This window comes from Adiantum capillus-veneris, chromosome 27 (genome assembly GCF_014529385.1).
Source record: "Adiantum capillus-veneris isolate H3 chromosome 27, ASM1452938v2, whole genome shotgun sequence".
NCBI classification, from domain to species: Eukaryota; Viridiplantae; Streptophyta; class Polypodiopsida; order Polypodiales; family Pteridaceae; genus Adiantum; species Adiantum capillus-veneris.
The window spans coordinates 106,805,646-106,877,734 of NC_140957.1; positions in this window are offsets into that span (position 1 = coordinate 106,805,646).

Genomic DNA, 72,089 nt, shown 5'->3' on the forward strand with positions numbered 1-72,089 from the left:
GAGCCACATAACTTACATGAGAGCTTTCAAGCACATAACTTGTAAAAGGGGGATGTTAACTATTTACATACTTACTTGTTCACAATGCTTGGGTAGTACGAAAGTCTCTCTTAGGTCAGTCCATTTCTTAGTAGAATCCACCTCAAGAAAACCAGACTCTCCTCTACGCACAGTAGCGTTGCGACCCTCCATGCTTATCTTGAACCATTGCACGTCTAACAAGTCGACAAAAAATCCTCTGTAATCGATCCTCAAAATCTCTTGCAGCGTGCCGAAGTAAGTGAGTTCCGCCACCACAGGATCTGCATCAGAGAAACATCGTCGACTAGACTGTTCAAATTTTGCCATGATTCCACAATCTTGAGTAAAACGCTTTTTGTCGATTCGTTCCACCCTAAAATGTCGACCTTTACACCATGCTGCTGTGTATGAATTATACTAAAACGAACAAAGATTATGAGTGGCCGTTCAAACGTTTATAAATAAAGTCACTTGCTAGTCGTACATTGCAAACTTACCTTGGTCGCGCAACCCCGAGAGTACTACCACTCTTCCTCAGTCACTTCGTCACCGCATTGTTGTGCGCTTTTCAATTGGTTGTGCAACCATCTTAAGCTCACGAAGGTTGGTAGGCTCTCCAGAACCATCGAATAGTGCATCGGTGGTCGTCTTCCCCTTCTCCACTCGATTCGTGCCCTTTGTCGCTCTTGGTTTGCATCCTCATATTGTGAAATCCACTTTTGCATCACTGGATTGTGAAGCATGCAAAACCGGTTGATTTTAGTCTCTAGATCTTCCGTCATCTTCTTCTCAACACCGAGATTGCACATGACAATCCCAGATATGCACTCATTATCTATGGTTCGCCATAGCATGTCCCGGGATTTATCAAATCCGTCTAGCCACTCTCCAATGTACACTAGGGACTCTGATACCAACCAACCTTCTGCCATGCTACCCTCCGGACGTGCCTTTTGACGCACATATCCCTTAAGCGTTTTCATGAAACGTTCTAAGAAGAACATCCATCTGGAATGAACTGTGCCAGCTATTTCCACCTCATCAACTATGTGAACGAGAAGATGCACCTGAATGGTTAGCATAGTAGTAGGAAAATGTTTCTCAAACATGCACACAAGCTCCGCAGCATTTAGTTTGGCGAATGGTATGGAGTCTACGTTGATCTCCTTTTGTGAGATCCATTGCACCAGCTTTGCAAGTTTGTAGATTGTGTTACGGATGTCGAGAGACAAACATCCCTCAATGGCAACCGGTAAAATAAACTGTAAAGTATGTGCAGCAATGATATTAAAGTCCACATTTTATGCAATGATATTAAAGTCCACTATGAACGTACCTGACACATTTTATGCCAATCGTGTGACTTCAAACCGGTAAGATTTCCTTCTTTAGTAAAACACGTTCGGAGCGAGAGCATTACGCCAGTGGGGGTCCGCAAAGATCGAATGGTCTCTTTTACTTTGCGTTCTTGGGCTCCTGTGAAAATCCATGGTGCTTTAGGGAGTTTTATCGATCCATCAGACGCTGTTTGCGGCCAATATTGCTCCATACGATCCACATTTCTAAGGTCAACTCTAGCTCCCAAAGTATCTTTCTTGCCGGTCAGATGGTCCCATAGTAGATTACCCACATTCTTGAATATGTGCATTGGATCGAGCATGTGATTGATCATGAGTCGGGGCCAGTATGGTAACTCGTACCATAGAGATAGTCTCTTCATCCCTGGAGGCAATCCATCATCGCACATCTCCTTCTGCTCTAACCATGCTTGTGCAGACATCCTTGGTGGCTCTCTTCCCAAAAAGCCGTCGCGTAACACATGATTCTCTGGAAGATACGCTTGATGACCTTCGTAGATTTGCTTCTTCAGTGAGGACGCCCTACGTGCATTCAGTCTAGGTCCACATGTGACACATGCTCTGTATCCGCTTGTTTGAAGCCCTACATGTATACACATGATAATAGATCAACTATGGGAAAAAACAAGATTTACAGTGTCTGAGTGAGGAGTGTCAATAGATCACCTGAGCATTCTGTTAGCCCGGGATAGTCATGCATGGTCCACATTAGAATGCCTCTGATCAAAGCATTCCGTCGTCCTGTGTGTCGGCTCATATCCACCACCTCTATGCCAATCCACAATTGTTGTAGCTCTTCCAATAGTGGATGAAGATACACATCCATATTCCCCACTTTATATCTCCCTGGCACAATCAAGCTTAGCCATAGGTGCCCCTTCTTCGTAGTCAACCACGGGGGAATGTTGTAGTTGACAATGACAACGGGCCATACACTGTAAGATGTTGATCTTTGACCAAATGGATTTACGCCATCCATAGCTAGGCCTAAGCGCAAATTTCGAGCTTCCCTGGCAAAATCCGACCATGTTCCATCTATATGTTTCCAGGCTGCGCAATCTGCAGGAACTCGTAGCACACCATCCGAAGATTTATTCTCCTTATGCCATGATGCTAGGGCTGCCATGGACTTACATTCGAAGAAATGCTTGATGCGAGGAAGCAGAGGAAAATGTCGCAAAACCTTTTGTGGAATTTTTGTCCCGTGGAGATCTACTCGATATCTTTCGGAATCACATTTCGGACACTTCTCCATGTCTATGTATTCCTCTCTGAAAAGAATGCAGTCATTAGGACAAGCGTGGATAGAATTGTAATCCATCCCCAAGTTTCGCAAAATCTTTCTTGCTTCATCTCGGGAATCTGGCATCACATTGTCAGCTGGTAGTATGTGCTCTTTAAGCAATCTACACAACATAAAAATACGATACAGTCGTGTAAAAATCTATCAGATCATTATACATTTAGAGTTTTATTAAAGTAAACTAATTGTAATAGATCACCTGAAAAGCGTTGTGACGCTAGTGTCACTCCATCCAAACTTTGCCTGCATATTGAGAAGAACCAGGAGTGCTTTCAATCTAGACATACGTGCTCCATTATACAATGGCGTATCGGCTTCACTTTTCATATCATCATAGATAAGCCTTTCTGAATCCATGATCGTCTCGATCATTTCATCAATCTCGGGCTCAAACATTGCCTCGTTGGGAATGTACTCTGCATGATCATCCCCCGAGCTGTCAGAGGCTACATCTTGTGGCCTCACATATGCTGCTTGACCAAAGCGCCTGCGAACACGTCTATTGGGTTGCAAGATTGCTGCTTGTTGGCCAGCGTCAGAGTCCGACGAGTTATAATTGGCAACAACTCGATCTATAATAGATGGATCGAACTCGCCAAATTCGTGAACGTGCTGCAAAGAAACACGTCTTGTCCGTCGCACAGCATGCTTGCATTGATTACAAGGACATAAGACCCTCGTTGAGATATATGTGTTTCGGTTGGATGGTCCCACATCCTCGTCACTACTCATAATGAGGATAAAAATCTTATAACCTGGACAACAAATTTAATATTCTATTGGCATTCTTTGTCTTCTCTCTCTCTCTCTCTCTCTCTCTCTCTCTCTCTCTCTCTCTCTCTCTCTCTCTCTTTACCTCACATTCTCTAGTCATGTCCAATCCCCGCACACCTCGGTCTAGAGGTGCACGGAGATCAGAACCACCGGGTTATAATATCGTCTTTATTGGTCAATACCTATATTTGTGGGTACAAGAAATCTACAGACCCACGTCTACATGATACTTCATGTAGTGGACAAAACCCCTTTGCCTCTTCTCTAGCTGTAGCACTTCACAGCATCTTAACATCTTTTCACAGTAGATCTTTTCACTGTTCGTCTAACTCTAAACCCTAAACCGTAAGTAATTCTTGCGTGGACTAGATCTAACGTAAATAAGCGTAAATCTAAATAAACGTAAATCTAACTAAAAATATACCTAAATCTAATTTAACGTAAGTCTATATCTAACCTAATCTTTAACGTCTTTTGGGATAGTTTCCTACGACGTTAAAACTCTCTTCTTCTTGTGTGTGTGTATGTGTGTGTGCGGGTAAACCTAAATAAACCTAAGTCTAATCTAATATAACATAAATCTAAATCTAACGTAAATTATGTTATATTAGAAACAAAGAACTAAACTAACAGGGATTATAAGAACCTTAAAACTGATTTAACACATAATTTTTCACATAACTCGGCAAGAGTTGGCATTCTCATCACTAAAGATGTGAGAGTTAACTTTCGGCGGTGACGCTGCCTCCATCCACATTTGACGACAGCAATTGGCCCTTTAGACCGTTCTTGCTCTTGTTACTAACTTTGAAGTTGCTGTTGAATGACTAGAGGTTGTCTAGATGGTCATTGTGTCGGGGGTGTAGTGACTCTTGCCGACCTCAAGATCCACCTTCTTCCCTATCTTCTGAAGACATTTCACCAGTACTTTTGGATCGACAGAGCCCACCATGAGTGAAGGCAGCAATACCGTATATTCCATTGAGGGCTTTCTTCACCCGCTTCATGCAGGCATCGCAGTCTATGGAGACCTAAATCTAATCTAATATAACGTAAATCTAAATCTAGCGTAAATAAACGTAAATCTAATTAAAAATAAACCTAAATCTAATCTAATTTAACTTAAATAAACCTAAATCTACATCTAACCTAATCTTTAACGTCTTTTAGGATAGTCTCCTACGACGTTATAACTCTCTTCTTCTTGTGTGTGGATGTGTGTGCCAATAAAAAGAGATAAATGGTATAACCTTTCTATCACCCATGCTAAGTATGATAGATTGATTATGCCATTTCCGTCTTGAATAATAGGTCTTGAGTTCAACTCCTCGTCGGCTAGATCTTTAGGTCTTTTAATTTGAATTAGTTTCCTACGACGTTAAATTAGTTTCTCTCTCTTTCTCTCTCAATGTGTGTGCGTTTTTTTGGATCATATGCATGTTTTCTCTCTCTTTTTCTCTCTCAATGTGTGCGTTTTTTGTTTATGCATGTTCTCTCTCTCTTTTCCTCTCTCAATGCGTGCGTTTTTTGTTTATGCATGTTCTCTCTCTCTTTTCCTCTCTCAATGTGTGTGTGCATTCTTTGTTTATGTATGTGTGTGTGCGCGTTTTTGTTTATGTTTGTACTCTCTCTCTCTCTCTCTCTCTCTCTCTCTCTCAAAAACACTATGTGTGTGTGTGTGTGTATGTGTGTGTGAGAGAGAGAGAGAGAGGGAGAGAGAAAGAGGGGAAGGGAACATGAGAATGAGGAGAGGGAAGGAGCTTACCAGGCTCTCCTTCCTCTCCTCGTGTGTGTGTGTGTGTGTGTGTGGAGAAGAAAAATAGAGAGAGAGAGAGAGAGAGAGAGGGAGAGCGTTACCTGCTCCTTGCTTGAGGGCGCCGAAAAACTCAGATCTAAGATCTGAGTTTTTGGGCGCGCTCTGTTATTTTTTTAGCCCAGCCGGCGTCGCTATGAGCGTCGCAAATTTACAAAGAAATTTGTGACGCTCATAGCGACGCCGGGAAATTTTTTTTTGAGCGTCGCTGTGTGAGCGTCGCTAATATGAATAGCCTCTTGTAGTGAATCGGAATCTAATCAAGGAACTTTTATGTTGAACAACTTTTGTGGTAGTAATTAGGACACACAAGGAAGTGTGAGTGTGGGGGTGGAAAGTGGGGGCTTGGCTCAGGTTGCCAATGCCTATGAGAAGGGTGGTCCTGATTGGTCGGGAACTCTCTGTCCCCATAATGTTTAAATCGATACTAGTAATACTCATTTCCCCTAGAGCGGCAAAGTCTCAAGTGTACGTGGCTCTGAAACATGGGAAAAAAGGCACTCGAGATTTCTCTCCTATTGGAATGTGGGTCTTAGGATTGCTAGATAGGATAAGTACGCTTCCCCTGCGAGGTGGAAGTAGATCTCTTTGCTAGTAGGCTCGAACACGACTCACTTTGTGATGAGACATCATCCGCTAGTTGAACCCTGAACCACTTTGTTTGCTTCCGCTATAGATCTAGTGGCCACGAGGTTCACCATCAGATCCGCCGTCTTGATATGGCGGGGTGGGGACCTCACACCTGGTATCAGAGCCTAGGTTAGGCTAAGAAATAAAGTCGTATTGTTTGAATATTTAAAGGAACTAGTAGTATGTAGGTAGCTGATCCGAATTCCGCTTGTCTGGCGATTCCAAGATATGGTGGAAACAACATTGCAAGGACTTTGATATTAAGGGATCTTCCCAATCCTGAGAAGAAATCAAAGCTGCAATAATGGGACGTTATTTACCACCTGCCTATAAAACCTTGAGGATGAATGAATTCTTTTCGCTCCGGTAGTTGACTTCATCTGTCGAAGAGTATTATGATAAAGTTTGTCACTCTTCGGAGATATGCTTCTAAGGTGACCTTGGAACAACCGGTAGCGAGGTTCTACCAAGGACTAATCGACCCTTTGAATACTCGGTTGGAAGCTCTCAGACCGACAACACTATAGGATGCCTTGTTGAGGGTCAAACCTCTAGCTCTTGAAGTACAAGAGGTTAATCAGAACAAGAGGAATCATTGGGCAAAGAGGGAAAGGACAACTGCTTGGAATGTCAGAGCAGCCAATCAAGCATATGACCAGCATCCTATTTTGGCTACCACCACAACCATGGAGTTCCCAGATGTTCGATGCTATGGTTACGGCGAGTTTGGACATTACAGATCCAAGTGCCCCAGGAACACTCAGGAAACCAATGCTAATGCCATACCCTTGAATGCCCATGGGCGTGGCCGAGCTAATGGAAGAGGAGCATGAGGAAGGATGATCAGAGGGCGAGGGCGTGGAGCTACCGCCAGAGTGAATGCCATAGTGGTACAGCCAACTGTGGGTGATGAAGCAGTGGAGAGAGAAACCCTGCATGCTGCAATTGACAACCCCAATGGTTGCGAGCAATACACAGTCATTCATACGCCAGGATCTCTCAGAGGTGAACAAGTTAACTTCCTTATAGATTGTGGTAGTACTCTTTCATTTCTTTCACCTAGATGCATGAGGAAGCTTAAGCTAGATAAGTATCCAACAAGCAAGCTAGGTGTAGAGTTAGCAAACGGCAAGGAAGTAGTATCTTAACATTCTGCAGGAAAAATCGACTTTGATTTAGGGGGACACCCAACTTCTGCCCAATTTTGAACTCTACCCTTAGGATTCTTTGATGGGATACTAGGGATGGACTTGCTAAAGAAAAATAGGGCCCATATTCATTGTGCACAGGGGAACTTTACCTTTACAGATAACTTGGGTAATGAAGCCTTAATCCAGGGGGAAAATGGGAGACCTAGGGCTACTCTAGTTAAGGCCAGCAGGCTCTTTAAGGGACTGAGAAAGGGGCAGCAAATTTATGTAAAACTCAACAAGGTGGACCAATCAAATACCTCACTTCGACCAAACTAGTTGAGGGAGTATGATGATGTATTCCCTGAAGACCTTATGAATCTTCCGTCCCATAGAGAGGTAATGACGGGAGCAAAGCGAACCCCAAACCCCCGACGGCCTCTAAAACACCGGGGACCGAATGGAGCGCCTGGAGCCTGTCATAGTAAAGCAAACAGGGGGCACCACCTAGCTTCAGCGGCTAGGACGCAAACAACACACCACCATAACAAAGCTTTCATCCAAGATATATGGATGCTTGGGAGTAATGATGAAGAGGAAAGGGAATGAGATCAAGTGAGAGAGAGAGAGACAGAGAGAGAGAGTGAGGGAGGGGGTATAGTGGCTTAGTACTTAGGCACCACAAAAGGATGGCGAATCCGCACACCCTTCACACATACACAAGCTCACTCCACACACAAGACTAGGTGGCAATTCCGCACACCTCACATGGGCAAAACATTGCAAGAAAACATACTCACAAAACCTCAAGCTTTATTTAGAGAATAAGGCGATGAAATGGGGAGCATAGGGTAGGGGAATGAGAAGGGAGAGCGTGGTAGAGCACATGGCGGATAGGTGGGAGTTGATGGCGAAGACTCGCATGAGGGTTATGGCCATCATCCTTCATTTAGTTTCCCTTCATCTTCCATAGCCCAAGGGTGTAGAGGTCATGCTCAAGACAAGCATGGTGATTGCGGTGATGGTGATGGTGTGTGTGTGTGCACTAGGCACACACAGTGCATAGTGTGTTCTTTCGTGATGTTGTGTGTGTATTTAGTGTGATGGTGACCCCTCTTTATATAGGGGAGGAGGAATTCTAGAATTTAGAAATGAAGAAATCATTATCTACATAGGCCACGTGACTGTGGGCCCCACTTGTCTGGCTGTGTGTATATGTGCCAGAGCAGCAGTCTCATGAGAGAGAGACTAAGAGAGAGAAATGGGTTGATGAGAAAAGGTGAGAGGTGACATGGAGAATAAAGTAATTACAAGAGGGGAGAGAGGGGAGTGTGTTCAGAGGTGAATCTGTGTGCAGATGTGTGTGAACACAAGAAAAATCAGGTAACCACCCAGTGGGGATGGGTCTATGGGCACCTTTTTCAGTGAAACTGAGTGTGTGTGAGTGTGGGGGAGGTTATTTAGCTACAAGACAAGAGACATGGCGCCCTTTAGAGAGAGAGGGGGGTATTTGGGTCATGGGATATGATAGGAGAGAGAAAGAGGGGGTGGGGTATACTATTTTGGAAGATAGGGTAAGTTGCATGTGAGTTAGGGTGCATTATTGGTGAGAGGTGGGGTAGCTTGAGGGGAGAGAGAAAGGAGAAAGGACAAGGGTAAGAGAGAGGGGGTTGACCTTTTGAGTGGAGGAGAGGAAAAGGGACACCCGGCAGGGCAACAGTTAAGAAAAAGGAGGCAATGTGGGGATGGGCTACCCCGCAGGCATGAGGTGGCTTATTTTACCTTTCTTATATATTTACATAATCATACTTTATTTTTTTCTTACTTTTTCCAATGTCTTTTATCACTCCCTCCCTAAGAGGGGTTTTCATAGGGTGGGGACGAGAGAAGGGGGGTATGGGAGCTTGGCTTGTGAAAAGCCCCCATCATTAGCCCTCCCCTTTTGGCTAGAGGCATTCATGTCTCTAGCTCATCTGTTTCATCATTATCGTCGGAGGTGGCGGCTGATGGTGTGTCCTCATCTGGAATGTCAATTGGTGGAGCCTGGTCAAATCGAAGAAAATAAGGTTTAAGTCGCCAACCATTTACCCTGGTTTTATGAAGTTTTCCATCAGCCTCCATAAGCTGGCAGCTTCCATTGGCATACTTTTTCCTGACGATGAGAGGACCTTCCCATCGGAGTAGGAGTTTCTTATCCTTGCGCATGTCGAAGTGATTGTCATAGCGGAGCACCAACATTCCTTTCTTCAATTCTTTTTTCCGGAGATACTCGGTAAAGCTAAGCCGTCTATGCTCTGCTTGTGCTGCATAATAATTTATTGCTTCTTCTCTGTCCAGCTGCAGTCTTTCCAAGTTGATGATGGGATCTCTCAAATGCATGTTGGGCTGTTGAAGCTGGCTTGCCATTACTCTGAGACTTTGTAGTTGCACTTCAATGGGCAAGATTGCTTCCTTACCAAATACTAGATGATACGGTGTGAATCCCAAGGATGTACGAAATGAAGTTCTGTAGGCCCATAAAGCTGGTAGTAGATACTTATCCCAGTCTCCAGGATGATTGTTTACCTGCTTGGTAATAATTTTAGAAACCATTCTATTTACCTTTTCAACTAGGCCATTACATTGAGGGTAATATGGTGAAGAGTGCCACCTTGTAATGCCCAGTTTCTGCATTAATTCTCCTACCAAGTCTGCTCTGAAACTTGGCCCTCTATCAGAGATGATCTATAAAGGTGTGCCAAACGTACAGCATATGTGCTCGTAGATAAATTTAGCTACCTCTACCGCTGTGATTCTAGTGGTGGCTGTAGCCTGTGCCCATCTAGTCATGTAGTCGATCCCCATGATAATGTAGAATTTTCCTGAGTTGGCCCTAGGTAATGGCCCAATGTCATCGATACCCCATTTTTCAAATGGGCCATATGAGAGAATAGGTGTTTGTGGTTCAGGCATAAGTAACCTAGTGCCGGCCTTTTACACAACTTACACGTTTTGCACCAATGGTGTACATCACGGTTGAGGCTAGGCCATATGAAGCTTGCCTGCAAGATTTTCCTACTTGTTATGTCTAGGGCAATGTGACCACCATAAACCACGTCGTGACAACTAGCGATTACTCCTGTGATTTCTTGAGAGAGAGGGACCTTCCTGAGTATTTGGTCCTTACCCTTACAGTACAAACCGTCATTGATGAGTCGATACCTTGTGGCCTTCCGCGTCAACCATTGCTTCTGTCCCTTTGTTAAATTTGATGGGCATTCTCCTGTTTCCAAAAAATGCATGATGTCAGGCAAGGCATCACTTCCTTGAAATAGAGGGAGCTTTAGCTTTACTGCTCCAACCACCACTTCCTGTAGTCTTTCACTTGCTAGGGCATCTGCTTCTTGGTTTTGAGCCCTTGGGATATGGTGTATTTTAACTTCTTCAAACTTACCCAACAAGGTTTCTACACCACTTAAGTGAGTCCTTAAACTAGGATTCTTGCATGGCCATGCTCCATTTACTTGCCTTACCAGAAGTAGAGCATCCCCAAATATATTAAGGCGTTGTACACCTTGCGAGACACACCATTGTAGACCCTTGGTTAGTGCTGCATACTCAGCTTCATTGTTAGAATGTGAATCTAACAATTGGCCCAACGAAAATACCTTTGTACCTTTGTCATCAAAGACCACTATGCCTGCAACTGCTTTGTCGGACGCTCGCTTGTAGGCTCCATCAAAGTAGAGAGAGTATGCTCCTTCTACCATCGGTGGTACTGGAGGTAATCGGACTTCTCCTTCCTTAGATTGTTTCTCCTTCCCTTCAAAGACTTGGTAGGTCACGAGTCCCCCCAAACTTGCCCTTGTCGTGCTTTCTACCTGTACCGTGTAGTCAAACTCTTGCAGACAAACTAGCCATTTAGTAATTCTAGCAGACACATCCATGTGTTGTACAACATGGGGAAATATTTCATCCGTGGTTAGAATCACAAATTGCTTAGGCAGAAAATATGACCTAAACTTTGTAGTTGAAAATCTAAGAGCTAGGACTGAGTGTTCCACATGGGTGAAGCCTTTCTCTTCTACTATCATCATTCGACTAGAGAAGTAGATTGGCCTCATGAAAGATGTCGCCGTATCCTTTTGGAGTAGCACAGCCCCCAATGAGTCATCACAAACACTTGAGGTGACATAGAATTTTTCATCCCACTTAGGTGGTGAGATAGTTGGCAGAGTGGCTAAGACCTCCTTTACCTTGTTGTAGTGATGTTCGCTTTCCTCGTCCCAGGTGAAAGTTGATCTTTGAGTGAGTTGTTGCAGTGGTAGAACAGGTTGTGATAGTAGATGTATGAATCTACTTAAGTACCTCACCTTCTGTAGAAAAGAGACCAGTTGACGTGCAGTCGTTGGTGAAGGTAGGGCTATGAGTGCGGACACCTTACTTGGGTCGGCGTTGATACCTCTTGCTGAAATTTCATGGCCTAGTAGAATGACTTTACTCTCCCCAATGTGACATTTATCCACATTTTATTGCCCACCTAGGCTCTGCAACCTGGCCAAACCTTCAGTTACCTTTTCTAAATGTGAAATACGGGAGCTATATATACAAAAATCATCAATGAACACTCTTATGGATGTTCCAAAGAACGGTTGAAAAACATATGTGACATATCTTTGGAATGTGGCAGGCGCATTTGTGAGACCAAATGGCATAACCCTGTATGAAAAACAACCCCTGACGTGATAAAAGTGGTTTTTAGATGATCTTCCAAGGCTATGCGTATTTGAAAGTAACCTGAATAACCATCACAGATGGTATAGCATTCAAAACCCGCTACTTCATTCAGAATTTCATCCAAGAAAGGGAGAGGAAAATGGTCTCTCTTTGTAGCTGCATTTAGTGGTTTGTAGTCAACACAGATCCTCCACTTACCATTCGTTTTAGGCGTCACCACTACGGGTGACACCCATTCTGAGTTTTCTACAGGAATGATGAATCCCGCCTCCAGCAGTTTCCTTACCTCGAGGAAGAGTGCCTTTTCTTGTATGACCCCCAGTCGTCGTAGCTTTTGCACAACTGGTTTTACCCCTTCCTTCAGCTTAATATGATGTTCCACCACTGTAATGCCTGTGATTCTTTCATAGTTGTCAATGAACAGGTTAGGAAATCCCATCAACATTTGCAAAAAACTATCTTTCTCCTCAAGTGTTAATTTCGTAGACAACATACCCTTCAACCTACTTCCTCCTAGGCCAGGTGATTTGCTCTTCTCTTCATTGGGTTGCCCTTTTGGTGATGGATCACCATTTGTGCTTACCCTTTGTGGATCCTTCATAATGATACCCATCACATCAATGGAACTGTCACTTTCGTCGGTGGATGTGGTCTCCTCCTCAGAACTGGAGGATTTGCTAGTGGTTTCATCTGCCGATGTTTCCAGATTCATTTGCTTCTGCTTGCCAATCCTCATGTCGTAGTAGATTGTCTCCCCTTTCTTACCGGTCATGCGGAGAAGGCCAGTACCCCAGTCCTGTTTTTCCTTCATCGCCATCAACCATGGCCTTCCCAAAATTAAAGGATAGCCCTCCCCCTTAGTAGGCATTACAAAAACATCTACCTCTACCTCAGTGTTGAAAGCTTTGATTTTCACCGCACTTACCACACCCACACACTTTACTTTTGCGTTGTTTTACATCTTTTCCTTGCATGGAGAAGGCCTGTCAACCTCGAGCCCTAATCGAAGCATCATAGCTGTAAGGTCTCTGACCCCAACCAAAAAGAGCACCCTTGTACCATGAAACGATCGTAATGGAAAAAAGTTACTATTTTTAGCAGTTTTTCGAATTCTGTCAGTGCCATGATGTTTAAAATGTCATAAATCTTCGAAATGTGAATGAAAATAATTTTTGTGAAAATTTTCCAAATATAGTAAGTTTTTGGTCACCCGACCCGTCTAGTTTTGACCGTCTCGAAAATCTGCACCCGTACCCCGAATTGGAAAAAAATGCATTTTCGAACCCCGAGGGCTGCTAAATATGGGAGGTACTCGGGCCAGTACACCTTATTTAGAGCTTCGTATGGCAATTTACGGCATCAAAATCCGATTCGTATGACCTGTTTTAGCCTAGAACCAAATTTCCTAAAAATTGTCCGGGGAGGTACAGGGAGCCCGGGACTGTGTGGGAACAGGTCCCAGCCCACTCCAGACCTTCTTTAGCAGCTAGGGGGCGCCCTCTTGCTTTGTGGGAGTCTTGGGAAAGCTGCCAAGCCTGGAACTCAGTCTCAGAACCAGTTAACCAAGCCAACCTGACACTTGGTGGGCAGAGAACTGGACTTGCTATGCTTAACTGGAGAAGCTCCCAGATGCATTTAGCAACCCAGATCAATTTTCAGCCTGTAGGAGCCTATTTAATGACCTGCACACATAGACACACACACACACACACACACAGTGCATACACACACACCCACATACATTGGGGAGGTGCTGCCGAATCACACACCTATTGAAGAAGAAGCTAGGAGGGAGGTGCTGCCGAATTTTCATCTCAAGAGGCTCGATTAGATCAGAAAATCAAGAAGATTACCAGCTCTTAATTACGGTAACAACAGTTTAATTAATGCCATCTGTGAATCTTTTTCTCTACCATCTAAATCCCTTGTCTATTATGCTTATTCCTAGTCAAAAATCCCTATGACTACTCTCTAAATTCTCCTTATTCGTACTCTATTATGTAATCATCATTCCATAGCTGAATTATCAGCCATTCTTCACTCTCGATTAATGTTTAGAGCATAATTATCAGAATCTTCTCTCTCTAGATAGCATAGTAGTTAATCGGTAAGCTAGTATTTGTGCAGATTGAAGAGAATCACTATTGTAATCACTCATTAACATTGTAGCCTAATTGAATTCATTTCTCTTATGCATTAAGACGTAATTAAGGAGAAATTAATCCGTCAATAAGTCTCTAAGAATTGGTTTTTCCCCACACATATGCATAGGGTAAATCTGCATCATCTAATTGCTAGGAAACAGTTTAATCAGACTTAATCCAATTCTCTGGTAATTCCAATAGTGAAATCCTAATTATTCTTGATCATGTAAGCCAAATAATTATCTTAGAGCCGGTTCCCATAGGATTATGTGCCATCCTTAATGATTGCTTTATGAAAGAAATCTCGACTCTCATATAGGAGGGATTAATTGATGTCACTAATCTACCCATTGGACTGTTATGATGCTTGTGAACCTTAGCTCTTTCTCCAAGCTAATCATTTAAAGTAGTGAGAAATGGCCTCGATTAAGAGAGCTCTCTTCGGTGGAGCCCACGACCGCGAGGTGGGAACAAGCAATGTCAACGGAAAAGGAAAGGCTCCCATGGACGAGCAAATACCGGCCATCTCACGGGCTATTGACGAAGAAATGGAAGAGGTAGGTCCCAATTTCTATTCAAGTTGTTTAATTAACATTGCATAGGATTAGTTAGGAATGAACATATCCCCAAACATGTTGGAGAAATCCGACAGAACCTCGTCATTGGAAGCATAGTACATTTAAGTATAAAGTAGGAAAGAAATGATTGATGGGTATGCTGTTTGCAAGAGGAAAGAATTTTTCCTAGGGAAAATTTAGCTCGGCATGTTCATTCTATTTCCAATGTTGAATTAGTCATGAACCCCCTCCTGATCACAGGGGCAGAGTTTCCGGGTAAGGGCTCTTGAATCCACGACTGTTGGTTAAGCGGTGGATACCCACGACTGCTGGTTAAGCGGTGGGAACCCACGTCTGCTAGTTAAGCGGTGGATACCCACGACTGCTTTCTATGCGGTGGACATACCTAGTTGTATGGGCAGCTAGGTGACAACGGGAGGAGTGAACTCTCGCTGGAGGGGGGATGTTGTACCTCCAGAACATTGGAACTTTTATGAATAAGTTTGAGTAGAATTTTTACTAGAATTCTGTCTTGGTGTTGTTTGCAATACTGGTTGAAGGGCTGTTTTAACGAACCATGTGATTCGGAATTAAACAAGGGATATCTATGTTGAACAACTTTGTGGTAGTAATTAGGTCACACGAGGAAGTGTGAGTGTGGGGGTGGAAAGTGGGGGCTTGGCTCAGTTTGCCAATGCCTACGAGATGGGTGGTCCCGATTGGTTGGGAACTCTCTGTCCCATTGTGCTTACTTCGATATTAGTAATACTCATTGCCCCTAGAGCGGTGAAATCTTGATTTTACGTGCCTCTGAAACATGGAGAAAAAGGCACTCGGGGTTTCTCTCCTCTTGGAAGGTGGGTCTTAGGATCGCTAGATAGTTAAGTACGCTTCCCCTGCGAGGTGGAGCTAGATCTCGTTGCTAGTAGGCTCGAACTCCACTCACTTTGTGATGAGAGATCGTCCGCTAGTTGAACCCTGAACCATTTTGTTTGCTTCCGCTATAGATCTAGTGGCCACCAGGTTTACCATCTGATCCGTTGTTTGATATGACGGGGTGGGGACCTCACACCTGGTATCAGAGCTATAGGTTTACGAACTGGAAAATGATGTTGTTTGAAATTTTAAAAACTAAGGGATTTTAGGATAGCTCGTACTCAAAGCTTGAGCATGATGTTTCCCAAAATAATGACATTGGATTTGTCTAGTTGATTGTCTCCTGAGTGATGTTAAAGAGTTTTACTCGTTGAGCTTGTCGGGATTCAGTGGGTTCCACATGATGTTTTTTTTGAGAAGTCGTTGGTGCGACTAGTGCTGCGGGCAGGTAGCCTGTTGATGCACATAAAGTTATAAGTATGGATCAAAGCTCTCGAGTAAACTTTTTACCATTATTTATCGGACAATTTTGGATGTATTCAATGGAATTTAAATGGTGGAATGGTTAAAATCCTTTGTGCTAGATGTAAAGATTAAGTAGGTTGGTTAAGCCCAAAAGTTAAATTTCTTCTTGAGTATGGAAAAGCTTAGGCTCATTTGAGAAGAGTGCTATAGTAATGAGTTTTATACCATTGGATAGGCACCGCCTGCTGCTCTCTACTCGGCAGCGCAAGAGAAGAAGCTCCTCCTTAAACAAGCTCAGCCTCCAACCTTTAAAGGCGAAGGGGCAAATGTGGAAAGAGATGCAGAAGTATGGATGGAGGCTATGGATGACTATTTCGAAGCTGCGAGAACTCAACCCGAGAACCAAACCATGCTTGCAATGTTCCGCTTGTCTAGTGATGCCAAGATCTGGTGGAAACAACATTGCAGGGACTTGGATATCAAGGGATCTTCCCAGTCATGGGAAGACATCAAGGCTGCTGTGATGGAGTGTTACTTACCACCTGCGTATAAAACCTTGAAGATGAACGAGTTCTTTTCCCTTCAGCAGCTGACTTCATCTGTCGAAGAATATTATTCAAAGTTTGTCACTCTTCGGAGATATGCTCCTAAGCTGACATTGGAACAACAGGTAGCACGGCTCTACCAAGGACTCATCGACCCCCTGAACAACCGACTAGAAGCTCTCAGGCCAGTAACTTTGCAAGATGCCTTGCTAAGGGCCAAACCGTTAGCTAAAGAGATTTAGAGGACTACCCAAGATAGTGAATACTATTTGTCAAAGAGGGCCAGGACAGACAACTAGAGTAACAGACCAATCAACCCTGCATACAACCATCGTCCGGTAGTAGCTACCACGACAGCTACCGAGTTTCCCAATATAAGATGCTTTGAGTGCCAGGAGTATGGACATTACAAAAGTTGATGTCCAAAAAGGATTTCCCAAACATCCGGTGCTAATAATGTATCTCTGAACGCCAACGGGTGATGTCAACCAAACGGAAGAGGAGGCCGAGGAAGAGGAAACATAGGACAAGGAAGTAGAGCTTTCGCTAATGCCGCAGTGAGACAACCAACTGTGGGTGATGAAGCTGATGAGAGAGAAGCAATGTATGATGCAACTGCTAATCCTAGTGAGCAATAAATCAAGCACCAGAATCTCATCAAAGTTCAGCAGAATAAGACGCATAAAGCTAAAGACTACTCTATTATCAAAGGATATCTTTACTTTAGACAAAGGATATATGTACCTAAGTAGTTAGCATAGAGTTTATCTAGATGTATTCTTGAGATGAGGACATTTCAAATTTTTCACGTTAGGGAGGTTGTAAGGTCTCTGACCCCAACCAAAAAGAGCACCCTTGTACCATGAAATGATCGTAATGGAAAAAAGTTACTATTTTTAGCAGTTTTCCGAATTCTGTCAGTGCCATGATGTTTAAAATGTCATAAATCTTCGAAATGTGAATTAAAATAATTTTTGTGAAAATTTTCCAAATATAGTAAGTTTTTGGTCACCCGACCCGTCTAGTTTTGACCGTCTCGAAAATCTGCACCCGTACCTCGAATTTGAAAAAAATGCATTTTCGGACCCCGGGGGCTGCTAAATATGGCAGGTACTCGGGACAGTACGCCTTATTTAGAGCTTCGTATGGCAATTTACGGCATCAAAATCCGATTCGTATGACCTGTTTTAGCCTAGAACCAAATTTCCTAAAAATTGTCCGAGGAGGTACCGGGAGCCCGGGACTGTGTGGGAACAGGTCCCAGCCCACTCCAGACCTGCTTTAGCAGCTAGGGGGCGCCCTCTTGCTTTGTGGTAGTCTTGGGAAAGCTGCCAAGCCTGCAACTCCCATCATTAGCCCTCCCCTTTTGGCTAGAGGCATTCATGTCTCTAGCTCATCTGTTTGATCATTATCGTCGGAGGTGGCGGCTGATGGTGTGTCCTCATTTGGAATGTCAATTGGTGGAGCCTGGTCAAACCGAAGAAAATAAGGTTTAAGTCGCTAGCCATTTACCCTGGTTTTATGAAGTTTTCCATCAGCCTCCATAAGTTGGTAGCTTCCATTGGCATACTTTTTCCTGATGATGAAAGGGCCTTCCCATCGGAGCAGGAGTTTCTTATCCTTGCGCGTGTCGAAGCGATTGTCGAAGCGGAGCACCAACATTCCTTTCTTCAATTATTTTTTCCGGAGATGCTCGTTAAAGCTAAGCCGTCTATGCTCTGCTTGTGCTGCATAATAATTTATTGCTTCTTCTCTGTCCAGCTGCAGTCTTTCCAAGTTGATGATGTGATCTCTCAAATGCATGTTGGGTTGTTGAAGTTGGCTTCCCATTACTCTGAGACTTTGTAGTTGCACTTCAATGGGCAAGATTGCTTCCTTACCAAATACTAGATGATACGGTGTGAATCCCAAGGATGTACGAAATGAAGTTCTGTAGGCCCATAAAGCTGGTAGTAGATACTTATCCCAGTCTCCAGGATGATTGTTTACCTGCTTGGTAATAATTTTAGAAACCATTCTATTTACCTTTTCAACTAGGCCATTACATTGAGGGTAATATGGTGAAGAGTGCCTCCTTGTAATGCCTAGTTTCTGCATTAATTCTCCTACCAAGTCTGCTTTGAAACATGGCCCTCTATCAGAGATGATCTATAAAGGTGTGCCAAACGTACAGCATATGTGCTCGTAGATAAATTTAGCTACCTCTACCGCTGTGATTCTAGTGGTGGATGTAGCTTCTGCCCATCTAGTCATGTAGCTGACCCGCATGATAATCTAGAATTTTCCTGAGTTGGCCCTAGGTAATGGCCCAATGGCATCGATACCCCATTTTTCAAATGGGCCATATGAGAGAATAGGTGTCTGTGGTTCAGGCATAAGTGACCTAGTGCCAGCCTTTTGACACCACTTACATGTTTTGCACGAGTGGTGTACATCACGGTTCAGGTTAGGCCATATGAAGCCTGCCTTCCAGATTTTCCTACTTGTTATGTCTAGGGAAAACTGACCACCACAAGCCCCATCGTGACAACTAGCAATTACTCCCGTGATTTCCTGAGAGAGAGGGACTTGTGGCCTTCCGCGTCAGCCATTGCTTCTGTCCCTTTGTTAAATCTGATGGGCATTCCCCTGTTTCCAAAAGATGCATGATGTTAGGCAAGGCATCACTTCCTTGAAATAGAGGGAGCTTTAGTTTTATTGCTCCAACCACCACTTCCTGTAGTCTTTCACTTGCTAGGGCATCTGCTTCTTGGTTTTGAGCCCTTGGGATATGGTGTATTTGAACTTCTTCAAACTTACCCAACAAGGTTTTTACACCACTTAAGTGAGTCCTTAAAGTAGGATTCTTGCATGTCCATGCTCCATTTACTTGCCTTACCAGAAGTAGAGCATCCCCAAATACATTAAGGCGTTGTACACCTTGTGAGATGCACCATTGTAGACCCTTGGTTAGTGCTGCATACTCAGCTTCATTGTTAGAATGTGAATCTAACAATTGGCCCAACGAAAATACCTTTGTACCTTTGTCATCAAAGACCACTATGCCTGCAGCTGCTTTGTCGGACGCTCGCTTGTAGGCTCCATCAAAGTAGAGAGAGTATGCTCCTTCTACCATCGGTGGTACAGGAGGTAATCGGACTTCTCCTTCCTTAGATTTCTTCTCCTTCCTTTCAAAGACTTGGTAGGTCATGAGTCCCCCCAAACTTTCCCTTGTCGTGCTTTCTACCTGTACCGTGTAGTCAAACTCTTGCAGACGAACTAGCCATTTAGTAATTCTAGCAGACACATCCATGTGTTGTACAACATAGGGAAATATTTCATCCGTGGTTAGAATCACAAATTGCTTAGGCAGCAAATATGACCTAAACTTTGTAGTTGCAAATCTAAGAGCTAGGACTAAGTGTTCCACATGGGTGAAACCTTTCTCTCCTATTGTCATCATTCGACTAGAGAAGTAGATTGGCCTCATGAAAGATGTCGTCGTATCCTTTTGGAGTAGCACAGCCCTCAATGAGTCATCACCAACACTTGAGGTGACATAGAATTTTTCATCCCACATAGGTGGTGAGATAGTTGGCAGAGTGGCTAAGACCTCCTTTACCTTGTTGTAGTGATGTTCACTTTCCTCATCCCAAGTGAAAGTTGATCTTTGAGTGAGTTTTTGCAGTGGTAGAACAAGTTGTGATAGTAGATGTATGAATCTACTTAAGTACCTCACCTTCTGTAGAAAAGAGACCAGTTGACATGCGGTCGTTGGTGAAGGTAGGGCTATGAGTGTGGACACCTTACTTGGGTCGGCGTTGATACCTTTTGCTGAAAGTTCATGTCCTAGTAGAATGATTTTACTCTCCCCAATGTGGCATTTATCCACATTTAATTGCCCACCTAGGCTCTGCAACCTGGCCAAACCTTCAGTTACCTTTTCTAAATGTGAAATACGGGAGCTATATATACAAAAATCATCAATGAACACTCTTATGGATGTTCCAAAGAACGGTTGAAAAACATATGTGACATATCTTTGGAATGTGGCAGGTGCATTTGTGAGACAAAATGGCATAACCCTGTATGCAAAACAACCCCATAGCTTGATAAAAGTGGTTTTTAACTGATCTTCCAAGGCTATGCGTATTTGAAAGTATCCAGAATAACCATCACAGACGGTATAGCATTCAAAACTCGCTACTTCATTCAGAATTTCATCCAAGAAAAGGAGAGGAAAGTGGTCTCTCTTTGTAGATGCATTTAGTCGTTTGTAGTCAACACAGACCCTCCACTTACCATTCTTTTTAGGAGTCACCACTACGGGTGACACCCATTATGAGTTTTCTACAGTATAGATGAATCCCGCCTCCAGCAGTTTCCTTACCTCGGCCAAGAGTACCTTTTCTTCTATGACCCCCAGTCGTCGTAGCTTTTGCACAACTGGTTTTACCCCTTCCTTCAGCTTAATATGATGTTCCACCATTGTAATGCCTGTGATTCTTTCATAGTTGTCAATGAACAGGTTAGGAAATCCCATCAACATTTGCAAAAAACTATCTTTCTCCTCAAGTGTTAATTCCGTAGACAACATACCCTTCAACCTACTTCCTCCTAGGCCAGGTGATTTGCTCTCCTCTTCATTGGGTTGCCCTTTTGGTGATGGATCACCAGTTGTGCTTACCCTTTGTGGATCCTTCATAATGATACCCATCACATCAATGGAACTGTCACTTTCGTCGGTGGATGTGGTCTCCTCCTCAGAACTGGAAGATTCGCTAGTGGTTTCATATGCCGATGTTTCCAGATTCATTTGCTTCTGCTTGCCAATCCTCATGTCGTAGTAGATTGTCTCCCCTTTCTTACCGGTCATGCGTAGAAGGCCAGTATCCCAATCGTGTTTTGCCTTCATGGCCATCAACCATGGCCTTCCCAAAATTAGTGGATAGCCCTCCCCCTTAATAGGCATTACAAAAACATCTACCTCTACCTCAGTGTTGAAAGCTTTGATTTTCATGGCACTTGCCACACCCACACACTTTACTTTTGCGTTGTTTGCCATCTTTGCCTTGCATGGAGAAGGCCTGTCAACCTCGAGCCCTAATCGAAGCATCATAGCTTCGCTCATTACACAGATTTGTGCACCTCCATCAATGTAGGTGTTTCCAACCCTCTTTCCTTTTATGTTTACGTCGACAATTGGAAGGATGTCATCCATGTTGCATCCCAAAATTGCTACGGCTATCTTTGTTTTGGAGCGTCTTGTACTTACCATTTTAGACCATTGTCGCCTTACTTTAGGTACAAGATGTAGCAGCTGTGGCCATGTAATCTTCGGTCCTTGCTCTGCCACATCCAATGTTAGATCATAGGGCTTTGAACTTTCCCCTAGCTAGAAGTCGGTGATGCCCAATTTCCGTCGTGGCCTGGATGGCCTCTTGCTAGTTTCTCCTCTCATGCTTCTCTCATCATCTGATTGTGTAGCCTTCTCCTTCCTAGCTCTTTTTACTGTCATGGCCTCAAGTGGTTCTAAAAAGGTTACCGTCTCCTTACCCTTGTCCCTCTCCTTTGCTCTCGGTGGATCCACTACTACGACTTTTCCTTTCTCTTCTAGCCTTATGATGTTTACAGGGCGATCAGGTGGTGGGGCTGGTGGAAGAGGTGGGATGGATGCTTGTAGTGGTGTCTGGGGTGGACGTAGAATTTGTGTTGGTGGGGGTGGTGCTCGGGGTGGGGGTGTTCTTTCTCTAGGGGGTGACAATTGGTTCCTCATACCTCCTCTATTATAGTTTTGTCGTGGTTTGGGACAGTAGTACATACCGTGACCGTCTTCTCCGCAGTTGCAGCAATGATACTCCATGTTTTGTCGTCGTGCTCTTCCAGGGTCTTGATCTCTTTCTTGACTCCTCCCTTGTTGTATTAAGTGGACGGACAAATTCTGCAGTTGGTCAGTAATATGGGCCAACATATCTTGTTGGTCATCTCTTACCCCAAGAGCCGGTGGTGGTGGTGGAATGGTGGTTGTCGTAGTTGATGGTCGACGCGATGTTCCTGATTCTCTTGACTCGGTTTCTTTGGCTTTCATTCGTAGCTTCTTGTCTTTAAGGCGAGCAATCTCAACGGCTAACTCGTACATAGCCGGGAATCTACCTTTCACCTTCTCCTTGAGAAGTGGCCATAAGCCATGCGTGAACCGATCTTTTTTTAGGAAATCGGGTGCAGCTTCCCCCCTAGCCAATGACTCAACCCACCGTTCCCACAAATCCACAAATTTGGACTCATAGGTGTTATATTCTAAAAGACCCTCCTGCTTCAAGTCTCTCAACTTGTCCCACAACTTTTCTGAAGTGGTACCTCCCCCAAAGCGCCTCTTAAAAGCGGTTTTTAAGGGTTCCCAGTCATCCTTGGTTACTTGTGGAAGTGCATTGTACCATGATCTAGCTTCTAGATTCATGAGATGCTTAAAGATTCTAACCAGGGATTCATCCGAATCTTTGTTTCTCACTACACATGCTACTTCAAAGTCATCTAGGAAGTCTGTTACCAAATCCTCCCCCTTCTTTCCTTTAAATGTTGGAAATGCTACACTTGCCATGATTACTGAGAGAGAGCTAGAAAGACACACTGCTTAACTTTCAAAAGTTTTTTTTCTTCTTTACAAGGAGGCGTGTTTACCCTCTTATACTAGGACATAGATTAAAACTTCAAACGGTACATTGCCTTGTACCAAAGGTAAGACAAATGGTTGATCTGATGCCAGAACCTCCAAAAACGGCTCCCCACCCGGCATGGTGTCAATGACGTGCTGGTAGTGAGCCTTCAAATCCAGTATTACCTTGATTGAGCGTACACGTGTTGGTATGTGTGATCTGTCTTGAGGTAGGTTGTACTGATTCATGTGAAGCTTAGAGGTGCTTAGTCACTCTCCAAGCTTGTGGGAGAGGGTGGTGTTCTTTCCTGAAACAAACTCAGTAGATCCCTAGTTTCTCTAGTGAGAGTGTGAGCCAATGCTTCCGTTATCTGTGCTGCAGCATCAGGTGCGACTTGAAAACTGACTGTGATTATTACCTCGGTGACTTGAGTTACCCGATTCTCAAAGTAGAATAGTGTTGATTCTCTATTGTGTAGAGCTCCTTCCATTTTGTTGTTGTGGGTTGGTTGTAGGTTGCGGACATGGTTTCGACCTTCTCCTTCTTCTTCTTGGCACTTGGCCTATGTATATCCACTAGGTTTTGCGTGTTGGTTGACTCTCCCACTACAAATCGATTACCGTTATGCCTGGCACTTGAGCTTCAATGGAGATGCAGAGTTCGTCTAGTTGTGCTTGGAGCTCTTCTTCTTCTGTCGTCTAATTAGCAAATCCTACTAGCCATTCATCCATTCACAATAGTTTAAGGGTTTCAGTCTTGTAAACTGAAGGGTTTCATGAAAAGATCCTCAGTGGGGGCACCAAATGACGGGAGCAAAGCGAACCCCGAACCCCGATAGCCTCTAAAACACCGGGGACCGAATGGCGCGCCTCCAGCCTGTCATGGTAAAGCAAACAGGGGGCACCACCTAGCTTGAGCGTCTAGGACGCAAACAACACACCACCATAACAAATTTTTCATCCAAGAGAGATGGATGCTTGGGAGTAATGATGAAAAGGAAAGGGAATGAGATCAAGTGAGAGAGAGAGAGAGAGAGAGAGAGAGAGTGAGGGAGGGGGTATAGCGGCTTAGTACTTAGGCATCACAAAAGGATGGCGAATCCGCACACCCTTCACACATACACAAGCTCAAACAAGACTAGGTGGCGATTCCGCACACCTCACATCGGCAAAACATTGCAAGAAAACATACTCACAAAACCTCAAGCTTTATTTAGAGAATTAGGCGATGAAATGGGGAGCATAGGGTAGGGGAATGAGAAGGGAGAGAGTGGTAGAGCAAATGGCGGATCAGTGGGAGTTGATGGCGAAGACTCGCACGAAGATTATGGCCATCATCCTTCATTTAGCTGCCCTTCATCTTCCATAGCCAAGGGTGTAGAGGTCATGCTCAAGACAAGCATGGTGATTGCGGTGATGGTGATGGTGTGGGTGTGTGTGTGTGCACTAGGCACACACAGTGCATAGTGTGTTCTTTGGTGATGTTGTGTCTTCTTGTGTGATGGTGACCGCTCTTTATATAGGGGAGGATGGGGGGGAGAAATTCTAGAATTTAGAAATGAAGAAATCATTATCTACATAGGCCATGTGACTGTGGGCCCCACTTGTCTGGCTGTGTGTATATGTGCCAGAAAAGCAGTCTCACGAGAGAGAGAGTAAGAGAGAGAGGTGGGTTGATGAAAAAAAGTGAGAGGTGACATGGAGAATAAAGTAATTACAAGAGGGGAGAGAGGGGAGTGTGTTCAGAGGTGAATCTGTGTGCAGATGTGTGTGAACACAAGAAAAATCAGGTAACCACCCGGTGGGGATGGGTCTGTGGGCACCTTTTTCAGTGAAACTGAGTGTGTGTGAGTGTGGGGGAGGTTATTTAGCTACAAGACAAGAGACATGGCGCCCTTTAGAGAGAGGGGGGGTATTTGGGTCATGGGATATGATAGGAGAGAGAAAGAGGGGGTGGGGTATACTATTTTGGAAGATAGGGTAAGTTGCATGTGAGTTAGGGTGCATTATTGGTGAGTTATAATGCATTATTGGTGAGTGGTGGGGTAGCTTGAGGGGAGAGAGAAAGGAGAAAGGACAAGGGGAAGAGAGAGGGAGTTGACCTTTTGAGTGGAGGAGAGGAAAAGGGACACCCGGCAGGGCAACAGTGAAGAAAAAGGAGGCAAGGTGGGGATGGGCTACCCCGCGGGCATGAGGTGGCCTATTTTACCTTTCTTATATATTTACATAATCATACTTTATTTTTTTCTTAGTTTTTTCCAATGCCTTTTATCACTTCCTCCATAAGAGGGGTTTTTCATGGGGTGGGGACGAGAGAAGAGGGGTATGGGAGCTTGGCTTGTGAAAAGCCCCCATCAACACATTCTTGAGATGAGGACATCTCAAATTCTTCACGTTGGGGAGGTTGTAAGGTCTCTGACCGCGACCAAAAAGAGCACCATTCTACCATGAAATGAATATAATGAAAAAAGTTACTATTTTTAGCAGTTTTCTGAATTTTGTCAGTGCTATGATGTTTAAAATTTTTTAAAGCTTTGAAATGTGAAATAAAATAATTTTTGTAAAAAAAATCCAAAAATAGTAAGTTTTTGGTCACCCAACCCGTCCTGTTTTGACCGTCTCGAAAAATTGCACCCGTACCCTAAATTTGAAAAAAAGCATTTTCGGACCCCGGGGGCTGCTAAATATGGTAGGTACTCGGACCAGTACGCCTTAGTTAGGGCTTGGTATAGCAATTTACGGCATCAAATTCCGACTCGTATGACTTGTTTTAGACTAAAAGCAATTTTTCCTAAAGTTGTGCGGGGAGGCACCGGGGCTCAAGGCTGTGTGGGAGCAGGTTCCAGGCCACTTTGAGCCAGCTTTAGCAGCTGGGGGGCTCCCTCTTGCCTTGTGGGAATTGTAGGAGAGTTTCCATGCTAGAGAGTGGGTGTGAGAGCCAGTTAAACTGACCAACTGGACACTTGGTGGGTAGGCAACTAGACTTGCCAATGCATTAACTGAGTGCTCACTCATTTGCTTATAGCAACCCATATCGATTTTCAGCCTTGAGGAGCCTATTTAAAGGTGTGCTTACACACACACACACACACATGCTCACACACACACCCGGTACACACACACACACCTACACACACCTTGGGGAGGTGCTACCGGCACACACACAGTTTTTGAAGGAGAAGCAAGGAGGGAGGTGCTGCCGAAATTCTCATCTTGAGGATTCATTTGGATCAGAAAATCAAGAGGATTCTCAGCCCCTAATCACGGTAATCATGGTGTAATTCCTGCTCTTCTTAATTCTCTTCATTATTCTCCAAATTCCTCGTTTACTATGCTTAATTCCCAATAGCTGCTCTCTAATTTTACATAGTTATATTCCATTACATAATTATCATCCAATTAGCTAATTTATGCAGCCATTCATCACTCTTAATCAATGATTAAGATATCAATTACTGCCTCCACTACCTCGATTTTTTTGAGAAAAAACCACATCATACTCACTATCTCCATTCGGCAAGTACCAAAAGGGTGGTATGTAATACAATACTACCAGCTTCAAGAGTAAGAATCTATCATCTTAATGAGGTACAAAATTTAAAGAACCATAGCTTGGCTACCATGTCAAAGCCCAAGATAGTTGTTATATACTTACCTTCAGAAGTACCAAATCCATGATCTCCTTATACCAGCTAATAGCATCCCTTAAAACAAAGAAGAGTAATGTCCGGCCATGTTTGTGCAAGATTTCAATCATTTTTTCCATACCTTGTAACTACCAAAGGTACTAAACGAATAGACCCCCCTTTGTTTTAAACCAAACTTGTAAAAAGGCAAAATAACCAGTTAAGCCCGTAATTGTAAGAGCCTGCATCCGCTAGAACAGAGAAGAAAACCCCCAGCCAAAACCATTTTGTGCAGGTATTGCCTCAGTTAGTATAGTCATGAAAAAACAATCACCTTTTCTGCATAAGAAGTTATTAGGGCCACACTATATAAGTGCCAAGGTATAGCTGTTGTTGAGAATAGCCATGTAATCAGGCCGAACCAGCAAACTCACACAACCACACACATATACACACACAAATACCCACCCACACACATATACACACATTGTGCCTGCAACGGTAAAGTCCTAAAGCGGCAAAAAAACCAATATACCAATGTGTAGCGTTTACACAGTTCATTAAGGTGTTCTTCCCATTAATACAGTCAACAAGAAAGCCCAAAATCAGTCGCTCTTTATGCACAAGCGGTTGTAAGGCCCAAAACAAAGCCCAGGCATAGCACTTTTTTTCATGTAGTTAAGCAAAAACAACTGTATATGATGACAGACTCCCGAACTTACCTACTATGTACACATTGTTTAGCTCAAAATAGCAACAAACGAGAACTGTAAAAATCCAGTACTTGAGGTGTTTGAGCGGCAAGCTCCATAGCTCAGAAAGTTCAGACAGTAACGAGACAGAGAAGGAAAAAAAACCTAATCCAAGGCTAAGTGAGGGCCAAGGTGCGCCCTCACCTTTTTTGATATAGGTTGGTTTACACACATCTAGAGCAGATGAAATGAAAGGGCCTAGCCGCCACTATTGTTTGAGTTCCTCAAGCGCCCATCGGATACCATCGCCTCAGGAAGTACATATCCTAAGAGTGGAAGGGGCCACCTTCTTTGTATAATGATAGCAGGAGATTTTCACGCTTTTGAAAGTTATGCAAGTGCCATCGCCTAGGGAGGGCGACATAGAGTGAGACTGAACAGGGGCCGCCTACCCCATGTGATGATAGCTTCATGCTTTGTTTGAAGCGAGGTTAATGCCCCAATTATTTGCATAGCAAAAGAGTTATTAATATTATGTAAAATGGAGAGGGGGGGGGGGGATTTGTTATTTAGGGAAATATGACCAATATACTAGTGTGTGTGTGTGTGTGTTAACATAGTTTTTGTGCACCTAGTTTTTGTGCCTAATTGCTTTTGTGTGTGTGTGTGTGTGTGTGTGTGTGTGTGTGTGTGTGTGCACATGAGATGCATAATTAATATGATGTGTGCATTCCCACCATTTTGTTTATGTATATATAACTTAACTAAAAAAAAATGCTACATTTTTTACACACACACACAGTCATATAACATAGTATTTTTGTCTATATATAACTTAACCAAAAAAAATGCTACGTTTTTCACATACACACACACACAGTCATATATATATAGTTGTGTGTGTGTGTAAAAAAACGTAGCAATTTTTTTAGTTAAGTTATATATATGCATCCATCTTGTGTGTGTGTGTGTGTGTGTGTGTGTATATATATATATATATATATATATATATGACTCTGTGTGTGTACTTTAAGTTACATATACAACGTAGCATTTTTACTAAATATTTATTTATTTCAATTAATAGCTTGGTATAGAATTGGTTATGCGTTGGTTTAATGTATATATTTTAGAAATGAAATTGAAATGAAAGTTGAGTGAAGTGAAGTGAAGTGAAAGTGAAGAGATTCTTTTGCTATGAAGAAGAAGAAAGAGCAGAAGAAGAAAAGGTACACATCTTGTGTGTTTGTGTGTGTGTTCACGTTTTCTCTTTTGTGTGTGTGTGTGTGTGTGTGTTGTTGTTGCGCGTGCAAGTCGGGTCCATCGGAGGAGCTCCATTGGGGCTCCCCCATGCCTTGAAAGGTATGAAGAAGGTCCATTAGGAGCTCCAATGAGCTCTTGCATGCCTTCGTGTGCTACCCTCTTACCATGCCTTTTCAAGCCATGGTGGAGCTCCAATGGGTGAACATACATGCATACACACACACCCACACACTTTCATTCACACACACAACCACATAGTAACACATGGCACAAACACACACACAATCATGCATATACACACCCACACACAGTGACAATCATGCATACACACACACATTACACTTGCATACACACCTACACACAGTAACAAACATGCATACACACACACAGATTACACTTGCATACACGCACTCAGTAACAATCATGCATTCACACACATCAACACACTTACACACATGGAACAAACACACACACAATCATGCATACACATACACACACTTGCACTCACACACATCAACACACTTACAATGATGCATTTGCATATTACACAATCAAGCACAAATAAATTCTTTGTAATACACACAAAGACACTTACATACTCACACTTGTTGTTAAAAAAATGTCGAAGTGGATCTATATTGATACATATTGAAGTGAATTTGTATTTGCTTCTTGCCGTGAGCAAGTTCAGAATGGGATTTTTTTATTAATTTACATTTTACTTCGTTACACTACCAAAATTTTGAAGTTTCTATTTGCATTGTCGTTGCTAAGAAAACTTTTGTTGGTTCATAGATTATGGTTTGTACACCATTTAAACGTGGTAGGACATGTATCTCTCAAAGTAAGTCTAGCTATATTAAGCTTCTAGGAGTAGGATACACATTAAGGTCTGACACTACAGGACATAGGGCCAATGCAAAATCTTCCGTTGCTTCTTCTAATGTCCGTCAGAAGGAGGATATATTGGGTGATGTGCAAGAACAAGATATATTGGGTGATGTATACAAAGAAGAGGAGCTCATAGATACTCATACTACAGAAGATGGAGTGGCTTCCCAAAGCGTGTCCGAAGCAACGACAATTGTTGCTTAACCTGTTGATCATCCTACAGTGTCTGGAAAGGATGTTCATGGTCACATATTAGAGGAGATTGTACAGGATTTTATTGTAAAGAGATGTGGGGATCCTCCTCACATTCCTCTCTGCAAATTGATGGAAAGCAAAGCCATTAGAGCGGTGGGTCCACGCACTGAGGGCTTGGTTAAAAGGTTTGAGATGTCTAGATACAATGTGATTTTAAGAAGCCTGGCCTTGATGAACATAATGTTCTCGACTTAGACTAAGAAGAATGTGGGCCTATTCGGTGAGAAATAAGCGATGATTTTGTTAATTCCCTTCCTCTTGAGTGGGAAGACTTAATGGGAAAAAAATTATTGTTTGGGATGGCAATCACCGCTTGAAAACTTGGATGCGCTTGATAAAAACACATAAGTGATTTGTTTTCTGTTTAATATAAGGTTGTGTTATATTACTCTATGCTTTCTAATTTTCCCTTTTGTTGTTGTAGAATATTCAATGATAAGGTGGAGACATTGATCTATCAAGTGTCAATTTGTCTATGTCAATAGAAGTGCAGAGGGGGAGCTTATGCTAACTCGAGCTACACTCTCAAAATGAGTAGCCTCTTTTTTTGTTTTTAAAGATATTGCTATTACTTTATTGATGTCATTCTCAGCTTGCCAATAAATTTAAGATATTGTGGTTTAGGATTGGTAGAACCACTGTGAGCACAAATTTTGGTCAGGAGATCTTCTTGTTCCAGAAACTAATCGTGGAAAACAAAGATTCTTTAATGAAAGACTTTCCCCACGATTGGATTTGATGGATAGAGGTAGAGCTTGCTTCCGAGAAGAATCCATCTAAAGGGAGTTGGTACAACACTCCTCCTCTTTCATTGGCAATCCTCATATGGAAGGTATACATTTTTACCTTAAAGTATACTTTTTATGTTATTTATAAAGCTAGGCATAATTTTGTAAAATCTTACTTTTTCTCTACTTGCTCTACAAAAGGAATACTTTGACATGTCTCTTATCAAAGAGATGCAAGAGATCAATGATCCATTGATTTTAGTGCTAGAAAAGAAAATGGTTTCTCTAGGAAGAGTAGAGAAATATTCAAAGAAAGAGTTTATAAGGTAAACACTTTCTCTTATTACCATTCATGTTTGAATTTCTACAAAATTGTAAGCTGACATGTCATTTGGATTGGATTTATTGGATTGCAAAATTGATTTTATTTTATTTCGTGCAAATGCAAGATAGATGTTGGCCATTGCCAACCCTGCCAATGGCCAAGGGTTCTTCTCTTTGTTATTTAAGTTCAATTGAATGAGAGAAAAGGATCAGGTAGGCCTTACAAGATACAAGGTCCACTCTTTTGCAAATTCTAGAATATCACCACCGAGGTAATAATCCTTGGCTCAAAAATGCACATGAAATCATCAAATGAATCAATGCATTTATGGTTTGCTTATTGTTTTCTCTATAGGAGAAAGGAAATATTGCACTCTTTGATGCATTACCGTGTAGATGATGTTACTTTTGAGCATTATATCAGTGCAATGAAATTTAGAATGTACTTGCGTAAAGAATAGTATTGGGGAAGTATCTTGAAGCAATGCTTAAGGATCAAAGGAAAAATGATTGATGAAATGATGGAGGGCTTTGAAGCATGGTTTCATCACTGGTTGAGGGAGCACATTGATAAAGCTTTTGTGGAGCTTTGGAGTAAGCTCAACACAAAAGAGTCGGATGAAAAAATTCTAGAGCTCATGGAATCTTTGAGGAGAGTATTATTTAGGTGATACAATTGATATCTTTATGTTTGATATTCTATTTTGCACTTAGAGTTTGTATAATAAATAAGTCACTCAGTAAAGGAGCTCAAAGAAAGTTAAATGCATTTTATGTAGATGGCTAATTTATCTTTACGATCAAACTTTGTTGGAGAAGTTCCAGTTGTCGTTGAAAGTTGGAGGGGCCTCTCTTGTGAGGAGTCTATGTATCCACCATGGATGAGAGATTATGGTTTGCTTGCCTGGGAAATTGAGTATTGTCCTTGGTGGCTGGATTACACTCGACGCACCTACCCACGTGATGAAGAGAACTTATATAAAGGTTATGTTTGGCATTTATAAAAAGAGAAAAATTGATAAAGTTCTCATACTATTTAGACTATGTTTGTGAGAGAAACATATTTTTGTTTGCTTTAGAGCACCTTCTTGAAAGAAATGAAGAGGGTATTGAGGAGATTGGCTTGGTTTCCAAGAAAGCCACCTCTTCAAAAAGAGTAAACACTAGTACAGTCGCCTCTATAAAGAAATGATTGGAGTTTTCTAAATCCAAGAAGCCCAAGAAGTCCCCCAAAAAGAACAGAAAAGGTGCTCAAGGTTCTACAGGTAAACTTGCTTGTAAATATATCTAGTTGTCACTTTTAGTCTACTCTCTTTGTATGGGTTGGAGCAATCTCCTCATGCTTGGTATGAGAAAGTTGACACTCATTTGGTCAAACAAAGATTTTGTAATAGTCCAACAGAAAGCACATTGTATGTAAAGCGTGAGGGTGATGTACTTCTCATTGTGGTTCTTTATGTAGATGATTTGCTAATCACTAGACCAAATGAGAGACATATTGCTGAGTGTAAGGATGATCTGAATGTTACTTTCAAGATGAAATATTTGCGGCTGTTGCATCATTACTTGGGTATACACTTTAAGCAGTGTGATGGTGGTATTGCTATATAAGTTTGGAATTGAGGACTGGAAATCTATTGCCACTCCCATGGAAATAGGTTTGAAATTGAGTCTTCATGATTCTGGTGATCTTGCAAATGTCACTCTTTACCAAACTGCTATTGGATGCCTCATTTATGTATGCAACACGAGACCAGATATTCACTTTGTAGTCTTGCATGTCAGCAAATTTATGCATAGCACAAGGTCTAAGAATTGACAGACTATCAAGAGGAATTTTTGCTACCTTAGTGGCACTTTACATCTTGGCTTGTTTTATCCCAAGGATGGATCATAGCCGCCAGACTTACATGCTTTTTTGGACGCACATTGGGCTGTTTGTTTTGACACACGAGTGTCCACAAGTGCTATTTGTTTCATGCTTGGCAATTCATGTATATCATGGTTGAGCAAGAAGAAACCTACTATGGCCACTTCTATCTGTGAGGCTGAGTATAGGGTAGTCTTCACAGCTACAGTTGAGCCCGGGGAGGTCACCTAATAAAAATGCAACCTATCACGTGAGTTCAATAAAGGGTATTTAAAGTTCTTGAAACTTACAGAAATATATATATAGAAGGGCATTACTTTTTCAAATCTGAAAAAAACTTACCGATTTTACAAGAAAAGGGTACATTATATTCTTAACAAAATTCACAGATAAGGCATTTTACAAAGATGTCTTGAACGCACGTGATATGGTAGTTTTACACATAGTGAACCCCCCAAGCGGTTGAGTGTGTATGGCTCAGACACCTTATGGATGATTTGGGTGTTGGAGAGGAAAATGCCAACACTATCTACACTCACATCCTGAGCGCATTGGCAATCGTGAGGAACCCAATTTTTCATGCTGGCAAAAGCACATTGAGGTGCATTACCACTATGACAGGGAGAGGCTCTCAGAAGGAGAGATCAGCTTGGCTTATGTGCCAACACAAGACAAACTTACGGATATTTTCACAAAGGCATTGTCTCATGAGAAGCTCAAACCTTTCCACAAAGCTTTGGACTTACTCCCCTTTGTGACTAATCATGTCCTCAAGGCATGGCACTTCCCTTTACTCATGTGCCAGCTCTTGTTCACCGCATCACTCTAGGGGGGATTTGTTACCATGTGGTAGTGATGTGTGTGAGCACACTACGACCGCCGGGGAATTTTTTACGTCTTTAGGAGGTTTTTCCCCCCGTGCATTGTATATACGCCCATCACTCTAGGGCTATCTATATTTTCATTGCACACTAAATAATACACTCTTTCTTGTGTGCCTTGATATTCCTTCATCTTCTCCAAGTTGTGTGTGTTTTTCTGCAACCCTAATTCCAACAGCTCTCACATAACACAAAACACTCTACACACAAGAAGAAGCTTAGGTGTATAGAGTGTTGGGGTGCTATGTGAGAGAAGCTTTGATCCTACACATTGAAAAGTGAGAGAGTGTGAGTGTCCTTTCTTAAAACCACTATTGTACATGCTCTTTCAATATCAACAATTGAGGTTTTGGTGCTTAAAATGTGTGCTTGGCTTCATGATCTTTGTCCTTCCACTTGTGTAAATCTCTTTGGAAAATGCAAGGTGAATTGTGTCTTTTAAGTTCTATCATTTGAGCTTGTCTAAGAAAGTGCTTAGTGTATTTTCATCACCAAATTTGTGTCCATTGTAAGGGGCTATTGTAGTGAGAGGGCTCCCACACCCTAAGACAGTGTGCGTGTGTGCTGGAAATTTTTATCATTCACTTAGTTTTGGTACAAGCTTTATGGTAGCCTTGTAGCAAATCATCTCCATTTGCAAGTAATAAACAAGTTATTTTTCAAGTTCCATTTCTTCCTCTCTTCCCTTTGCTCTAACTATCTCTTGCTTTGTTTGGTGTTGGTCTTGTCGTGAGATTTCTTGTGTATGTTTTTGTTGCTCTTCTTCTTGGTGGTGAAAAAATTTCTCTTGTGTCCAAGTTTGCATCCCATAACTAGGTGGTGCCCCTTCACTTGTTTGGCTATGGGCTTTGTTGTTGTTGTTTCTTGCTTGTGGTTTCCCCAACCTCAATTGAGAAGCATGAGAGCCTTGAGGATTGTTTAGAGGTTGCCTCTCTTGTTTCCCACCTTGAGCTACCTCAGTAGATGCCTCAATTGAAGAGGTGGCATGGTTAGTTTTCATATCTTCAACTAAGGTTTGCATTACCCCCTTCCCAAAGTTAGTTCTCAAGGGTAGACTTGTCTCTATTAAATGGATTTTTCCATCCTTAAAAAAGACAACATCTTTTGTCAAAGCATCACTAAAACTATCACAATCCCTTCTTACATGGTCTATACTCACACCAAATATATATCTATTAACAAACCCTTCTTTGGGATGTTGTCTTTTCCTAGGAAGTGGCTCTGATGGTTGGCTTTTTTCTTCAAGCTTTTCAAGCTTCACCTTCAAGTCACTCATTCCCTTTGCAAGATCATCTAGAATGGACTCATCAAGCTTAGGAGCTATATAAGGAGGTTGTACCATTTTGTCACGAGTTGAGGCGAAAGGACGTGTAGTGTTTACTACGATCTTGTCCCATCATCTTTGTCGTTTGGCAAGCAGTGAAACAACACCTTCGACTTCATTCTAGGTCTTTAGTACTTGTTCAACATATTTATCTTCAAGAAGAAGCTCCAATCTTTCTTGAAATTCTTTACTTGAAGCTTGTAAGAAAAGATGTGTCTTCTCTTTATCTAATGTAGCCTTTTTTGTCCTATGGTGAGTTGTGCATAACGCCACTCAATTTCCCTAAGTATCTCTATTATTAATAGTCCTTGCTTTGGCTTAACTACCCATTCTAAGAATGTCCTTTTTTTCACTCTCTCAAAGTCCTCAATGAAATATTCCTCCTCTAAAGCTACTTTGGGTTCTTCCCAGTTTCTCCCAAGCCCATCTTTCATTGCCCTAACATGCTCCCTAGTTTTTGGAGCAACAAATAGCTCAAAGCTTTGAGTCATCTCACCTTCTAACCCGCGATGCAACTTCATCTCCTCTCACGCAAGTACAACAAGCTACGGATTGTTATTTGGAACTGTAGTATCGTGCTTACTATGATATAAATGTTTTGTCTAGTGATTGGGATAAATTGTGTGTACAAATATTCTTGGTTCATAGCAAGATAACTACGCTTATATCAAACAAAACTTTATAGTCTTGAAGAAATAGTATTATGGGATCCGGTGAAAGAAGTATTTCATTGAGCCTTTCTAGGCCAAAGAGAAACACTATATGTTGTTGGAAGTGTATTTTATGGCTAATCCATATGTTAATTGTAATAAATTGCACAGAGTGGAAGCAATATAAATTCACATCATGTGGATTATTCATCTAGGATAACTCTAGTATGTGAAAAATGTAGATATGAGAGAAGTGAAGTCTCCCTTGCAAACCCTATTTTTGCACGTAGTCAATAAGGATACTGTAGAGAGAGATGTACCTTTAGCAAGGAGAGCCTAGAGTTTGTAGAGATAACGTGCTTCTAAGAGTGAGAGAGATTCGTGAGAGTGTAAGAGTATGGTTACTCACGTTGTGTATTAGCATAGCTCTTCAAGAAGATTGATCATAGCTTTGGTGGAGTGTTGTAACTTGAATGCCTTCAATAATTAGGACACAAGAAATATGGAGATAGATATAGAGATAAGGATAGGTGTATAATTAGAAGTGGATAATAGATAGGTTAGGGAATATATATGGAAATAGAGATAGAGTTAAGGGTTGGGATAGAGCTGAAAAACAAAACATCAAGAAACCAACAAAGTCACAAATAAAAAACACACCTTGTTTGATAACCCTTCAAGATTTATTCACCAATTTGATGGAGATAGGAGAAGAGGGAAGACTTCCAACCTTGAATGATGCACCAAATGAAATTTCTTTTGTAACAATTGATCTGACAAGGATTGTTTACAAGATTGGATAGTATTCTTCAAGAAGCAAGTGTAGGCCTAGGCTTATGTTTATGGCTAAGTACAATTAGATATTAATACTCTCACACCCTCATGAATGGTTTTCAAGGAAGAAGACGTCCCCTTATGTAGGTGAAGGGAACCCCCAAGGGTTACACAAGAAAGAGAAGAGCTAGTGTGAACATGAACAGACAAAGTTGGAAATGGGCTATCCCTGCATGTGGTCAAACTGGGTAAACCATTTTCATAATATCTCCTCAATCGTGGCTCCAAATAAAAAAGTAAAAATAGGGGCATAAAATTCAGCTCATAATCTAGACCCCTATTCTATATACTTTCTCCAATTTGGATAGGAACCTTGTGTTAACAAATCCTCAAAATAGGGTACATTTTGGAAGAGAAAATCTTCTTGTGGTCCCCTTAGCCTAGATTTTTATTTGATTCCAATGGACACCTCATGCAATATTAAAGCATGACATTTCTCCATGGAAAACTTCTACAATCATTCTTTCAATAATGCATTAAAATAGATGTATCTTTGAAAATCATGCAAGCTAGTGTTCCACTACGAATTGGTTCTTTCTTGGTAGCTCTTGAAAAGAAATATAATAAAAATGCATAGAACATATATATATTGGAAGTTACCTTAGATATATGATCTAGTTAGGGTGTGAAATGGTAATTACATAGTAAAAAGAAAGAACCAATGTTTTCTGCCCCCAAGTTAAAGAGATGGAGCTATTGAAGCTTTTTCCCATAGTACTTTCTAACGATAAAGTAAGAATATATTACCCTTGAGATAAATAATAGAGATAGATAGAAATATTTTTATTATACTTGGATATGTACATTCTAGGAAATATACTTATGTATCTAAAAAGTTTCAAGATAGATCTTGCAGCATTCATTCCCACTATGAACATGTCAAAGCATGTACATAGTGTGAAAGCTTTAGATCCCCATGCTCTACAACCCGTTAGTAAGTGCAAGGGGCAGAAATGAAGCACCTACAAAGGGCCTAGGATGACATGGAGTAGATGATATGTATACTTCATGCGGTTTATAGATCTAAAGGATGCAAGAGAGGGCCTAAAAGGGTGGCAGATGAAAGAGTTCAAGGTGTAGTTTTTTTGACTGGATATGAAGAGCTTGAAGTGAAGTACAAACATGTACAAATGGCTCGTCAAATGGGGCCACAATGTGAAAGATATGGAGCTTTAAAGTTGGAGGTGCTTGATGATCTGAGATGGATATGGTAGGTGGATCTAAGTAGTATGAGCCAGTTTATAGCTATGGGTGCATAATGCGGTTTATAGATCTAAAGGATGCAAGAGAGGGCCTAAACGGGTGGCATATGAAAGAGTTCAAGGTGCAATTTTTTTGACTGGATATGAAGAGCTTGAAGTGAAGTACAAACATGTCCAGATGGCTCATCAAACAAGGCCACAATGTGAAAGATATGGAGCTTTGAAGTTGGATGTGTTTGATGATCTGAGACGGATATGGTAGGTGGAGCTAGGTAGTATGAGCCAGTTTATAGCTATGGGTGCATAATGCTTGATTTATGGAGCCTCTTGGTCTTTTCAAATCGGCAATCAAGGTCAAGATGAGAGAGATATTAGCAGATGAATTTTTGTTGAGGGTTGGGTTTGTGCTAGGTTTTTTGAGTCCGGAAGTGTGCCAACATAGATTTTGTGAAGCTTGAAGGAGTTTGCAAGGGTAGCACTCAGCATATGGGGATATCATGAAGTAAATATGCATCAATCAGAGTCCGTACAAACAAGTTATTGCCAGTGGAAGTTGGTGCTAGACGACGGCTATGCAATGCCATGTGTTTTTTTTTTCATTTTTGGTTCGGTTGGAATGCTTGGTGAAGTCACAGTGCAGCCAAGACATAGGAAAACATAGCCAAAAATATGGAGTTTCAAGGGGAAGTTACAGCTTGGGGAGAGGAGCTTTGAGCAAGAACTTATAGGACCTAGAAGGCAGGGTAAAAAATGAATTGTTGATGGATTTTTAGAGGTCTTTGGAGGCCATTTAGAGGGGATTTCATAGGGTTCTGCCATGTGTTAGGTGGAAAATCCCTCATGCGATACCACTACCATGGGGATTACTCTATATCTATAGGATGGGGGTGCTCACTTTTGGCAACATGGTGAGGAGGTGAAGCTCCTTAACTCTTTAGAGATTGGCCATGGCGGTCCACTCAGGTGGTGCTCTGGGCACTACTCACACCCAAGGGTGGTGATAAGAGGCGGCAGTGCTAATGATATAGACAACCATTTGGTGTAGCATGATTACAAGGTCCCCAAATATCTGAATGAACAATTTCCAAAGGACTTTGGCTAATTCTCCCCCTCTTTGGAAATGGTAAATGAGATTTCTTTCCAAATTGACAAGCTTCACAAACATGATCAAAATTCAATCTGCCAAACTTTGGTAATCCACGTACAATTTGATTTGATTGCATATGCTTTAGTCTTCTAAAATTGACATGACCAATTCTCTTATGCCATAAATTTGCCCAATCATCTTGAGTGCCTGATTTGTTTGCACACATACCACTGTGTAAACATGGATCTCCAGCTTTCAATGAGAACAAGCGACCTTTCTTTCTTCCACGTGCCAATATCTTGCCTGGTCTGCCTTTGTGAAACTCCTCTATGAAGCATCCATAACGATTAAAACAGACTTGCAATCCTTGATCTGTAATTTGTCCAACTAATACTAAATTCTTTGTGATTGAAGGCACATATAGAACACCTCCCAATGTGTTGTATGTCCCGTCTTTTTCTAGCAATGGAACTGAACCAACATGTGTAATCCGATGCATAGTATCATCACCTGTAGCAACAAACTCATCCTCTTCTAACTTCTCTTTTCTGTCAAACCATTCACCATGATATGTCATATGATTTGTGGCACCACTATCTAAATACCAATCATCTGTATGATGTGGCTCCACCATGCTTCCAACAACATGCTCCATAGGAAATAAATGTCCACTCGATCTATTGTCATATATATTTTGATTATGAGGATTGTATCCAGCAAAGTTTCCTCCATTTCTGCCATAACCTCGGCCTCTTCCACCACGATCACGATTTTGATTTAGCCTTGTGTAACATTCTCTTTCAAACTGACAATAAATGCCACATCTCTTACAATATCCATCTCTTTGAGGATGTACAAATTGTACACCTCCACATCCACGAGTTCGGGCTCTCCCCCTGCCTCTTTGGCTATAATCATTGTAACTTTGACTTTGTTGGTTTTGCCATTGACCTCTTCCAACATTGTTTCCACGACCATAGTTTCCTCTTCCACCTCTATTGTTTCCACGACCTCTAGAGTAAAAAACCTGATCTCATGAATTGTTATTTGATGTAGAAGGACCTGACTTGCCTAACTTCACCTCTTCTTGCAAACAAAGGTTTACTAACTCTTCAAAATCAGGCATGTGTCCTCGAACAGATATAGATGTATCCAATGACTTGTATTCCGGTCCCAAACCATTCAATTTCACTGAAACTAATTCATCATCTGGGACTTCAACATTAATGCTCGCAATTCCTGTATTTTCTTTATCTCTGTCACATAATCTGATATGGATCTATTTCCTCGCCATACACAATGTAACCTTTGCTTCAAGTGAACTTTTCGTGGTTCTGTATTGGAGCTATTCATTCTTGCTAGTATCTCCCATGCTTCCTTTGGAGATTGAGCCTTCTTCACATGTGGTATAAAGAAGTCACTAATGCATAGCGAAATCCAATGCATCACTTTCCTTGAATTCTCGATCCACTTCTTGTAAACTTCTACTCCTACTTGCCATGTTTTATGTGCTTCAACATTCTCTCTATTTGGTTCCAAACCAACCTCAGGACACTCTTGTTCACCTGTAATATAATCCCATAAACCTTTGCCCATGATAAAGTTCTCCATCCTATAAGACCATATGCTGTAGTTCTCTCTAGTCAGCTTCTCTCCAACAATCTGTGTGACTTGAGTTGAACTTTCTGCCATCTTCACTCTCTCAATTTCTTCTAAAGGATTTTGACAAAATTTTGGCAGAGTTTCATTTGTATTTGGACAATATCTCAAGTGACAATCTCAACCAAAGTGCTCATAAACACTGAAAGAAAATCTCTCACTGCCAAGGGAAAATCCACTGACTCACTTTGCCACAGACTGACTCAATACTATGCATAAATACTCTAAAACAATGTCCACATGGACCTGTATGCAAATGCAATCCATACGCTGTCCTGTACCACATATCCATACATCCACTTTCTTCCCATAGTCGTAAACGACATATGAGGTCTTTCGCGGGCCTAGTCGGGGGTTCGCTCTAGTACCTAATCCACCTTGCCAAGGTACCAAAGCTCCCAAGGCAAGGCTTCAAAAAACCTCACTCAATTCTCACAAAGGCTGCAGTTTTCCAAAATACATTGACCGCATATCCATACATAACCACAAAGTACTCAATCTGACAATATAACCGCCTCAACTTCTTCCCACAATCTTTCTTACATAGGCGGCTGTTCATAACGGACCCACAACAACCAAATATAATCTTCGATAACACAATATCATGATGCAAAAGCTTTATGTCGCTCTCCCAAACCTGTGTAAATGCTGAATTCTTCACTTGTAACCTGTAAATCTACTGCCGAGTGCAAAACTGGACATCTCTTATGCTTGTGTGAGCTGGCTGTTTGCTGCAAAAAATTGCAGATTTTGGAAAATCTGAGTATTTCAATGCGTGCGGAACGCCCAAAAACATAAAGATAGACTCCTAGATCACTGTATTCCGAGTTCGGGTGAGGGAGTTATGACCAAAAAACCTCTCTTTTTTGTTGTTTTTCAGAGCTACGGAAACCTGTGTATTTATTGTAGCTCCTCAAACTGAGCTCTGATACCACTTTGTAGAGTGCGCAGGTGATAGAGAAGGTAGAAAAGAAGACTATGCACACACACCAACACACATCAAGACACACTCACACACAATCGTTACCCTGCAACAGCCATTCAACGAGCTGCTCTTCTCTTCTTCTCTTTTGAACTATTATCCAAAGTATATTTACAACATAGTATAGTCAGTGTCCAGCCGCCCATAGCACAATGGACATATTCTTTAACACCAATGAGAGGGAAATTTCCAAAATTAAAGATCCCCCCCTTATAAAGGTTAAATTTAAATCAAATTGAGGGCTTTTTGGCTCCATTTGAAGCCTACAAAGTGGATTTCTCTCACAAGCTAATACCTTTGTAATGTTTTCTTGAAAATGGCCATAGTGATGGTAGTGCAAGCTTGTGTACATGCCTTTTGAAGTGCAATCAAGCCATTGTTGCCCCATCTTGTTCTCTCCCCTTTCCCCCTTCTCTTTCTCCTGCTTTCATGTTTCCCCTTGGTGCTGACAGTGCAGATGTGTGTGCCCCTCGGAACGATGGTGTTTTGTGTGAGAGAGTGAGACTGAGTAGCTGTGTGCATGTGTAAGGGTGAAGACAGACTGTGGCAGTAGGTGTGCTTTGTGTGGCAAATTTGTGGAGTGTGTGGACAGTGGAAATTGAGCAGGCGGTGGTCTGCTAGTGTAAAGTGTGTTTTTGAAGGTGTTTTTCGAGAGGATAGGGGTGTTGTGGATACCCTAACCTATAGAGATGCCCTTGTATTTGTGCTGGTGTGTTCCTCCATTCCCCCTCTCCAAAGTTGGATCAATTCAAAAGAGATAAGAAAAGACAAAATGATACAGCTTGCTTAAATGTTATCCAAGCAATGCGTATGGTGGAGAGGCTCTTCCCAACAAACATTATTACTATCCAAATGTGTCTACTTGTCCGTGTGGTTGATGAAGTTGCAATTGTTGGGGTAGTTCATAGCAAGTGGATGTTCTTCTTGGAGAGATTCATGAAGGGTTTAACACTAGGTTGGTAACAGGACAGATTTATGTCCTAGGACACTTTTATGTCCTGTTAACTTGCAATTTTGCCCGAATTAATTCTAAAAATATAAATAGGACCAGTACATGGGACCAATCCTCCAATTTCTCAAAAGACTTGAAAAAAACTTGGAAATTTTAATTTCAAACCGGTTGCATGCCAGCAAGGTTGGGTAATTAACTCAATGAATAATTCAATTGATGGATTTTATGACAATTGGCCAATTTTCCATGGCATGTCGTGCAAGAAAAATGCTTCCATGAGCATGCCTAGGCTCTAAATTGGGGGTGGATCTTGACCGCAGGTTGAAGAGGGGATCCAAGGGTTGAGGGTCAAAGCCCCAAAACCCAAAATTGAGTGAGCCCTTGAGCGGGGTCTGGAGAAAACCGATTTTTCCCCTCTTGGAGCTGCCGAATTTTCCAACGTAGATGGCGTCAAATCAGAGGCGTTATGCTGCAGGGGAAGTTGGTTGCAGACGCGCTGGACGCTACCCACAATTTTTTCAAGCCCAAGAAGGTGCACTCTTGCAGGTCTTGGTAGTTTGGTTGGGGGCATCATGGGCTGAGCAAGAATTTGGAGAAAAGCATACAGAGGTCTTCTTTTTTGGTGTCTTGCAAAAATACTCAGTGAAAAAGAAGAAGTTCTCTTGCCGATTTGAGGGGGATTCAAAGGATTATTCAGCTTCATGGGATGATGTTGCAGAATTTGTTGTGCGGAGCTCTCAACGGGTCCATTCTCCTCAAAGAAACTGTGAGGTAAGACAAGAATCTACACCTCCACCTTCTTCATTTGGAATTGGCGAATCAAGTCATGCACCTATGCTATCAAAACGTAATTTGGGGGTTGCAAATGATTTTGATGCCCCGCTTGTTGGGGGGGAAGAGAACATAACGCATGTTGAAGAAGAGGCTGAAGAGACTCCACTTGACCCAACCCCACTTGGTAGGCGTCCTGGAAGACCACCTAAATCACATAAGCGGGGTAGACCAAAAGCATCATGCATGCCTGCAAATGGCACACCTGAAAATGTATCACCCGAATATAGTAAATCTGCATGTGGTGGCCGACCTAGAAAATGTAAGCCTTCTCATGCAGGGGTCAGACCTGGCCCTTCAAGCAGCCCATTTGATGTTGCTAATGATAATGAAAGTGATGATGAGCATGCATCAGAAGGTGAGGGGTTTGAATGTGGTGACAATGAAATATTGGAAGCCGAGGGTCCTGTACTTGATGACTCTCTTGATGGAGATGCACATTTTGTTGATGTGATTCCTCCACAGTGGAAGAGTGGTGATGAATTAGAGCAAGAGCCACATGGTACATTTGGGGCTCTTCCACCTTTCAATGGTGTCAAGGGACCAGACTTGGGACATATGCCACGTGAATTTTGTGAGTTTCATTTGTTTTTGATGCTCTTTCCACTTGACCTTGTTGATCATGTTATTAGTGAGGCTAATGCATATGCCGAGAAAGAGAGGCAAAGGTGTGGCCGGTTGCATGACTCCATGCGAAGATGGGCTCCAATAGATCGCATTCTTTCCTACGCTTCATGGGTGTAGCTTTGGGCATGGCACTACACTACATGCCGTCAAAGCAACATTATTGGAAAGATGAGGTAAGAGGCTCCCTTCCATTTCCTAATTTTGGTGAAAAGATGAGTCAAACTACATTCTAGCAAATCAAAAGGTTTTTGCATTTACGGGACAATGCACAAAGACCACCTCGGGGAACTAGAGAGCACATGTTATGGCAATTGCTTGAGCTAGAGGAGAGGTTGAATTACACTTTTCAAAAGCATTATAATTTAGGTCAATGTGTGATTGTGGATGAACGCATAATTCCTTCTAAGTGTAAATTGAATTCATGCAGAGTTTACAATCCCAAAAAGCCTCATAAATTTGGTATCCAGGTTTGGAATCTATGTGACTCCGCCACGGGGTATAATTTTGCATTTCAAATCTATGACACTTGTTTTTGATTGTGTGTCTGTGGTTGTGCCCCCTCGATGGTCAGTTGTGCACATAGGTTTTGAGAGAGGTTGTATGTGTGGTGAAGGTTGTGAATCTAGCTATACAAGATAGATTCACAACCTCTCTCAATCCCTATGTGCACAAATCACCATCGAGGGATATGTTTGGGTGGTGGCATCAAGTGTGTGCATACGGTGTTGTGCAATCAATGGTTTTCCTCTGAGTCGTGAGAGTGTTGAAGGTGAACTCTATTGGTTAGGGGTGTTCTGTATATTCTAGGCTATAAAGAGTCATGCTGACTGTGTGTTGGGTGTGTTCCAATTTCCCCCTTCCCATCTTCTAGTGCCCCCACTGAGGCTGATAGCTGTTGATTTTGTGAAGAAGACACAGGTTTTTACATCAAGAAAGATGGCATCTCAAAGCTATGTTCATATCTTTATAGGGGAGGAGAATCTTGAGGAGTGGATTTTTGATTTTGAGCTATATCTCTTGTCCCTACACATTCCAAATGAAGACAGAAGGATGCACACTTCTCCATTATTGATGCAGGGAAAAACTAAGGTGTGGTACAATGCTATAAAAGGGGAGACAAGGTTGGCATGACTGGCTTTGCGGGCTTGGTTCTTGCAATATTTCCAAAGGGAAGCATCACAACCAAGATGGCTACGAAGATTAAAGCTCTGAAGAGATATGTAAGTGAATATTTGTATCTATTTTTGGCCCATTTTGAAGTATGTTGGGCAAAGCTAGCAACCTCAATGCATCTGGCCAACGATGATTACTTTAAACCAGACAAATTCTTGGCATGTTTACATCCAAAAGTCAGAGAGAAGGTGGATTTTGAGAGTCCAAAAATTTGTAATGGTGCACTAGAAATTGCACAATCAAAGAGCAAGAATATAAAGAAGAAGATTGAGTAGGGTGCAGTAGGCTACGAGGCAATGGCTTCAGCCCATTCTCAGATTTCCAAAGAGGTGGGTCAAGAAGAGAACCAAGGCAATCGAGGAGTGGTAGTGGTGCTACAAAACTTAGTGAGAACAACTCAAGATTTATTAGAATAGATGCAAGAGTTAAGGTTAAGCATGATGGATAGGGGCCAACCAAGGGGAGGTAGAGGCAGGGCAAGATTTTTGCCTGACAGGTGTTACAATTGTAGAGAAGAAGGGCATTACACACCAAATTATCCCCAACCGCCAAGGGAAAGAAGAGGTATGTATCCTTTGTTTGGTAAAGGTAGGGGGCAAGGGCAATAAAAAAAGGGAGCAAGTAGCTAAGAATCTCGAGATATGGGATCAACCTGATGGTGGTGAGGTCCTGCGAGTGAATATCATAGGAGTTGACGAGCAAGAGGTTGAAGTCCTAGCCAACAAAAGGGCAAGAGCAAAATTGGAAGAGAGATACAAAAAGGGAAGCCAAAGCCCATAAAGATAAGGAGAAAGTGTAGAAAGGTAAGGAACAACCTGAAAATAGAAGGAGGAGAAGGCACTGCAGGATCAATCAAAGAGATTTTGAGCAGGGATGCGGCCGCTACCCCAAGTATAATTTGGTAAGTGACGTTCAAAGTTAAAAGGCGAATATAACCTTTGGGAAGATGTTGTATTTGAACCCCCATCTAAGAAGGAAGTGGTGTACCAATGTTAGTACCAGGCTACCCAAGGGAAAAGGTAATGTGTAGGAGGTATAGAATATGTCTTTGAGGGTAGGTAGTTCGGTTGATGTCCTTCATCTTGTGGATACTGTCATCGCAAAGCACATACAAGTGCATGCTTACATAGATGGTGGGGCACATGTATGTGTGATGACGGAAGCTCTTATGTAAAAATTTATATACCTCAAGAATGAACTTAATTTGGACGTTGTGTGGGGTGCCTTGGCCTGTTGGACACACAAGACTTTATCATTGGCCATCTCTATGCCACTATATGCCCCAGAAATTGTCCCTTTCTGACGAGAAAGATACACTTGAATGGGTTCAAGCAGATCCTCTTCTCCTTATGTCTTTGAAAAACCATTTCCAAAAACAGTAGATGCTTCTCCTTGGTTTAGAATACATTGAAGTCATCCATAAATATAGCTAGAAATTTGTGCAAGAATTCACTGAATATCTTTATCATGAAAAATTGGAATGTTGATGGAGCATTGCAGAGACGAAATGGCATGAATAAATACATGAATGCACCCCATCTAGTAATAAAAGTGGTTTTTGTCCTATCTTTAGGAGCAATCTTTAACTAGTTGTAACCGCTATAGCCATCCATAAAACTATACATATCATGGCCTAGAATCTCATCAAGAATCATATTGGTGAAGGGTAATGAAAAGGGATCTTTGATAGTTTGAGAATTCAATTTCCAGTAGTCCACATAGACTCTGACTTTCCCATTCTTCTTTGGTACGACCACTATAGGGAATATCCAATCACTACTAGCGACTTCTATGATGAATCCGGCTTTCAAAAGGTTGTCAATTTCCTCTTTGACCTTCTTATCATAGTTCAAATCCATTATGTGCCTCTGTAGACGTACTGGTATGGCATCTCGATTTAGAGGTATTCTGTGCTGGCAAACCCCTCGATCTAAACCTTTCAAATTAGTATGTTTCCATGCAAATACATATTTGTATTTTTGGAACATAAGTCTAGCTTTTTCCTTCATTTTTGGGTTCATATGCTTACTTACCTTGATTAATCAAGAACTTTCTTCAGAACCCAAATTCCACTCTTCAACCTCTTGATCATCTAGGAGCAGCAAATTCAAGCCACCTCCCTTCCTTTTGTTTGACTTTGCAGCATAATCCATGGACAGATCTGTTAGTTCTCGATTTCCATTATGAACTCCAATGACCTCTTCAGTGTGCACTGGTGTAATCGAATTTGAATATCCCTCTTTGGAGTCAGATGGTTACTTTGGTGGACTGATTAACTTCAAGATTCAATTTTGTGAACTAACTGGAAATTGCTTTCTTTGTTCCTCAGCTTGAGCCTTGTCAAATAACACTGCATTCAAGTCGATTTCAACTAACAAAAATATGTTCATGGATACAAGAATCCGTTCAATCTTCTTAACCCCATATTTTTGACAAAGTTCCTCTAGTTGAAGTACTTTCTTCGTGCTCTGGTGTAATTTGTCTGGAGCTGATTCTCCTACTGGTTCCTTGAATAGTTGTGGTCTGATTCGCATAATCATAAACAACCTGCACCGTCCAAAGCCATGGTCATCCCAGTAGCATACCATATGCTCCTTAGAAATTCTGTACTAGAAAGTTGGTTTTGAATTTCTCTCTCCCACCCTAATATTCATATGCTTGATCATACTAGTTGCCTGAACAACTCTATGATCAGTGATTCTAACCTTAAAGGGGGGTGTTGGCTTTAAATCAGTGATGCCAAGCCTTTGCTGAAGATGAGCCCCCGGAATATTCACACATGTCCCTCCATCCAATGTGGCATTGGATAGCGACTCCCATTGTTTCTTGACCTTGTAATCCACCTAGATTACTGGCACCTCATCATCTTTGATAGTCGACAATTCAATTTCTCTAGAATCAACTTCAAATTTTCTCTGTTGTCTGCTAAACTTTGTTGCTCAGGCAAAGTCTTCCTAATATCTTCTAATTCAATCGTCAATGTTCGAATTCGTTCTGAGACTTTGACATAGATCTCTTCTCTTTCCTTGTCAAAATTACCGATCTCTTCTCTTTCCTTGTCAAAATCAACGAATCAAGACTATCTTCACATTGCCAATCCTCTATTTTTTGGTGTCTATATGGAGACTTGACTGACAGTGAGAAAGACACTGTGCTTTTCCTAGTTTAGTGTTTTCTATTGCAGTCAAATCTGATTTGACCTGCCCTAGATCATCACCAATCCTTGCGCTGCAGCAAGCATGGTCTCACAGATTCCAGATTCTTACTAAATTGGCTACCTTTTCTTAGAAGAAGGGACTAGTATCTTCTGAATAACACAAGCATCAAAACTCTTCGGCTATTCTGGAAGCTTCTTAGCTAGATCCTCTGTGATCCTAGCTATCAGTTCTTGCTGCTTGTGTCATTCATCAACTACCTTCTCCTTGCCCTTAGCCTTCGAGACTTTTCTCTGCTACTCAATCCATTTATTGGTTTCAAGAATGACTGGTTTCACAGGCTCCTTTGAAAGTTCTTTAATAAACACCCCTTTACTACAAGTTACTGCACATATTGAAATTGGTTCTCACGCTTTTGCCTCAATATCCTCAGTATTGGGTGCCTCTGGACACTGAGCTACAAAGTGATCATATTTCCCACAACTATAATAGTTAAGACTTTGATTTTGGAAATTTCCAGGACCTTGGCCTCAGCCAGTACCCCCTTGGTATCTGTCGCACTCAGTACCAGTCCCACTCGTGACTAAATTTTTTTCTTTAGGTCCACTGGTCGTCTCTACCTTAGCTAATTTGGCCTTTGTAAATGCAATTAGAGACAGATCCTTACCTTTCTTGAAATGATGGATTCAAATGCCACAATTATTCCATAGATGGCCATACACCTTGTAGTACATGCACTGTGGGAATTGTTCGGAAACATGATCTCCAGATTTGCATTTAGAGCACGAAGTTTCCATCTTCCTGATTGGTAGTCTAGTTTGGCTGATTTCAACAATCTACCTGGCCATCTTGTTGATTTTCCGGGACCAAGACCCTTTCTTAGCCTTGTCCTTGCTCTTTTTTTGAACTACTATCATAACTGCTAGAAGTCTCACTACAGTTGGAATTGTTCGTAGAAGAGCTGCTATCTACTTATGGCTTGGCTCCTTCTTGGCTTGCTGCTAGAGCTTTAGAGCTCTCTACATCAAGTCATTAAACGTCTTTGTGGGTGCAGGTATCTCTTGCTCTCTAAGATTCTTGCTGTGAAATCCATTCAAAAACCATGCACGCATTCTTTTTTTTTTAAGGTGGTTCTTGCAGCTCCCTGGTCAACTCTTTGATCTTTTCCACATAGCTTCTTACATACAATTTTTCTTGCCTGATCTTGTCCAGCTCGTGAGAATGTCTTCATCACCTATATTTTCAGAGTATTCAAGCTTGAAAGCCTTGATGATTTTATTGTAAGACCTGAGCTGGCAAGTTGGGTAGTGGTAATACCATTTTCTTGCCTCATCCTTTAGTGTTTGATGAAAATACTCTCCCTAGTCACCTTCATCAATATGCTTTAATCCAGCATATTTCCCAAAGGCTTGAATATGGACATAAGGATCATATTTTTTTCATCCTTTGTAAACTAGAAAAGAGATCTTTAAAGAAGCAGTGTAATCATGCCTATCTGTATCATCTCTAGTTCCTCTGGTCTTGGTAGCCTAACAACGTCTAGATGACTTCCTGTAATGATCAGTGTCGGCATCCCAACGACCTTTCTTTTTTATTTCAGTCTCAGTCTCTACCTTGGCCTTCCTGCTTGTATTATGAGAGCTTCCTTTGCTACCCTTGACCTCAGCTGTCTTGTGTATGGATCGAGAACCTTGAGTCCTGGTTTTTCATTCCTCATGTTCAAGCCTCCTCCTCCTTGAGTGACTGGAATGCTGAGGGTCTCTTGCTGAAACTTCTGGAATAGGGTCAACTCATGTGGAATCACTGCAAAACCGTGTTGAATATTTTTGACCACAACTAACTCTAGGTGGCATGTTTGTAGAGCTAAGAGTTATAACTCGAAGACAGAGCTTGCTAGTCTATGAGCAATCGGCTCTAGCCACCTTGATCGCCAAAATGGAATAAGAGCTGATCTCTTTAGACCGCTATTCTAGTGTTAGAGTTCAGAGCTACTAATTATCTAAGCGGTTCAGTTAGTGAGGAGTGGAAATAAGTACTAGACTGAAACAGAGAACTGATTTGGAATAATGTGCTGAAATGGACGGCAGAAACTAGAATATTGGGATTGGTATTATAGATTTAGATTAGTAGTACAAAGATAATTAGTACAATGCACAACAGGCTTAAGCTCAGATGAAGTCTAAGGATTTATTATAGGAGTAAGTGATTATAGAGTTGAAAGCCAAAAGATTATGAAGCTAAAAGTCTAGACGTAAAATCTTGTAAGCCAAAATTACAAAAAGCCAAAAAAGAAGCCCAAGAAGAAGCCCCAAATAAAATGTAGTGGGTCCTATTTATAGGCTTACAAAGTTACTGCAGTAACAACTGTAATTATTACTAGTGTAGTTGTTCCCATTGGTTGGTCTTCTAAGGAGCAGTTCTCGCCTGCTTGGACTATCCTCACCTTCTACAATGCAAAAATCTCATAAGGTTACCCTGGTTGGTGAGGACATGATTTTGTATGGATGGGATGAAGTGCTGCAAAGAGTGATGTACAAAGAGAAGTAGAGATGGCATTGAGGCAATGCCATGAAGAGAGTCGACATCAAGGTAAAGATCAAGTTCTATTTTGAGTTTTACACACTAGTTTGTGGTGGCCGTCAATAGTGCAAGATGCACACTAATGGTGTAAAACCTACCAACAGCCAATGGGTGGGAAATGAAGGTACCTGCAAAGTTGATCTACACAAAAAGGAGTGTTATGTAGACTTGGAGATGTTGTTAAGTGCAAGGGGCAGAGATGAAGCATTGAGTCAGTGCAAACATGTAGTATCTGATATGTATGCTTTATGTGGTTTATAGACCTAAAGGACACCAGAGAGGGCCTAGCAGGGTGGAGAATGAAAGAGGTTCAAGGTGCAATTACTTTTCTTGGATATAAAGATCTTAAAGTGGTCTACAAATAAGTATAGACAGCTCGTGAAATGGGGCCACGATGTGAAAGATATGGATCTTTAAAGTTGGAGGTGTTTGTAGATCTCAGACAGAAAAGGCAGGTGGAACTAGGTACTCCAAACCAGTTTGGAGGTATGAGTGTGTAGTTTCTGATTTATGAAGTTTCTGGCCTTTTCAGATTGACAATCGAAGTCAGAATGAGAGAGATATTAAGAGATGAAGTTTCGTGCATCAAGAACTGTGCCAACAAAGATTTTTTGAAGCTCAATGGGGTTTTCAAGGGTAGTGCTTAGCACATGGGGCTAGCAAGAAGTATATGTGCATCAATCAGAGTCCAAACAAACAAGTTACTACCAAGGGAATGTTGGTGCTAGATGATGACTATGCAATACCATGTGTTTTCTTCCATTTTTGGTCTTCTCGATTGGAATGCTTGGTGAAGTCAAAGTGTGGCCAAGATGAAGGAGACCAAAACCGAAAACATGGAGTTTAAAGGGGGATTTACGGCTTGGTTAGAGGAGCTTTGAATAGGAAATTATGGAACCTAAAAGGCAGGGTAAAAAGTAAATTTTTGATGGTTTTTTAGAGGTCTTTGGAGTCCATTTAGAGGGGTATTCATAGGGTTCTACCATGTGTCGGGTGGAAAATCCCTCATGGTATACCACTATCAACATTAGGCAACATGGTGAGGACGTGAAGATCCTTGAGAGCTTGGCCATGGTGGCCAACTCAGGGGGCGCTACGGGTGCTACTCGTGGCCGAGAGTGGTGATAGAGGCGGTGGTGCTGCCGATGTTGGGTAGTTTTGTCTGCCACGGCCGGCTATGGCGCTCGTGTATAATGCTGAAATGGTGACTAACGAGGCCCTGTTCATGTGCCCTCTAAGGGGGAAATATTTTTTGAGGAGAAACCCAAGGAGCAACAAGGACGCCGCCGTTGCCCCTAGGAGTCAGTCATGTGGAAGGGGAGTAGCCAAGGCTCGTGAGGTGGTTCCCATGCAATGGAAGGGAGATTTGAGGATGGAAAAAACCAACCAAGTGTTGGACCGTGCAAAGAATACTAAATGGAGCTATCCACTTGAGTGTAATGGGAGAAACTACCATTACAAGGGCTTTTGCCATTTTGAAGGTTTTTTTGGCCAGTGGGACTTTTGAAATCGTTGGTACTCCGCTATTGAGAGTCCAGCCGGTCAGTGTATTTCCAAGAAGAGTCTATGGAGAGATGGTGTTGATGCCAAAGGGCATCCTATTGATGTTTTATGCCAGTTTGGAGCCTTGTGTAATTGGTTGTGTTTTGCAAAGTGAAGACATCATTGCTGTAATTTCTGTTGATTCCCCCTTGCCCTTCTCTTCTTTGTTGTGTATGTGTGTCAATTCCCTCGATGTTCAGTTGGGCATATAGGGATTGAGAGAGGTTGTATGTGTGGTGAAGGTCGTAAATCTTGCTCTACACGATGATTGGGATATGTTTTTGTGGTTGCATTGGGTGTGTGTGTACGATGGTGTGCAACCGGTGATTTTCCTATGAGTCATGTGAGTTTTGATAGTGAACTCTAGTGGTTAGGGGTGTTGTGTATATCTTGGTCTATAGAGAGGCATGTTGAATGTGCGTTAGGTGTGCTCCCCTTCCCACCATCTTGAAAGCTCTTTAGCCCCAAAATCTAGACCCCACTTTAAAAGATCTACATCCCTAAGCTCTCGGCCCTATGCTCTAGACCTCACTTTTAAAATATCCACATCCGTAAGCTCTAGAGCCCTCAAAAATAGACCCCGCTTTAAAATATCTACATCCCAAAGCTCTATACCCCACTTTCAAAGGTCTAGAGTTCTAAGCTCGAAAAGCTTCAAAGACTTAAGCTAGAGACCTTGCTTTAAAATCTCTACATTCCGAAGCTCTAGACCTAGTTTTAAAATTGTTAGATATTAAATCTCTAAAAGCTCTAATGGCTAGATCCCTTGCCTCATGTTTGAACTAGCTTATAAATGACAAAGTCTATGACGTCAACGGTGAAAGCCCTTCTCAAAATGAAATTGTAACCCTTAGAGTCTTGGGATTTGTGGAGCATATAATTCTTACCCACCCATTATGCTAAGTCTTAAGAAGAAATCATTTAGTACTTTCCATCGCAATTATTGGTTCATAGTAATCATTGGTTTTCTTTTCTTGCTGCCCTAGCAAATAATCATTGTTTTTTTTGCTTTGCTAGCTACTCTTTAATTGATCTTAGTCTTGAGAAAGAATCCTTGTTTGGAACTTATGCCTTAACATTCCACTATAACACTCCTTACTGCTTCTGTAAGGGGAGTCTTTTGCTCATGAGCCACTTGGTAATGGAACCTGACGCTTTAGTCGTAGGCGAAGATATTATAAAATTTTCACAGATGTTAGCGACAGGTAAATTACCCAAAATGGAGTTAGCAGTGCCGATGGATGAAGGTGAAAGCTCGGTCTTAAAACCGTTATCTGAGGTGAAAATGTCAAGCCCCAATTCGCAAAGGCTTCAACCATGAAAGAGGACAAAACTATATCGATTGGAAAAGTGCCTTCTAAGAAAACAAGAGAGAAAGTGGGCTCAGCTCAAGGGTTCAAATTCAAGGTTAAAACCCTCAAAGATGGAGTTCCTCAGGGTCCCATCTGTACAAACATAAATAAGGCGTCAAGTGCATTTACAGTTTGCAGGCCAGGCATCTCGTATGCTAGCATACTCAAGGGGCCTAACTCTAAGGATTGTGGAAAAGGCTCAGTAGAAGGGTTGTCGAGTGAAGGAGATATCAAAAAGCTGCAGAATACAAGAGCTAAACTTCAGTAAGAGCTTAAGGAATTCAAGAAAATGATTGAATCCCGCCCTTGTTAAGTATGGATCTTGATTTAATTCTTTTAATTTTTTGTGGTAAAAACGCACATTTGTAAGGCCTCCATTATGAGGAGAAGCCATCGTGCATTAAGAAAAATAACTCGTCAAAAAATAAAATCACTCGTAGGAAACCAAAAACGGCCAGTCGGCCGGTAGTCAATGGCCGATGGTTGGTGGTCGGAAGTCAATGGCCAGTGGTGGCTGGTGGCCAAATTCAAAAGCGAACTTGTCTTCTCAAGGGCGGCTACACATGGGCGGACTGGAGGGTCCGATTTGGACTTATCTACACAAGGGCGACTACACATGGCTGCCTCTCATGAGAGAGGTAAGCCCTTTTGGCCTATAAAAGGAGGCCATTTCTACACACGTTTTATAGTGTGAAGTTGATGCAACAAGGTGGGTGTGATATGGTGAGAGTGAAGCAAGGCGGGATCTCCAAAAGGGTATAATCCCTTTGTAACCTACTTCTTATTTTGAAGTACTAAAGCCATTGAATGGTTGCTTTCCTGTGGACATAGACCACATTGGGTGAACCAGGTACATTGTGTGTACTCTCTTTCTCTCTCTCTCTCTCTCTCTCTCTCTCTCTCTCTCTCTATAATCTCTTGTGTGTGAAAATTATCTCTCTCCATTAAGTAATCTACTCAATTATCTACTTAGCTACGTTATATTTCCTAAAAACTAGTATCAGAGCAAGGTTTGTACGTAGCTAAATTTATCTCAAGGAAAGGATTCCTTGAATTGAGTGGGAGTAATGGGTAGAGGAGGAAGGGAGTGCAAGATTGAGAAGTTCAACAGCAAAAACTACCAACATTGGAAGATGAAGATTGAAGACTATCTCTACCAGAAGGACCTCTATTTGCCACTAAGCGGTCTTGCAAAGAAGTCCGCAATGATGGTAGATGAAGCATGGATTGTCCTTCATCGAAAGGCACTGGGAACAATCCGGTTAAGCTTGGCGTCAACGGTGGCCTTCAATGTTTTGGAGATGAAGAACACGAAGGACTTGATGATGTCAATTGGAAACTTCAAAAAGAAACCATCGGCATTCAATAAGGTATTTCTTATGAAGTGCTTGTTCAATCTAAAGATGGCAGAGAATGGTGAATCATTTGAAGAACACCTTAATGACTTTAACACAGACATCAGTCAACTTCGATCGATGAAAATCAATTTTGATGACTAAGTACGGGCTCTCCTTATACTATCATCTCTATCGGATAGTTGGGACAACCTTTGTGATGTCTGTAAGTAATTCTATTTCTAGCACAAATACTCTTAAGTTTGATGATGTTGTGGGTGTTCTCCTAAGAGAGGAAATACAAAGGAGAAGCATAGAAGAATCATCAAGTGCTGCACTGTTAGTGGAAATAGGAGGAAGGCCTACGGAGAGGTTCAAAAACCAAAAGGTTCGTGATCGCTCAAGATGGAAGCAAGTCACGCACAAAGTCAGCTCTTGAATGTTGGAACTGCGGCAAGAAGGGCCATGTCAACAAGGATTGCTAGTCTAAGAAGAAGAAGGAGATTGAGTGTCAAGACAACAAGCCAGTATCGGAGGCCAATGTGGCAGGTAAAGTAGATCAAGATGCTCTAATTCTCTCATTAGACAATGTGTCTAACTCCTGGATAGTAGATTCCAGGGCTTCATTCCGTGCAACACGACATAAGCAACATTTCCAAGATTACACCAATGGTAATTTTGGGTATGTATACTTGGGAGATGATGAAGCTTGTGAGATTGTCGACAAAGGTACAGTTTCTATCAAAACTGCTAATGGGAATGAATGGAAGCTTAAAGATGTTAGGCATGTTTCTTCTCTTTGGAAAAAATTGATCTCTACAGGACAATTGGACGATGAAGGTCACAACATTGCATTCGAAAACAAACGGTGGAAGATCTCAAAGGGATCTTTGGTGGTTTTCAAGGGAGAAAAGGTTGGTAAACTTTGATTGTGTACTATCAGCGTGCAACCTTCAGCTTGTGAAGCAACTAAAGAAGTTGACAGTGCGGTGTGGCATTACCGGCTTGGGCATATGAGTGCCAAAGGAATGCCAATCCTTCAAACAAAGAATCTTTTGTCAGGTTTGAAAGAAGTGGAATTGAGTTCTGTGAAGATTGTGTTTATGGTAAACAAAAGAGGGTAAAATTTCAAAAATCAGGATATGAAAGAAAAAATAAAAAACTTGAGTTTCTTCATTCTTATGTTTAGGGTCCTGCAAGTACACCATCACTTGGTGGCTCATTGTACTGTGTAACAATCATAGATGATGCAGCTAGAAAAACATGGGTTTATATCATGAAAAATAAGTTGGATGTATTTTCCATATTTCAAAGGTGGAAAGCCTTTGTGGAGAATGAAACAGGTACCAAGGTTAAATGCCTCGGATCTGACAATGGAGGCGAATATTGCAGCCAATCTTTTGAAATCTTTTTGTGCTAGCAATGGAATTTGGAGGCAAAGGACACCTCAACAAAATGGAATTTCAAAAAGGATGAACAGGACCATCATGAAGCAAGCACGAAGCATGCGTCTACATGCAGGCCTATCGCTTGAGCTTTTGGTGGAAGCTGTAAGTATGTCTGTGTACTTAATCAACCAGTCACCCTCAACGGCATTAGATGGAGGAGTTCTAGAAGATGCATGGACAGGTAAACCGATGAATTATACATTTCTCAAAGTGTTTGGGTGTGAGGCTTTCATGCACTTAGATAGAAGCCTAAGATCAAAGCTAGATGCAAAGTCCAGAAAGTGTTTCTTCATTGGATATGGACAAGGTGACTTTGGGTATTGCCCATGGAATCCTGAAGATGGTAAAATCTTAAGGAGTAGGGATTTTATTTTTTAACAAAAAAAATATGTATAAAGACTACTTGGAAAGAAAACAAACAAAAGAAATAGGCTATGAGTACATGGAGCTTGAGGACGGTGAAGACTACGGTGAAGACTCAAGGACTGTAAACGGTGACAACATGCAGCAATGTCAACCAAATGAGGAGCCTCAACCTATTCCCCAAAGATCTACAAGAGCAATTAGACCTCCAGAAAGGTTTGTTCCTTCCTTCAACCATCTCCTGATCTCAGATTCTGGAGAGCTAGAATCATACGAAGAACCTATACAACACGAATCCAAAGAAGAATGGACAAAGAGCATGCAAGTGGAGATGGACTCACTACATCGCAACCAAAAATTGTATTTGGTTGAGTTTCCTAAAGGTCAGCGGGCACTTCAAAAAAAATGGGTGTACAAGCTCAAGGAAGAAGAAGATAGGAAGAAAAGGTACAAGTCTAGGCTTGTGGTAGAAGGGTTTTCTGAAAAGAAAGGTATTGACTTCAATGAAATATTTTCTCTTGTTGTAAAAATGAACTCAATTAGGCTTTTCTTAAGCCTTGTGGCTGCTCATGATCTAAATCTTGAGCAAATGGATGTAAATACGACATTCCCTCCTTGTAACTTAGAGGAGGAAATTTACATGCTTCAACCAAAGGGGTATGATGTAAAAGGTAAGGAGAAAATGGTTTGCAGATTAAAGAAGAGCTTGTATGGTTTAAAGCAAGCATCAAGACAATGGTACTTGAAGTTCGATCGATGGATGTTGGATCATGGATTCACAAGATGCAACTTAGATCACTTTGTCTACACAAAGAATTTGGGAGATAGGAAGTTCATCATCCTAATGTTGTATGTTGATGACATGCTGATTGCAAGTGCTAACATGCAGAACATCAAAGACCTAAAAGAGGATTTGTCTAAATCTTTTTCAATGAAAGATTTAGGTGTTGCAAAGAGGATACTTGGTATGAAGATATCAAGGTACAGGGCAAAGAAGACAATAAAGCTATTTCAATAGGATTACATCAAGAAGGTACTAGAAAGGTTTGCAATTCAAAATACAAAAATGGTTTCTACACCTTTGGATACTCACTTTAAACTAACCAAGGTTATGTGTCCAAATACACAAGAGGAGATAGCCTATATGTCTAAAGTTCCATATGTTGCAGCGGTGGGTTCCTTTATGTATGCTATGGTTTGGACAAGGCCAGACATTGCACATGCAATGGGAGTTGTAAATAGGTTCATGGACGACCTAGGTAAAGAGCATTGGAAAGCTGTGAAGTGGATACTTAGGATCTAAAAGGGACAATAACAAATGCTTTGTATTTTGGAGGAACTGATATTTTTCTAGAAGGGTATGCTGATGCAGATATGGTAGGTGACAAAGATACTCGAAGGAGCACTACTGGCTCTGTCTTCACGGTTGGAGGTAAAACAGTAAGTTGGACTTCAAAGCTGCAGAAAGTGGTGTCACTTTCTACCACAAAAGCAGAGTATATAGCAATGATGGAGGCAAGCAAATAAATTTTGTGGCTCCATGTTGGACGGATACACCGCGACGGACGTTAGCACGGCGAGAACTCACCTAACAAGATTTTTCAGCTAAGGACAAAGCTTGAGCCGCAAGCATGTGGAAGCAAGCATAGGGTGTCAACCTACACTCGACCGACTCCTAACTAATTCCTACAGAGGTCTCTACTCAATGTCTAAGCTACAGCCTTTAGGAGTGCATAAGATGAAACTTCCTACAACACTTCCTAGAGCCGAATACCCATTAAACAATCTTGAAATGCCACAGAACTTGAAGGAGACCCTACTAACACCAATAAGTCGCTCTCCCTAAGGTCTATGAACCTAAATTCCAACCCAAAACACTCGGTGCAAAATCACATTGGATATATGGCCGAAATTTGCAGGTCGTCATTTCTGAAAACTAAAGTGCCTAATGTGTAGCTCTACTCAATGTGAACGCATGGACATGGTGCAATGCAAAAAAGGACAACGTATACTCACCGAATCACCAGATGAAGCTCGTAGATGGAGCTCGCAAAACCGGACCGTACGCTATTGAGAAATTGCGGTCTTGCCAGGAAAGCACCGGGCTTATGGCTGTGAGATTTTGTGAGAGAACTCCAAAAAACTATATGAAGGAGTTAAATCATAGATGACATGAAGACTAGGGTTTGGAACGAAGTGCAATCAAGGAAGTCCCACTCTTTCTCTATTGCACTCACACACACAAAGAGAGAACACAAAAGAGAATATCAAAACAACACAAAGATAAAAACATCAAGGCTATTGTCATATCGTATCATGGGTAATATGAAAGGGTTAATAGATGAGTTAATGGCATTCAATCTTGGCTGACCGAATAGGCTACGAATTGTTCTTTGGAATTGTAGTTTGGTGCTTACCATAATATATATATTTTGTCTAGTGATTGGGATTAATTTTGTGTACAAATCCTCTTGGTTCATAGCAAGATAACTACGCTTACATCAAAAGAAAAGTTATAGTCTATGAGAGTTAGTATGATGGGATCTGGTGATAGAAGTATTTCATTGAGCCTTTCAGGACCAAAGAGAAACACTATACATTGTTGAAGTGTATTTTACAGCTAATCCATACGTTAATTCTAATAGATCATACAGAGTGAAAGTGATAGAAATTATCATCATGTGGATTATTCATCTAGGATAAATCGAGTATGGGGAAAATGTTGATATGAGAGAAGAGAAGGGAAGAAAAGAGAAGAGATTTTCCCTCCCAAGCCCTATTCTTACCCGTAGGCAATAAGGATACTGTAGGGAGAAATGTACCTATAGCAAGGAGAACCTAAAATTTGTAAAGAAGATGAATTACTAAAAGTGAGAGAGATAGGTTTGGTTAAGGATATGAGATTAAATATAAATATATGTTGGATTAGAGATGAAGAAGAAAACAACAAGAAATCAAGAAAACATCAATGTAGAACACATCTTACTTGACAAACCCTTCAGCACCATTATTGATGGAGAGAGAAGAAGAGGGGAGAATTCAATTAATGTTGATTGATATGCCAAGTCCAAGAACTTCTTTGATTAGAGTTGATCTTCCAAGGATAGCGTGCAAGAATGGCTAGTCTTTCTGTAGGAGAAAGTGTAGGTTTAGGCTTATGTTAATGGCTAACTACAATTTGGCATTACTACTCACTCCCTCATGAATTCCTCTCATCAATGGCTTGAATGATTGAGTGGTTTTCAAGGAAGAAGAGGTTTACACAAGAAGAGAAGAGACAGTGTGAATAGAAACTGGAAAAGTTGGAAATGAGATGTCCCTGCATGATGTGGGCAGACTGGGGTCCAATATTTTGATCATATCTCCTCAACCGTGGCTCCATATAAAAAAGTAAAAATATGGGCAAAAACTTTAGCTCATTACCTACGACTTCCTTTATACATGCATTTTCCAATTCGGATTGGAACCTTGTGTAAAAAATTCATCAAAATAGGATATAGTTTTGTCAGCAAAAGTCTTCTTGTGGTCCCCTTAGCCTACACTTTTATTTGATTCCAATGGATACCTCATGCCATATGAAAGCATGACATTGCTCCTTGACAAAGTTTTGTAATCATGCTTGCAATAATACATTAAAATAAGTGTATCTTTGAAATCATGCCACCTAGTGTCCCACTAGGATCTGATTCCCTCCTAGTAGCTATTTAAAAAGAAATATAAGAAACATATGAAAAATACATAGAATATATATATATATATATATTGGAGTTTACCCTAGATATAGGATCTAGCTAGGGTGTGAGATGATAATGCGATAGTAGAAATAAAGAATCAATGCTTATTTGCCCCAAGTTAAAGAGGCGGAGCTATTGATGCTTTTCCTATAGTATTTTCTGATGGTAAAATAAAAATAGGTTACCCTTGAGATAAAAAATAGGATGAGATAGAAAGAATATTATTATACTTAAATATGCATATGTACATTATAGGAAATATAATTATGTATCTAAAAAGCTACAAGATAACTCTTGTAGCAGGCGTTCCCACTATGTACGTGTCACAGCACGACATCCATCCTCTCTAAACCTGCACATCCTCCGGTATGTGCCACATTGTCTCTTTGTAAGATTAGCCCTCTTGTACATCTTCCTTGCTTTCTTCTTCACTGGATGATTCCAAAGCTTCATCTTCACTTTGATCTTCACCTGTGTTTTACTCTTCTTCTTCATCAACATCTTCTTGATCATTGTCTCCTCTTCTCTTAAACATTTTGATTCTTTTTCCCGCAATGTGAATCTTTACTTCTGTACCATCTAGTTCAGACAAGTTGTAAGTAGCATTTTCATGCAAATGCTTTACAACAGACGGTCCAAACCATCTTTTTGAGAACTTACACATGACTGTGTGCTAGTTATCAAGGCTACTATCATACACTAAAACCCAGTCACCTTTGTCAATTCCTTTGCTCCTCAGTCGATGTCGCTTATCAAAGTAGTCCTTGTTTTTTAACCTTGCAATTTTTAGTCGTTCTTTTGCAGCTTCGATGTCTCCAGGTCTTCTCTCTAGTTGCCTTATATGCAGTGCAAGGAGATCTTCCCTGCTAAGCCCTTCTTGCCAAGGTAGTACATTCCTCAATCGGTATCACTGGCTATTGACCATACATTAGCTCCGCAGGTATGTAGCCAGCTACTGAGCTATGTGTTGTACGATCAGCCCATAAAGCATATGGTAATAGTTTTGGCCACTCACCAACTCTTCCTTCGCAATCCTTGGCCAAAGCTTTGATGATAGGAGAATTCCCTCTTTCACTCTTTCCATTGCCTTTAGGATTGTAAGCTGTAGTAAGAGAAAGCTTCATTCCTAATCTAGAAAATAACTCCCTTGCTTATTCAGCATCCAGTTCACCTCTATCTGTAGTGATTTTTTCCACACAACCATAACGGAAAATCACCTCATCAAGAAGGAATTTGCACACAACTTCTGTGGTTTTAGCTCTTAATTCTCTTCCTTCAACCTGGTTAGTTAGGCCCTCTCGTGCAAGAACCAAGTATCTCATCTGCCAGAGTACTAAAGGCATTGACTAGATCCACAATCCATTTATAGTTCATGGCTAGTGGATATGTAGGGTGTACTCCATCACGATGTCGGACATTTGAATACACTTGACAATTTACACACGACTCTACAAACTGAGATACATCTTTATACAAAACCTTCCACCAGTATTTTTCTTTCAACTTGGAGAAGGTTGCCCACACACCTCTGTGTCTAGCCCATAGACTCTCATGAAACTCTGGCACGAGCTTTACTTGAGTCTCTTTTTTACATATAACCCGTTGTGATGTAGTACCCTTTAGGATGCTTCCACAAGTAACCATCCCTCAAAAAGTACCCATATGCTTTCCTGCATATCCTCTTGAATTCTTGTTCAGACCAATCATCCTATTTTGTTAGAGTACTCAAGTAGCTTCAAATAGGAAGCCAACCACCTTCATAAAGATCTTTCAAGAACAATTCAAGTGAATTAACCATGCAGACATTGTTACCTTTGACATGAGAGATAGAATAGAACTTTGTGCCTACATCATCTCCCTCATCAATCATTTGTGACTCATCTTCATACCTTGCCCTTGATAGCATATGTGCCACTATATTGTCTTTACCTGCAATGTGCTTAAACTTGGGGTATAAGGACTTAATGTAGGGAATCCACCGCAACATAGCAATGCCTGGCGTGGAGTAGCTTGTAATCATCCCAAGAAGTGGTAGACAATATGTTTGTACAACTCGCATGCACCAACTAGGTACTCTTTTCCATTTTTTAAGGCTGTAACCATACCCCATAGCTCTCTCTTTATTTGTGGATAGTTTCTTTGGTGAGCACTTAGTACCTTTGCTCCAAATATTACAACATACCTGCGTCCTTCTTTGTCATCTTGCCCTCTTGCCCATCCAATCCCTGTAGGACTGGTATCTACTATCACAATTACTGGTCTTTGACACTTGTAGTCTACCTTCCTCAAAGTTGGTGGTGACTGGAGCAACTCCTTTAGCTTTTTCATGGATTTTACATGTGCTTCTGTCCATTTAAACTTTTGATTCTTTCTAAGAAGTTGATAAAGAGGATCAGCTACATGTGCATAATGTGGAATCCAAATAACATAGAAGACACATGCTCCCAGAAACCTTCTAACCTCAGTGATGCTAGTGCATGTTTCTTTCATCCTTTGGATGGCATCTACCTTTGCTAGACAAGGTTTCCTACCATATGGGCCGCACATGTGCCCCACAATGAGCACTTCATTGACACCAAACATAGACTTTTTCCCTGACAATGTAAGATTCACTTCTTCCAACCTAGACAAAATTTTATTACATCATTTATGTGATTTACCACAAACATGCGACATCCCTTGAGATCCAAAGCTTCATCTTTGTCACTTTCTTCACATCCTTTGATAGGAAAATCATCAATGAAAGGCATTGTGATTTGAGGAATAAAGTCACGTAAGACCTTATTCATACCATTCATCATATGTGCAACCGAGTTGGTTGCTCCTTGTGGCAAGGTACACATCCTTACCAAACCCAAAGGTGTCCTCATGGTTGTCAAGTCTCTGCTTTTGATTGCAAGCTAAAATTGATCATACCCTGAGTAGAGATCCCCCATTGAGTAGATTGTCCTTCCTGCAAACGCCTCTGCAAACTCATCCACAATTGGACCTGTACCTACATTTCTAATTGTCACCTTGTTCACTGGTTTCATATCTTGGATGAAGCGTAGAGAACCATTCTTCTTTGGAACTGTGAACCACCTGTTTGAGTATGGAGCACAAGAAGGCTCCAAGATTCCTATTTTGATTTTCTCATTCAGTAGCTCTACTAACTTTGGCAAATGAGCCTTTGAAACCGGAATAGGCCGCAGATTCCAAGGCAGATGAGGTATTGTGAAAATTACCATAGGAGCTACAATAGAAGGATCAACACATCCTATCTCATGTGGCTCAAATGCAAAGGCCTTACCATGCTTTAAAAGCATTTCTTTGAAGCACTTTGTCTCTTCCCGTGATAGAAACTCCTCGCGACCAATCTGCAACTATTGGAAAGACTCCTTTGTGAAGGTATCCCCAATCTTTTTAGGAATCCTCAAACTTGGTTGTAAAGAAGCCTGCTCAATCTTTTCCCTATTGTTGGGTGGTAAGGGTGAAGCTATTGGTTTCACCTTCTTTGCTACACTCTTGTATTAGTTTCAACATGGACTTCTAGGCCAACTATTTGGTTTTCTTTAAAGTCTTCTATTACTTGATACATTTCCATAGAGCAAACTTCCACAACTTCATTTTCAAGATGCAAACTAGACCCCATTATAGCATCAAGCTCACCCATAGTATCTACAAAAGAAATTTGTTCACACAAACCCAAAACATTTTCAGTAGACTCTAGCAACCCACTCTTTTTCATGCCTATTTGTACATTATACACATATTGCCTCTCACATCTCTTCAAATCTTCAAGTTTTGTAAAACATACTGATGCATTCCTTGTTACCAAGGATCTCATTGCAAAAGTTTCACCTATTTTTGGATCAAGCGAGACCCTTTTTCTTTCTGTACCACTGCAATCCCACCTTACAATGGTACTTGGCCAAAACTCATCATTTCTCTATGATCATGAAACTCTTTGCTCACCTTTGGTAGAGGATGTTCTCTGAGGTTGTCACTATTTCTTTCATGGTTTACACAAAGTGTGAGAAATTGGACATCTCGTTTACCATCTTTGCTACGTATCCTAGCATATGCTGAACCATCATCCATTACCTTTGTTTCCATTCAAACTCCCACAATGTAGGGTTGTCCAAGGATGAGATGATATGAAGATGTATCCTATACAAAGAAGTTCTGGTCAATCTTTACATCACCTATTGTCACCTTAACACCTGCACATGCTGGATACAATTCACTGGATGAATTGTTTACCACTTTTACCATCCAGCCATGATCTGTGTCCATCAGCCATTTGCACTTGTTGTAGAGACTCTTTGACATTATGTTTATTTCTGAACCATGGTCATCAAGGCAACAAATGGCTCTTCAAGATCACCTACCTTGACCAAAGTTTCTGTAGTAGCCCTTGCCGAGTGACTTCGTGAATAGTAGCTCCTAGGAATAGCTTCAACTTCTTCATCATCATTTGAGAAATGCACTTGCTTCACTCTCCCACTAGATTGGTAGCATCCTACCATAGCTTCATCATACTCCTTATTTTGCAACTGCATCCCTTGTGTATTCAAGGTTTCTCCATCAACCTGTGGACGAGCAAGGTCAACAAGAGTTTACCTCTTTCTCTTGATGATGGCAATGATCTCCTCGTGGAATTCACGCTTTGCAATTTCAAGAACTTCTCCCAAAGTAAACTCAATCTTGCTATTCAAGATCCTTTCCTCCAAGACTTTCTTTAAATCTGTAGAAACCTCAATATTAGATTGTAGTTTATAAGTTGGGTCTTTTGTCTTACGTTTTGTTGGCTCTTTCTTCTATCTTGTTGTAGACTCCTCCATGAGTACTTCAGGTGGAGATGCTCCTTGTGTTGAGGATGTTTGAGAAGGCATTCAGTCGCTTCTTCCCCCACTTCAAGAAGCTTTTTTTGATGGTCCTTCATCAGCATTCTCACGTCTGCGCTTCTCTTCTACAATTGCCTCATTTTGTTGGCATTTTGTAATGTAGGCATGCACTGACAATGAGTCCATTGGATCATTCCATCCCGTTTCTAGACGTATATAATCACCTGCTTCATGTAGAATCTCTTTTGTAAGCTTTCCATTTTTAGCTAATTGCATGACATTTGGCCAAATTTGACCATGATGGTCACTCACCTCTTCATCACTAAGATGCTCAATTTTTACTCCATAAGTAGCTACTTCAACTGAAGAGGTGGCATGCTTAGTTTCCATATCTTCAACTAAGGTTTGCATTCGCCCCTTTCCAAATTTAGTTTTCAAGGGTAGACCTGTCTCTCTTAAGTGGATTTTACCATCCTTAGAAAAGACAACATATTTTGACAAAGCATCACTAAAATCATCACAATCCCTTCTTACATGGTCTCTACTATCACACCAAATACATCTATTAACAAACCCTTCTTTGGGTTGTTGTCTTTGCCTAAAAAGTGGCCCTGATGGTTGGCCTTTTTCTTCAAGCTTTGCAAGCTTCACCTTCAAGTCACACATTCCCTTCACAAGCTCATCTAGCATGGACTCATCAAACTTTGGAGCGATAAAAGTAGGCTTTACCATTTTGTCAGGAGTTGAGGTGGAAGTACTTGTAGTGTTTCTACCATCTTGTCTCTTCTTATTTGTAGTTTGGCAAGCAGTGAGAGAGCGCATTCAACCTCATTCCAGTCGGTCTTTAGTCCTTGCTCAGCATCTTTATCTTCAACAAGAAGCTCCAAATTTTCTCGAAACTCTTTACCTGCAGCTTGTGAGAAAAGATTTGTCTCTCTGCATCTAGTGTGGCCCTTTCTTTCCTGGTGAGTTGTGCATAGCGCCGCTCAAATTCCCTAAGTAGCTCTGTTATTGATAGTCCTTGCTTTGGCTTGACTACCCATTCTAAGAATGTCCTTTTGGTCACTCTCTCCAAGTCCTCCATGAAATATTCCTCCTTTAAATCTACTTTGAGTTCTTCCCAATTTCTCCCATGCCCATCTTTCATTCCCCTAACATGTTCCCTAATTTCTAGAGCAACAACTAGCTCAAAGCTTTGAATCATCTCACCTTCTGACACGCGATGCAGCTCCATCTCCTTCACATACTCGCGTAAGTACTTGGTTACATATTTTCCATTGAAATGATCCATTTTGTTGACGACCGCTGGTATGGCCTTCGTTGTTGAAATCTACCTTCTTTCAGTGGCATGTTGTTGTTGCATAAACATTGCAAATGCTTGAAACATTTGCATTGTTCCCGGGTCAAAATGCATACCTTGTTGATCAACATGATCACCCATGGTTACCCAAAACTCTCACCCTGGCACTTTCACGTCGGGTTCACCAAAAATATGTTCAGAAATTTGCAGCCTTGCCAGGAAAGCACCGGGCTTATGGCTGTGAGATTTTGTGAGAGAACTCCAAAAAACTATATGAAGGAGTTAAATCATAGATGACATGAAGACTAGGGTTTGGAAGGAAGTGCAATCAAAGAAGTCCCACTCTTTCTCTCTTGCACTCACACACACAAAGAAAGAACACAAAAGAGAATATCAAAACAACACAAAGATGAAAACATCAAGGCTATGGTCATATTGTATCATGGGTAATATGAAAGGGTTAATAGATGAGTTAATGGCATTCAATATTGGCTAACCGAATAGGATACAAATTGTTCTTTGGAATTGTATTTTTGTGCTTACCATAATATATATATTTTGTCTAGTGATTGGAATTAATTGTGTGTACAAATCCTCTTGGTTCATAGCAAGATAACTACGCTTACATCAAAAGAAAATTTATAGTCTATGAGAGGTAGTATGATGGGATCCGGTGATAGAAGTATTTCATTCAGACTTTCTGGACCAAAGAGAAACACTATACGTTGTTGAAAGTGTATTTTACGGCTAATCCATACATTAATTGTAATAGATCATACAGAGTGAAAGCGATAGAAATTATCATCATGTGGATTGTTCATCTAGGATAACTCTAGTATTTGAAAAATGTTGATACGAGAGAAGAGAAGGGAAGGGAAGAGAAGAGAGTTTCCCTCCCAAGCCCTATTCTTGCTGGTAGGCAATAAGGATACTGCGGGGAGAGATGTACCTGTAGCAAGGAGAACCGAAAATTTTTAGAGAGGAAGAATTACTAAGAGTGAGAGAGATAGGTTTGGTTAAGGAGATGAGATTAGATATATATATATGTTGGATTCGAGATGAAAAATAAAACAACAAGAAATCAAGAAAACATCAATGTAGAACACATATTACTTGGCAAACCCTTCGGCATCATTATTGATGGAGAGAGAAGAAGAGGGAAGAATTCAATGTTGATTGATATGCCAAGTCCAAGACCTTCTTTGATTAGAGTTGATCTTCCAAGGATAGCGTTCAAGAATGGCTAGTCTTCCTCTAAGAGAAAGTGTAGGTTTAAGCTTATGTTAATGGTTAACTACACTTTGGCAGTACTACTCACTGGGGATAATAAATATGTGAGCTTTTCTATTAGAGTTTTTTTAAAGAAATATAGAGCTTTTTTGGTTGGGAGCTTAAGTTTACCTTTTATACTTAATAAAAGGTGTCTTTTTTGTGAAAAAAATCTCTTATGTGTGAGTGTGTGTGTTTATGAGTGTATGGATTAACTCATGTTTAAAGCATAGTGAAGAGATATGAAAATTTTCCACCAAAGTAGTGAAACAAGATATAATAGGCATAGATGACAAGTGATGAATAATAAATTATGACTTGACAAGATATAATAGGCAAGGATAACAAGTGATGAATAATAAACTACTCCATTTGGTTTTACATGGAGTGTTACCTCTCAAGATGGTTGACCCATTAAAAATTAAATTTAAAATTGGGAAGATGTTCTCTTCCAAGTTTGTTTGAGCTATGGAGGAAGGAAGGCTGAGAAAATTTAAAAGAGTGGTTGAACTAGAGAAAAGGTAGGGAGGAGGTTCCAAAAGAAGTGTTAGGAAATAAGACGTAGCTAAATAGATATTTGAGTAGATTACTTAATGGAGAGAGATAGATTTTACAAACAAGAGATTATAGAGAAGAGAGAGAGAGAGAGTACACACGATATACGTGGTTCACCCAATGTGAGCTACGTCCACGGGAAAGCAGCCACTCAATGGCTTTAGTACTTCAAAACAAGAAGTAGTTTACAAAGAGATTATACCCTTAATGGAGCTCCCGCCTTGCTTCACTCTCACCACCTCACACTCACCTTGTTGCATCAACTTCACACTATGAAATGTGTGTAGAAATGGCCTCCTTTTATAGGCCAAAAGGGCTGCCCTCTCTTATGAGAGGCAGCCATGTGTAGTCGCCCTTGTGTGAATAAGTCCAAATCGAACCCTCCAATCCGCCCATGTGTGGCCGCCCTTGTGTAGACAAATCTGCTTTTGAATTCGGCCACCGGCCAACCGACGGTTGTTTTCCGACCACTTTCCGGCCTTCGTCCGGCCATAATATTCCGGCGAAAAGGAATATTCCCCTAATTTTTGGCCGTAAAAATGAATATTCCCCTAAAGTTGCCCCTAATTTTTTGCCGTGAAAATTTTGGTTTTCGATGAGTGATTTTCCTTCACGCAGGATGGCTTCTCCTCATAATGGGGGCCTTACAAATGTGTACAGTTTTACCACATAAAATTACAAGGGTAAATCAGGCTCCATACTTAACAAGAAGGTGGATGAGAAGAGATGGATTGATGCAAGGAGGAGATTGGAAAAATGGAGGACAAATAAGCTTGAAAATGGAATGGATACGTGCATAGCAATGAGTGAAATGTTTGCTTTGTAAAAATTTGTGAGTGTTGATATGGTTGTCTTAACCGTGGTGCTAAGGAATATGATTGATATGTTCATGGGATGTGTTATCAAAACAAGGTGGGCTATTAGAAGAGCCTCCGTAAGGAAAGGACAACCTTTCACTGTATCAAACCTCCCTCTTTCTTGAAGCTTCCAAATGGTTTTAATAAATCACCTAGCTAAACATCAAAAGTAAATGCCCAACCTCAATGAGAATTTTCAATAATATTATTAATTATCTTGGTATTTATCTAATGATCTTGCCAATCAAGGATTGACATAGCTTGAAGCCCTTTGATAAATATAAACACTAACATAAAAAACAAACCTTTCATCCCACCATGAAAAAGAGAAAAACCATGCATATTCATTAAATCCACTTGTACACGTGATACCTCACCAAAAGAACTAAGTCAACATTGGACCATGCTCAGTCATGCAACACTTAAGTATGCAATAAGGTCGCAAAACATAGTAGCCATCTTAATGGCACATCTAGGAATAATAAATTATTAAAATATTGTAATATAATCCCACCAAGGAGACCCAAAAATAAAGTCAATGGTGCTCTCTTGGAAAACATGCATATGAGAAAGATTAGACGTGGGTAGCATTCACACTGCCTAGACCATGAGCTATGCCACATATATGGTAGCTTGGGATATGTCAAAAAAATCTTGTAATATAATCCCACATAGTGTTTCATAACATCATAAGCTACGACAGAGGAGGGCCCACATAGCTTGCAAGGAGACTAAGAAATAAGGTCAATGACACTCACCTTAGAAAACATGCCAATTAAAAAGGTTAGACATAGGCAACATTCAGAGTGCATGGAGCATGAACTATGCCATTTACGTGGTATCTTGCAATCATGAGAAAAATCATGATGACATTCGAGACCTACCATGAGTAATCCCACATATTGCAAGCTACCATCTACGTGGTAGCTTGCAATCATGAGAAAAATCTTGATGACATTTGAGACCTACCATGAGTAATCCCACATATTGTTTCACAACATCATGAGTTACAACAAAGGATGGTCTACATAGCTAGCAAGCAGACCAAGAAATAAGATCAATGGCACTCACCTTGGAAAACATGCCCGGAGAAAGGCTAGACACAGGAATGTTCAGTCAGCCTGGACCATGAGCTATGGCCCCCAACCTTCGGAACAAAAGGATATACACGTTGTTTGCAATGGGAGTCATTGATATATGTCAAACCTTTGTCAATAAATGAACCAACAGAACTTTCTCTAATCGATCCCTCTTGTAATGCTATGTAATAGAGTATTTTCTTGTATAGCAGTATGTATGGGATGCAGAGTGGAAAAGGGGTGTTGAGGCATGTGCGTGCGTGCAGTCTAAGATTGGGTCTAGACTACACACCTGAGAGTGATCCACACATGCGTTCAGAAGACGTGGCAAGATATTATTGGCAAGAACAAATGCAAAAGATTTTTGGATCCACTTTCCTTGGGAAGGGCCTCACCCTCCGACCACCCAATGTTTCCACACACTTTTCAACATGCATCGTGGGGAGGCTTTGAATGCATGACCTAGATTATGTGTGAGCCATTGGATCTAACCAATTGGGTCTTCTTTCGTGTTGTCCCCACAACACCAAAAACGTGTTTTGGGTGTAGTCCGAACCCAAGCTCTTGAAGGTGCAGCTTAACTCACGAGAGAGTAAAGGAAGTGTGAACCCTTCCTAAACAAACTCATTGATAGACTATTAAACTAAATTAAATTAAATTAATAGGGTTTCAACTTTAAGTTTGATTTAGTTTCAATTTTTGATATTTTAAAGCTAACATATGGTCCACATGCACTTATCCTCCTAGGGACCTCCTACATGCTATGAGCTCGTAGAGCGTCCGCGCATGCATGGACGGTCTCCGTGCTTTGGGTAGTTATTCTTTAAAGGGAGAATTATCAAAATACTCCTCCAATTTGTGAAAATTTCCAAAATACGCTTGTATCTGTTTTTGTTGGATTGTTCAAGATTTTATAATCTTTATTCCTTTTTTACAATTGAGATCCGTTTTTGAGTGCTTAGCATGTAATTTGTCACAAAATACCTAGCAAAAGAAGGCAGTTATATTTAAAAAGAATGAAGCAATTCATCTCCACAACCTACAAAACCAACTCAAATTCTAGCTTTAGTATCTTGTATGATAGACAATCAGTCTTGAAGAGTTACACTATTAATTATTTTGGAGAATTTTACTTTTACAAACAGGGGTATTTTGGGAATTTCCACAAATTAGAGGGCTATTTTGGTTTTTTTTTCTTCTGTAATCAAACATGACAGGAATGTACCAAATCAACAAAATATCAATGCAAGATTATGAGCTCGCAGAGCGTCCGCGCGCACGCGGACGGTCTCCGTGCTCTGGGCTGTAGGTCTATAAACAAACACAAAAATAATTTACCAAATCAGTACACAATACCGCTACAAAAGTATGAGCTCGAAAGGCGTCTGCGCACGCGCAGACGGTCTATGTGCTCATAAGGAAGCGTTTCCTTCGAATGACTGGAGATAGATGTACTCTTGTAAGATTTCCTTGATTCCATAGATGCGTGCAGTGGTGCGCAAGAGAAGTAGAAGACCTGAGTTTGAAGGGGCCGACGTGCAGTACGCGGCTGCTGTTGGCAATGGTAGCCCACAAACTATGCCTCGAGTAAGAGGTCAGAGGTGACGGCTCTTTCTCTCTCTCTCTCTCTCTCTCTCTCTCTCTCTCTCTCTCTCTAAGTTTTATCGTCTGAAACCCTTGAGCAGTCAGAAACTATGTACGGAGGAGGTCTGGGCATAGCGGACCCACATCATATCTCACAAATCCCGAGTTGAAGGGGCTGACGTGCAGTACACGGGTGCTGTTGGCAATGGCAACCCACAAACTATGCCTCGAGTAAGAGTCGGAGGTGACGTCTCTCTCTCTCTCTCTCTCTCTCTCTCTGTTTGATCATCTGAAACC